Source organism: Arachis stenosperma, chromosome 9 (genome assembly GCF_014773155.1).
Source record: "Arachis stenosperma cultivar V10309 chromosome 9, arast.V10309.gnm1.PFL2, whole genome shotgun sequence".
NCBI lineage: Eukaryota > Viridiplantae > Streptophyta > Magnoliopsida > Fabales > Fabaceae > Arachis > Arachis stenosperma.
This window is the reverse complement of record NC_080385.1, coordinates 21301438-21373526: the sequence shown is the minus strand read 5'-3', so window position 1 is coordinate 21373526 and position 72089 is coordinate 21301438. Positions and strand designations below refer to the sequence as shown.

The following is a 72089-nucleotide window of genomic DNA, read 5'->3' as shown; positions in this document are numbered from 1 at the left end:
CATGTTTTGATTGATTTTGAAATGAGTTGGAAATGGCTTGTTTTGAAAATGGCACTTTGTGGTCTTGTATGAAAAATATGATTTTTGGGCATACTTTGACGGGACATAACTTGGACTACGGATCTCTATTTTGTACCAAATCTGTTTAGAAATGAAATTGGATCTGGGATGTCCATGCCGTTCGAAGAACGGGTGAAAAACGATTTAAAATGAGGAAGTTATGTCCGTTGGAAGATTGGGGTTTAAATCTGTGAATTCTGAAGCTTTTAACTTAGAAAATTTTTAGCAGAATGACCCCTTGCGCGTGGGCGCACTTGGCGCGTACGCGCCGTTCTTCCGAAAAGTGCCATCCACGCGTGCGCGTGATGTGCGCGGGCGCGCCGATTGTGCTGCACCCAATGCCCAGCCATTTTCCAGAGAGTTATGCCAGAACTGTGCCAGTGTTGTGCCTGGGGAACGAGGGCACCCACGCGTACGCGTGGTTGACGCGTGCGCGTCGATTTGCTAGTTTTCAATCCACGCGTTAGCGTGCATGACGCTTACGCGTCGATGAGTTTTTGAGGCCATCCACGCGTGCGCGTGGAGTGCGCGTACGCGTGGCCCTGTTTTCATCCCAAAGTTGATTTTTGAGTTTTAAAAGCCAAATCTCATACTTCTAAGCCTCCGATCTCACCATTTATGTCTTAAATCATTATGACATGCCTAGCTATTAGAAAGGGGCTAGTGAATGAGGTAACTTGCGAGTGAAGCAAGGGAAAAATGAATGATCAATGAGGATCAAAGATGATTATGTGAGATGCGGAGGATGGTGGTGGAAGTGCTTGTTATGCCATAGGCCGAAAGGCTGTAATTGTTAATGAAGCGGCTGGTTATGGATTTAACCGTGAGCCGAGTGGCTGGTTATGGATTTAACCGTGAGCCGGAACGACTGTGTATGATATGAATATTGGCTGGTTCTGGACTGAACCGTGAGCCGGATGGCTGATATGGATGTTGATCCATGGATGAGAATTCATGCATGTTTATGCTGAATTATTGATAATTGTGATTTGTACTTCCACTATCTGAGATACGAGTTTCCCTGGGTAGTAGCAGTGGCTAGCCACCACGTGCTCCAGGTTGAGACTTGATACTCTGTTGACCCTATGTCGTAAGTGTGGCCGGGCACTGTGAAAGACCCGGATGAGCTCGCCCCCGTAAATATTCACCAGTGAGGGTGATGGATATAGATCATGATTATGATCAAGTTTATAACGAGTATAACTCGAGTTGGGGATGCGTGACAGAGGGACAGTCCAATGGTTAGCGACCAGGACTTGTCAGGTTGGCTCTATAACCGACAAGATGATATCATCAGCCACTAGGAACAGGCATTCATCATATGCATACTATATGAATTGTTTGAGATTGCCTATTTGACTGCATATTACTTGCTAATTGTCTAAATGTCTTACTTGTTCCTAATTGTATTTTTCTTATCTGATATAACTGTGGTTGCTACATTATACTCCTGCTGGTGGTTGGGAGGTTTGAAGGAATTGGAAAGGGAAGTATTAGTTAGACTGAAGAATCTTTAGTCAGATGCCCTTATATGGTTTAGCTTGTTTATAAGTTTTGAATTGTCTGGAGGAAGTTCTAGGATTGCCTTCGGCTTTCCTCTATTATTATGTATTATATATGTGGAAGCTGTTACCATGCTGGGGACCTCTGGTTCTCACCCATGCGGATTTTGTGGTTTTCAGATGCAGGACGTGAGGTTTCCCGCTGAGGCATGCTGGAGACTTCTAGATTTGCGAAGATCCTTTGTTCTCGGGACTATGTTTTGGTTTATATGTTTTGCTTAGATACTTTTATCTCCATTAAATAATACAATCAGTCTCAATATCACAAGTCTAGTTCTTCAAAATCCCAAATGTATGCTCATGAACGTTTATGCCACATATATCAGTTAGATATCCTAATAGCACCTAAACACACACACACACACACACACACACACACACACACACACACACAAAATGCACAAAAGCATAGTCAGTCCGTCTCTCAGGCTCTACAGGAACGAACTACTCTGATAACATAATGTAACACCCTACCACACAGAGCTTTATGCTTAAGTCGTAAAATAGAAATGGTGTGATATTACAACCTCTAAAATAATATATATATATATATATATATATATATATATATATATGTATGTATGTATGTATGTATGTATATGTATATACTTGAAAGAATATAATACACAAGGAGCCTTAAAGGATAGGTAAAACAAAATTGCGAAATTAAAAGCGCAACGCTCAAGAATCAAGATTACTTGCATACGAAGAAAGCTAAGGTACACTAACATATTTATGTAAATAATGAGAGTAGAGAGTCAAGGTACAAAATATCAAGTTTCGAACTCAGCCTGTGAAGCTAAGGCTGGCCAGAGAATAGTCATATATATACATATAGGAAACCATAATCCAAAATACATAAAGGTAACCCTAGTTCTCCATAAACCTTTATGAGGTGCAAAAGTAAAACATATATATGTACATAAGGAGAGTTCTATACAGTAGCATATATCTAGAAAAAACAAAATATAATATTCCCAAAAGATTCACTTCGCTGCAGAGAACTCCAAACGCCTAGCGAGGTTCCTCTCAACCTACATCTGAAAAAAAATACAAATATCCGTATGGAATGAGAACCGGGGATTCTCAATATGGTAAAGATGTCGCATACATAAGATATAAGGTCCCGGGAAAGCCAGAGGCAATACTAGAAGGCCAACACTCTAATTATAAAGCTTAAAGAACTAAAGCAGAAACCATAAGTCAGGGTGGTTCTCTAAGGACTCCTAATCCTAACCAAAACCATACTCAAACCCTCAACTCTTCTGGCTTTCCTCCAATCCTCCAACACTAGTGAACCCACACAGACAAACATGCAGACAATGACAAACACAGGTAGAATACAAGTACTGCAGATAGCAAATATAACAATTAAAATAGTAATTTCACCTAGGCATTCCCAATTAATGCACAAGCAAGCAATTCAAACAATATGCATATGATAAATGCTTGTCCTATGGCTGATGAGTCTCTTTTGTCGGTTATCAAGCCAACCCGACAAGTTCGACTGCTAAACCCTAGACTGTCCCCCATCGCGCATCCCCAAGAGTCTATGCATAGATTTTTCTCATTTATAAAATTTGCTCATTGGGGGTATCCTTCCTGTGAACTTATACGTGCCTGCTCATCCTTATGATGTAAGGTCAATAGAGTATCGAGTCTCAACCTAGATCAAAGCACGTGGTGGTAAGCCACTGCTCTTTACCCAGGAAAACTCGTACCTCAGGTAAAATTGAGTGCATAAATCACATAAGCATTCATAATCATTGCATAACTATTCATTATAGCCATGGAATCACACATATACTTCATATCTTTGCACTTTCATACATAATTCATCATTTCCAATCTTACTTCACCCCCAAGTTACCACCTTTTTCTAGCTTCACCTCATCACTAGGCATAACACTAAGGTCTAGGGGCTAAAGAGTAAAACTAGAGGTTTAGAGGTTCAAATTTAGGTTTTAAAAAACAAAAAAAATAATTTTGCTGGAAACAAAGGCGTTGCGTACGCGAGCAAGGTGCTCGCGTACGCGGGGGCTTGTTTTGTCTTGCTCGCGTATGCATCCCATTGCTTGCATATGCGAGATATCAAACCCGAAAGGGTTGGTCACGTTGCGTGCAAGTGATCGCGTACGCAACCCCTTAAATCCCCTGCTCGCGTACGCATGCACCTTGCCTGCGTACACTAGATGCCAAGCCCGAAAGAGTTGGTTGCGTCGCGTGTAGGTGGTCGCGTATGCATATTCTGCAGTGTGGCAAAAATGTTGAATGCTGCAGAATTTCAATTTTGCACTCCGAACTTCCGATGCGCATAACTTTTTTGTTTCAAAACATTTTTCATCCATTCTTCGAACGGCGTAAATTTCACGGACCCAATTTTTATATGAAACAAGTTTGAAGAATTTGGGGGTCCGAAAGTTGAGTTATGGCATACCGAAATTCGGCCAAAAATTAGTTTTTCACAAAGGTTCTTAAAACTCTATTTTCACCAAAATCAAACTCAATATCAACCTACTATACATACAAACAGCACCATAATATACCATTTACAGCACGACAATCACCACTATCATCCATACCTCTATTTTAAACAGTCTCATACATAAATTCCTCAATTACACCAACAAGATCATCAATAATTCATCACACATATACATATACATTCTTAACACCTTGTCAATCATTATTTAGCATGCTATTTCCATCACCAACATAAATTACCAAACCAATACTCATCCTGTTTCAACAATTATCATCAAATGTACTAAGCATTTAACATACTCATGCATTCCAACCTATCCTATGGTCATCTAGCCTAAGTTTTTACAAGACATTATATATTAAATATGAGAAACTAAAATCATACCTTAGCCAATTTCCTCGTATAATCCAAGGCAACTGAATTAGGAAAGATTACAAGCCTCCAACACCCAAGCTTTAGTAACCAAGACCCAAACCAAGCTTCCAATTTCCACAAATATGCTCCAATTCTTATACATATACCACCTAATTCACATTACCACATTTATATACTCAATTTCAATAGCCAAACTCACATAATCTAAAAATTTGCAAGGTTTTGAGAGCCCTTACCTTATACGTGACTTGGTTGAACAAAAAACCACAAATACCTCGAGCTAATTTGAGCCTAAATATCAAGACATCAAATTTTAACAATCAAACCCCCAAATTTTCGAAAATCAAGGGAATTTAGAGGTTGAGATGAGAAATGAGAATTTTTATTAAAGTTGGTTATCGGGCTTTGTAAAGCTTAACGCATTGAACGCGTGGCCGCAAACGGTGCAGTGTTTGAAGCTCGAAGTTAGAAGAAATGTGGATTTGAAATCAATGAAATTGTTTGAGTTCTTTTCCCTTGTTCTCCCTCCTAGGAACGTGTTTCCTTTGGTTTGAGAAGAAATGAGCTGAAGCTCATTGTGTTAATGGAGTGTGGGTTCAGCCTTGGGCTCAATACGGGTCCGGTTCGACCGGTTTGGTCCGTTTAGCTTAATTTTGGGCTAAATTCTTTAAAATTAGTGTCAAATTTCTTGTTTTAATTAGCTCTATATCATTAAATTATAAAATTCATATTTCTAATATTTTTTTATGAAAAATTAATTTATTAATTAATTATTCGTTAATTTTACGGGATTTACATTTCTTATATTATTATTCTCCTCTGCCATTCTTTCTACCTCTTCTCTCATAGCCCTTGATTTCTTTCTTATTCGTGCAAGTGTCTTCTCAATTTCAGGATAGAAGAGAATGCAATCTTTCTTTACTTGCATGACAAAAACAAAAGAAAATTAAACATACCGTGAGGAATAAAGAAGAAAAGAAAAATTACATAGAATAATGAAAATAAAATAAATAAAATAAAACAAGATATAATTTAGTAGTTCAACCAGATGTATACTGTCAATCTCAATTAAACCCTGGCAATGGCACTAAAAACTTGATGAGCCAAAATTGATATGGTCAGATATTGGAAACTACACCAAATCGCTCTAAGTAATACCACACTAAGTGGATGTCATTCCCACGAGAATTAATGGATTGAATCAAGCAACGTCTAATTGAATCTCTAATTAGATCGATCAAATCTTGGAAAGAGGATTGTGGATCTTGAAGTAGAAGCAAGGAATAGTGAAGAAGATTGTTGATTGTGAGTGAGAAAAAGCTTAAAAACTTTGGAGACGTAACTAGGGAATGGAATGTTAAAAGCTTCAGAGGTGTTTAATTCTTTAGAAAAAGCAATATTTGTATTTTTCTACTTTGACTTATGCAAAAATCTTTTTATAGCAAATCATTTATAAATAAATTCCAATTCCTTGGCAATCTAATTTCTCTTAACTTAATTAATCACCAATTTTTTGGCCAACTAATTAAGATAAGAGATTAAGCACGGTTTCGATTTGAAGCCACACAACTTTCAAAATACTATTCCTAGTCAAGTTGAAATTCATGACAAAGAATTTCAAGCTAATTTCGATATTAAATTTTCCAAAGTAATAACAGAATTCAAGGCATAATTATAATATTTTCCAATGCTTCTAACTATTAAAGATGAAGAACGAGACTCAATGTTAAAAAAGTAGAAAAGCATGAATCAAAATAAAAAAAATACTTGTATTACTAATCCATAAAATCAAATAGAGCTGCTAACCTTTAACAAGAGGAGATTTAGTTACTCATAGTAGAAAAGAAAATAATCTAAAACTAAAGAGTTCCATGATCCGTAGATTCTGATGATTGGATTTTTGATGGTATAGAATTTCACAAATAAATTCTCGTTGTAAAGTATAGTCTCTAAACCAACAATAATCCTTTCATACAAAAATTTGTTTGTCACAAGTACAAACCCCTAAAATCTATAAACCGAAGTATTTAAACCTCGGGTCGTCTCTCAAAGGACTTACAGGGTAGTGTTCTTGTTCTTGGTTATGAGTTATTTATTTTGGGGTTTTGAATGAGAAAAATGAATAGCAAATGGTAATGAAATTCTATTAACAAAATGGTCTTGGTAAGGTTTGGTTATCAAGGGTCTTCATAATTATCACTAGCCACAAGTATGGTAGTTGCAAGGATTAATCCCACTTAGTCATCCTTTAATCAAATAGCAAAGGAAAGTCAAGTGAGTTATATTAATCCAAGTCCATAAATCCTAGCTTTTCACTAATGGGATTAATGAAGGCTAGAGTCAATGGCTATCAACTATCAATCAATTGGACACTAGTAACTTAAGAAATCCTAAGTTACCTACTCAAGCCAAGAACATAAAATCCTACTCTAACATCCTTCCAAGCATTTCATCAAACACTTGGAAGGCACAAAAAGAAAGTATAGTAAATCACAACTAGAATGAATTCTAACTATAATTGAATGCAAAGAATTAACAACAACAATGAAGGAAATCACAATTATCATTAATTACCTCAATTTGCTTTATTAAAAGAAAACAAAAGAACAAGAGTATCTCAATTACAAAACCTAGAAATAAAATAAGAGAAATTACAACAAGAGAATAGGGATAGAAAGAAGAACCAAAGTGTAGCAATCACCAATTGAAGGTAGAAGTAGAAGGAGACTTGAATTAAACCTAGAACTATGAGACCCTAATCTAACCCTAATTCCAAATCCTAGAGAGAAGTGAGAGCTTCTCTCTCTAAAACTATTTCTAAAACTAAACTATGACTAATGATCAAAAGTATGTTGATTTCCCTTCAATCATTGGCTTAAATAGCATCAGAAATGAGTTGGATTGGACCTATGTAGCTCAAGTTATGGTCAATTAAGTGCGAAGAGGTCAGGCTTGACAGCTTTTTGGTTTCACCATTTCTTCATGAGTTCTCCAACTTTACATGCTTTTTCTTCATTCTCTTGATCCAATCTTTACCTCCTAAATCTGAAACCACTTAACAAACATATCAAGGCATCTAATGGAATCAAGGTAAATTACATTTAGCTATTTTAAGACCTAAAAAGCATGTTTTCACTCTTAAGCACAATTAAAGGAGAATATACAAAACCATGCTATTTCATTGAATAAATGTGGGTAAAAGGTGATAAAATCCTCAAAAATCAATACAAGATAAATCCTACAAATGGGGTTTATCAACCTCCCCACACTTAAACCAAGCATGTCATCATGCTTAAGCCAAGAGGGAAACAAAGGGTATCAACATTTATTCCATGTAAATAAATGATGAGCGGATAATTTATACGCTTTTCGGCATTGTTTTTAGGTAGTTTTTAGTAAGTTTAAGCTACTTTTAGGGATGTTTTCATTAGTTTTTATGTTAAATTCACATTTTTGGAATTTACTATGAGTTTGTGTGTTTTTCTGTGATTTCAGGTAATTTCTGGCTGAAATTGAGGGACTTGAGCAAAACTCTGAAAAAGGCTGACAAGAGGACTGCTGATGCTGTTGGAGTCTGACCTCCCTGCACTCGAAATGAATTTTCTGGAGCTACATAACTCCAAATGGCGCGCTCTCAACGGCGTTAAAAAGTAGACATCCAGAGCTTTCCAGCAATATATAATAGTTTATACTTTATCCGACAATTGACGACGTAACTTGGCATTGAACGCCAAGTACATGCTGCTGTCTGGAGTTAAACGCCAGAAAAACGTCATGATCCGGAGTTGAACGCCCAAAACACGTTATAACTTGGAGTTCAACTCCAAGAAAAGCCTCAGCTCGTGGATAGATCAAGCTCAGTCCAAACATACACCAAGTGGGCCCCGGAAGTGGATTTATGCATCAATTACTTACTCATGTAAACCCTAGTAGCTAGTCTAGTATATATAGGACATTTAACTATTGTATTAGACATCTTTTGATCACTTTAGATCTGAAGAGCATCTTGGGATGATTAGTTCTCAGATCATGGGGGCTGGCCATTCGGCCATGCCTGAACTTTCACTTATGTACTTTCAACGGTGGAGTTTCTGCACACCATAGATTAAGGGTGTGGAGCTCTGCTGTACCTCAAGTTTCAATACAATTACTATTACTTTTTATTCAATTCTCTTTTATTCTTATTCCAAGATATACGTTGCACTTCAACTTGATGAATGTGATGATCCGTGATACTCATCATCATTCTCACCTATGAACGAGCGTGATTGACAACCACTTCCGTTCTACTCTAGGCCGAGCGCATATCTCTTAGATTCCCCAACAGAATCTTCGTGGTATAAGTTAGATAGATGGCGGAATTCATGAGGATCCGGAAAGTCTAAACCTTGTCTGTGGTATTCCGAGTAGGATCCTGGGAATCCGGAAAGTCTAACCTTGTCTGTGGTATTCCGAGTAGGATTCCGGTATTGAATGACTGTGACGAGCTTCAAACTCCTGAAGGCTGGGCGTGATGACAAACGCAAAAGAATCAATGGATTCTATTCCAACCTGATTGAGAACCGACAGAAGATTAGCCGTGCTGTGACAGAGCATTTGGACCATTTTCACTGAGAGGATGGGATGTAGCTATCAACCAAGGGTGATGCCTCCAGACGATTAGCCGTGCAGTGACAGCGCATAGGACCATTTTCCCGAGAGGATTAAAAGTAGCCATTGATGATGGTGATGCCCTACATACAGCTTGCCATGGAAGGAAGTAAGAAGGATTGGATGAATGTGATAGGAAAGTAGAGATTCAAGAGGAGCACAGCATCTCCATACACTCATCTATTGATTTACATAAGTATTTCTATCCCTTTTATTTTCTTTTTATTATTAATTTTCGAAATCATAAACCAATTTAATCCGCCTTACTGAGATTTACAAGGTGACCATAGCTTGCTTCATACCAACAATCTCTGTGGGATCGACCCTTACTCACGTAAGGTATTACTTGGATGACCCAGTACACTTGCTGGTTAAGTTGAACGAAGTTGTGAACCACGGTATTGGCAAATATGTTTTTGGCGCCATTACCAGGGAATGAAAAGCAATGAATTTTGCAAAATGGAATAACAAATGAATCACAATTTCATCCACCAAGTTTTTGGCGCCGTTGCCGGGGATTGTTCGAGTATGGACAACTGACGGTTCATCTTGTTGCTCAGATTAGGTAATTTTCTTTTCAAAAATCTTTTTCAAAATTTTTCTTTTATTTTTCGTTTTTCCAACTTTGTTTTCGAAAAAAATAACAAAAATCCAAAAAAATCATAAAATCATAAAAAATCAAAAATATTTTATGTTTCTTGTTTGAGTCTTGAGTCAATTTTTAAGTTTGGTGTCAATTGCATGTTTTTAAAATTTATGCATTAATTTTTCGAAAATTTCATGCATTCATAGTGTTCTTCATGATCTTCAAGTTGTTCTTGATAAGTCCTCTTGTTTGATCTTGATGTTTTCTTGTTTGTGTTGTTTGTTGTTTTTCATATGCATTTTTCGTTTGTCAGAGTCCATGCATTAAAGATTTCTAAGTTTGGTGTCTTGCATGTTTTCTTTGCATTAAAAATTTTTTAAAATTATGTTCTTGATGTTCATCATGATCTTCAAAGTGTTCTTGGTGTTCATCTTGACATTCATAGCATTCTTGCATGCATTCATTGTTTTGATCTAAAAATTTTATGCATTGAGTATTTTTGTTGTTTTTCTCTCTCATAATTAAAAATTCAAAAATAAAAAATATCTTTTTCTTATTTCTCTCCAAATTTTCGAAAATTTGAGTTGACTTAGTCAAAAATTTTTAAAAAAATTAGTTGTTTCTTACAAGTCAAGTCAAAATTTCAATTTTAAAAATCTTATCTTTTCAAAATCTTTTTCAAAAATCATATCTTTTTCATTTTTTTTTATTATTTTTGAAAATTTTAAAAATTATTTTTCAAAAATCTTTTTCTTATCTTTTATATCATATTTTCGAAAATTAGATAACAATTAATGTGATTGATTAAAAAATTTGAAGTTTGTTACTTTCTTGTTAAGAAAGGTTCAATCTTTAAATTCTAGAATCTTATCTTGTAGTTTCTTGTTAGTTAAGTCATTTTAAAAATTAAATCTTTCTCAAAATATCTTTCTCTTAAAATTTTTATCTTATCTTTTTATCTTATCTTTTTCAAAATTTTATCTTTTTCAAAATTTGATTTCAAAATATCTTATCTAACTTCTTATCTTCTTATCTTTTTAAATTTTGATTTCGAATCTTTTTCAATCAATTAACTAACTTTTTGTTTGTTTCTTATCTTTTTCAAAACCACCTAACTACTTTTCCCTCTCCAATTTTCGAAAATATCTCACCCCTTTTTCAAAAATTCTTTCTTTTAATTAACTAATTGTTTCATGTTTTAATTTTAATTATTTCTTATCCAATTTTCGAAAATACCAACCCCTTTTTCAAAATTATTTTCAAAATTTCCTTCTCTTTTCTTCTTCTATTTTATTATTTATTTACTAACACTTCTCTTCACCTCTCTTCATCTAAAAATCCGAACCATTCTTCTACATTCTTCTCCCCTTTCTTTTTCTACTAACATAAAGGAATCTCTATACTGTGACATAGAGGATTCCTCTTCTTTTCTTGTTTTCTTCTCTTTTATATGAGCAGGAATAGGAAAAAAGGCACTCTTGTTGAAATTGATCCTGAACCTGAAAGGACTCTGAAAAGGAAACTAAGAGAAACTAAATTACAACAATCTAAAGGTAACTTTTCAGAAATATTAGAACAAGAGAAGGATATGGCAGCCGAAAATAATAATAATGCAAGGAGAATGCTTGGTGACTTCACAAAGCCAACGTCCAAATTTGATGGAAGAAGCATCTCTATTCCTGCCATTGGAGCTAATAATTTTGAGCTTAAGCCTCAACTAGTTGCCTTAATGCAACAAAACTGCAAGTTTTATGGACTTCCATCTGAAGATCCTTATCAGTTTTTAACTGAGTTCTTGCAGATCTGTGAGACTGTAAAGACGAATGGAGTTGATCCTGAAGTCTACAGACTCATGCTTTTCCCTTTTTGCTGTAAGAGACAGAGCTAGAATATGGTTGGATTCACAACCTAAGGATAGCCTGGACTCCTGGGATAAGCTGGTCACAGCCTTCTTGGATAAATTCTTTCCTCCTCAAAAGCTGAGCAAGCTGAGAGTGGATGTTCAAACCTTCAAACAAAAAGATGGTGAATCCCTCTATGAAGCTTGGGAAAGATACAAGCAGCTGACCAAAAGATGTCCATCTGACATGTTTTCAGAATGGACCATATTGGATATATTCTATTATGGTCTCTCTGAATTTTCAAAAATGTCACTGGATCATTCTGCAGGTGGATCTATTCACCTAAAGAAAATGCCTGAAGAGGCTCAAGAACTCATTGACATGGTTGCAAATAACCAATTCATGTACACTTCTGAGAGGAATTCCGTGAATAATGGGATACCTTAGAAGAAAGGAGTTCTTGAAATTGATGCTCTGAATGCCATATTGACTCAGAACAAAGTGTTGACTCAGCAAGTCAACATGATCTCTCAAAGTCTGAATGGATGGCAACATGCATCCAACAGTACTAAAGAGGCAGCTTCTGAAGAAGCTTATGATCCTGAGAACCCTGCCATGGCAGAGGTTAATTACATGGGTGAACCTTATGGAAACACCTATAACTCATCATGGAGAAATCATCCAAATTTCTCATGGAAGGATCAACAAAAGCCTCAACAAGGCTTTAACAATGGTGGACGCAACAGGCTGAACAATAGCAAGCCATATCCATCATCTTCTCAGCAACAGACAAAGAATTCTGAACAAAACACCTCTAATTTAGCCAATCTAGTCTCTGATCTGTCAAAGGCCACTTTCAGTTTCATGAGTGAAACAAGATCCTCCATCAGAAATCTGGAGGCACAAGTGGGCCAGCTGAGTAAGAAAGTCATTGAAACTCCTCCCAGTATTCTCCCAAGCAATACAGAAGAGAATCCAAAAGGAGAGTGCAAGGCCATTGATATAATCAATATGGCCGAATGCACAAGGGAGGAGGAGGACGAAAATCCTAGTGAGGAAGACCTCCTGGGACGTCCCTCAAGCAAGAAGGAGTTTCCTATTAAGGATCCAAAGGAATCTGAGGCTCACATAGAGACCATAGAGATTCCATTAAATCTCCTTCTGCCATTCATGAGCTCTGAAGACTATTCTTCCTCTAAAGAGAATGAAGATGTGACTGGAGAGCAAGTTGCTCAATATTTAGGAGCTATCATGAAGCTGAAAGCCAAGTTGTTTGGTAATGAGACTTGGGAAAGTGAACCTCCCTTGCTCATTAGTGAACTGGATACCTGGATTCAGCAAATTTTACCTCAAAAGAAACAAGATCCTGGCAAGTTTTTGATACCTTGTACCATAGGCACCATGACCTTTGCAAAAGCTCTGTGTGATCTGGAGTCAGGGATAAATCTTATACCACTCTCTGTAATGGAGAAGCTGGGGATCATTGAGGTACAACCTGCCTTGTTCTCATTACAATTGGCAGACAAGTCATTGAGACAAGCTTATGGAATAGTAGAGGACGTGTTAGTAAAGGTTGAAGGCCTTTACATCCCTGCTGATTTCATAATCTTAGACACTAGGAAGGAAGAGGATGATTGCATCATCCTTGGAAGACCTTTCCTAGCCACAGCAGGAGCTGTGATAGATGTCAAAAGAGGTGAATTAGTCCTTCAATTGAATGGGGACTACCTTGTGTTTAAGGCACATGGCCATCCCTCTATGAAAGAAGAGAGTAAGCATGAAGAGTTTCTCTCAGTTCAGAGTCAAGAAGAGCCCACACAGTCAAACTCTAAGTTTGGTGTTGTGAGGCCACAACCAAACTCTAAGTTTGGTGTCAAGACCCCATATCCAAACTCTAAGTTTGGTGTTGGGACTATACAACATTGACCTGATCACCTTGTGGCTCCATGAGAGCCACTGTCAAGCTATTGACATTAAAGAAGCGCTTGTTGGGAGGCAACCCAATTTTATTTATCTAATTTTTATTTTATTGTTATTTTGTGTTTTATTAGGTACATGATCATGAGGAGTCACGAAAAAATCATAAAAATTAAAAACAAAATCAAAAACAGCAGAAGAAAAAAATCACACCCTGGAGGAAGCACAGGCTGGCGTTCAACGCCAGTAAGATGCATCTGGCCGGCGTTCAACGCCAGAACAGAGCATCATTCTGGTGCTGAACGCCAGAAACAAGCAACATTCTGGCGCTGAACGCCAGGAATGTGCCTAAAGAAGAAAAACTGGCGCTGAACGCCAGTAACAAGCATGAAACTGGCATTCAACGCCAGAAACATGCTTTACATAGGCGTTGAACGCCCAGAATGTGCACCACACGGAGTTTAAACGCCAGAATGGTGTGCAAAGGCAATTTACATGCCTATTTGGTGCAGGGATGGAATTCCTTGACACCTCAGGACCTGTGGACCCCACAGGATCACCTCAAGATCTGTGGACCCCACAGGATCCCCACCTACCATATTCCCACCTTACCTCCTAATCCTAGTTTTTGTGATTACTCTTCCCCATGTCACACTTCCCAACACTCTTCACCAATCACCTCAATTCCTCTTCACAATTACCCCCTTCACCACTCACATCCATCCACTTTTCCCCATAAACCCCACCTACCTTCAAAAATTCAAAACCATTTTTCCACCCATTCCCACCCAAAATGGCCGAACATACCCTCCCCCCTCTCCCTATAAATACCCTTCCATTCTACTTCATTTTCACACAACACAAACCCCTCTTCTCCCCCTTAGCCGAACCTACATCTCTCCCTCTCTACCATATTTTCTTCTTCTTCTTCTTCTCTTCTTTCTTCTCTTGCTCGAGGGCGAGCAATATTTTAAGTTTGGTGTGGTAAAAGCATAAGCTTTTTGTTTTTCCATTACCATCAATGGCACCTAAGGCCGGAGAATCCTCTAGAAAAGGAAAAGGGAAGACAAAAGCTTCCACCTCCGAGTCATGGGAGATGGAAAGATTCATCTCCAAGAGACATCAAGACCACTTCTATGATGTTGTGGCAAAGAAGAAGGTGATCCTTGAGGTCCCTTTCAAGCTCAAGAAAAATGAGTATCCGAAAATCCGACATGAAATCCGAAGAAGAGGTTGGAAAGTCCTAACCAACCCCATGCAACAAGTCGGAATCTTAATGGTTCAAGAGTTCTATGCCAATGCATGGATCACTAGGAACCATGATCAAAGTATGAACCCGAGTCCAAAGAATTACCTCACAATGGTTCGGGGGAAATACTTAGATTTTAGTCTGGAAAATGTGAGGTTGGCATTCCACTTGCCCATGATTCAAGGAGATGAACGCCCCTACACTAGAAGGGTCAACTTTAATCAAAGGTTGGACCAAGTCCTTATGGACATATGTGTGGAAGGAGCTCAATGGAAGAGAGACTCCAAAGGCAAGCCAGTCCAACTAAGAAGACTGGACCTCAAGCCTGTGGCTAGAGGATGGTTGGAGTTCATTCAACGCTCCATCATTCCCACTAGCAACCGATCTGAAGTTACTGTGGATCGGGCCATCATGATTCATGGCATCATGATTGGAGAGGAAGTAGAAGTTCATGAGGTCATCTCCAATGAAATCTACAAAATAGCCGACAAGCCTTCACCCATGGCACGGCTAGCTTTTCCTCACCTTATTTGCCATCTATGTTACTCAGCTGGAGTTATCATAAAAGGAGACATCTCCATTGAAGAGGATAAGCCAATCACCAAGAAGAGGATGGAGCAAGCAAGAGAGACCCTTCACGGTTCTCAAGAGATGCATGAGGAAGCTCATCATCAAGAAATCCCTGAGATGCCTCAAGGGATGCACTTTCCTCCCAACAACTATTGGGAACAACTCAACACTTCCTTAGAAGATTTGAGCCACAATGTTGAACAACTAAGGGTGGAACATCATGAGCACTCCATCATTCTCCAAGAAATAAGAGAAGATCAAAGAGCAATGAGGGAGGAGCAACAAAGGCAAGGAAGGGACATAGAATAGCTTAAGAACATTATTGGTCCTTCAAGAAGAAGACGCCACTAAAGGTGGATTCATTCCTTGTTCTTTATTTCTTTCTGTTTTCGTTTCTTAATGTTGTGTTTATCTATGTTTTGTGTCTTTACTTCATGATCATTAGTATGTAACCATGCCTTAAAGCTATGAATAAATCCATTAATCCTTCACCTCTCTTAAATGAAAAATGTTTTAATTCAAAAGAACAAGAAGTACATGAATTTCGAATTTATCCTTGAATTTAATTTAATTATATTGATGTGGTGACAATACTTTTGTTTTCTAAATGAATGCTTGAACAGTGCATATGTCTTTTGATCTTGTTGTTTAGGAATGTTAAAATTGTTGGCTCTTGAAAGAATGATGAACAAAGAGAAATGTTATTGGTGATCTGAAAAATCATGAAATTGATTCTTGAAGCAAGAAAAAGCAGTGAAAAATAAGAAGCTTGCGAAAAAAAATGGCGAAAAAAATAGAAAGAAAAAGAAAAAGCAAGCAGAAAAAGCCAATAGCCCTTAAAAACCAAAAGGCAAGGGTAAAAAGGATCCAAGGCTTTGAGCATCAATGGATAGGAGGGCCTAAGGAAATAAAATCCAGGCCTAAGCGGCTAAATCAAGCTGTCCCTAACCATGTGCTTGTGTCATGAAGGTCCAAGTGAAAAGCTTGAGACTGAGTGGTTAAAGTCGTGATCCAAAGCAAAAAGAGTGTGCTTAAGAGCTCTGGACACCTCTAACTGGGGACTCTAGCAAAGCTGAGTCACAATCTGAAAAGGTTCACCCAGTTATGTGTCTGTGGCATTTATGTATCCGGTGGTAATACTGGAAAGCAAAGTGCTTGGGGCCACGGCCAAGACTCATAAGTAGCTGTGTTCAAGAATCAACATGCTTAACTAGGAAAGTCAATAACACTATCCGAAATTCTAAGTTCCTAGAGAAGCCAATCATTCTAAACTTCAAAGGAAAAAGTGAGATGCCAAAACTGTTCAGAAGCAAAAAGCTACAAGTCCCGCTCATCTAATTATAATTAATATTCATTGATATTCTGGAATTTATAGTATATTCTCTTCTTTTTATCCTATTTGATTTTCAGTTGCTTGGGGACAAGCAACAATTTAAGTTTGGTGTTGTGATGAGCGGATAATTTATACGCTTTTTGGCATTGTTTTTAGGTAGTTTTTAGTAAGTTTAAGCTACTTTTAGGGATGTTTTCATTAGTTTTTATGTTAAATTCACATTTCTGGACTTTACTATGAGTTTGTGTGTTTTTCTGTGATTTCAGGTAATTTCTGGCTGAAATTGAGGGACTTGAGCAAAACTCTGAAAAAGGCTGACAAGAGGACTGCTGATGTTGTTGGAGTCTGACCTCCCTGTACTCGAAATGGATTTTCTGGAGCTACAGAAATCCAAATGGCGCGCTCTCAACGGCGTTGGAAAGTAGACATCCAGAGCTTTCCGGCAATATATAATAGTCCATACTTTATTCGGAAATTGACGACGTAACTTGGCGTTGAACGCCAAGTACATGCTGCTGTCTGGAGTTAAACGCCAGAAAAACATCATGATCCAGAGTTGAACGCCCAAAACACGTTATAACTTGGAGTTCAACTCCAAGAAAAGCCTCAGCTCGTGGATAGATCAAGCTCAGCCCAAATATACACTAAGTGGGCCCCGGAAGTGGATTTATGCATCAATTACTTACTCATGTAAACCCTAGTAGCTAGTCTAGTATATAGGACATTTAACTATTGTATTAGACATCTTTTGATCACTTTAGGTCTGAAGAGCATCTTGGGATGATTAGTTCTCAGATCATGGGGGCTGGCCATTCGGCCATGCCTGAACTTTCACTTATGTACTTTCAACGGTGGAGTTTCTGCACACCATAGATTAAGGGTGTGGAGCTCTGCTGTACCTCAAGTTTCAATACAATTACTATTACTTTTTATTCAATTCTCTTTTATTCTTATTCCAAGATATACGTTGCACTTCAACTTGATGAATGTGATGATCCGTGACACTCATCATCATTCTCACCTATGAACGAGCGTGATTGACAACCACTTCCGTTCTACTCTAGGCCGAGCGCATATCTCTTAGATTCCCCAACAGAATCTTCGTGGTATAAGTTAGATAGATGGCGGCATTCATGAGGATCCGGAAAGTCTAAACCTTGTCTGTGGTATTCCGAGTAGGATCCTGGGAATCTGGAAAGTCTAACCTTGTATGTGGTATTCCGAGTAGGATTCCGGTATTGAATGACTGTGACGAGCTTCAAACTCCTGAAGGCTGGGCGTGATGACAAACGCAAAAGAATCAATGGATTCTAGTCCAACCTGATTGAGAACCGACAGATGATTAGCCGTGCTGTGACAGAGCATTTGGACCATTTTCACTGAGAGGATGGGATGTAGCTATCAACCAAGGGTGATGCCTCCAGACGATTAGCCGTGCAGTGACAGCGCATAGGACCATTTTCCCGAGAGGATTAAAAGTAGCCATTGATGATGGTGATGCCCTACATACAGCTTGCCATGGAAGGGAGTAAGAAGGATTGGATGAATGTGATAGGAAAGTAGAGATTCAAGAGGAGCACAGCATCTCCATACACTCATCTGAAATTCCCACTATTGATTTACATAAGTATTTCTATCCCTTTTATTTTCTTTTTATTATTAATTTTCGAAATCATAAACCAATTTAATCCGCCTATCTGAGATTTACAAGGTGACCATAGCTTGCTTCATACCAACAATCTCTGTGGGATCGACCCTTACTCACGTAAGGTATTACTTGGATGACCCAGTACACTTGCTGGTTAAGTTAAACGAAGTTGTGAACCACGGTATTGGCAAATATGTTTTTGGCGCCATTACCAGGGAATGAAAAGCAATGAATTTTGCAAAATGGAATAACAAATGAATCACAATTTCGTCCACCAATAAACTATATGCAACCTAAACTATATGCAACTATCTAAATGGATGCAACTAAATGCAAAATGGTTTTACCTACTTGGTTAAAAATAATCAATCCTCCAAGTTATACATGCACAAGTAGGGCTAAGATCATATAACGATTCATGAATCCTACCAATTCAAATATCAAAATGAAGTTCAAGTAGACTTGCGAGAAGAACGCTCATGAAAGCCGGAAATCAAGGAATTGAGCATCGAACCCTCACCGGGAGTGTTTGCACTCTAGTCGCTCGAGTGTATAGGGTCGATTTTCTCAATTCTCCCCTAATCATGCTTTCCAAAATTTGTTTTTCATCTAACAATCAACAATTATTTCATGCATGCATACAATTATCATGAGGTCTTTCCTTTAGGTTGTAATGGGGCTAGGGTCAAGGTAGGGTCATATATGGCCAGTGGACTAGGATTTGAATATTTGATTAGCTTAAACTTTCCCACCTAACCTATATAATGACCTATACAATTAAGTACTAGTCTAACTCCCCATTCCTCACTTTTTCACATACTCATGTATTTTCTTTTGATTATCACACATATGCATTGATTTTATTTGAACTTCACTTCGGGGCATTTTGTCCCCTTTCTATTGCTTTTCTTTTTTTTTCTTTCTTTCTTTTTTTCTATTTTTCTTTTCTTTTGCATATTTATTTCTTTTTCCTTACTTTATTCTTTTTTTTTTCTTTTTTTTTTCTCATCATTTTTTTTCTTTCAAGAATATCAATGCATATGGTTTTACATTTGATTAACACATGAGTATATACCCAATTCCCAATTTTTACAACAAAAATACAAAAAACACCCTTTTTCCAAACCAATGCCCCAAGTTTTCTCACACTTTAATGATACTCACACACACTAGCCTAAGCTAATCAAAGATCCAAACTAAGGACATTTATTTGTTTTTCGCTTTAAGGCTTGTAATGTGGTAAATTAAGAACAAGTGGGTTAAGCATAGGCTCAAAGTTGGCTAACAATAGTTGATAAAGGGTAAGGTTATTTGGATAAGTGAGCTAATTAAATGATGGCCTCAATAATATAAATGCATGAATACACAAAATAATGTAAATAGAGAATCAAACAAATCAAAGATCACAATTATAGAAAGAGAATAATTGCACACAAGAAAAAAAATAAGTGGTTATAAGATGTAACCACACCATTAGGCTCAAATCTCACTAGCTTGTGTTCTTAGCTCAAAAACCATGTTCCAAAATAAATTCATTCAAGCTAGTTCCACAAAAATTTTTTTTTTCAAATTGATAGGTTACCCTAAAAATAGTTTCTTGGAAAAGAAATCACCACCTTAACCAAATAGTCCTAACGAGAAAGAAATGATAAAAATATGTATAAATTCTAACTAACATGCGACCTATCATGTAATGCAACAACTAATCTAACAAAGAAAATAAAAAAAATTGGTGTTGAAAAGGAAATTGTTACCCTTGGAGATCGGTCGAACGACCTCCCCACACTTGAAGATTGCACCGTCCTCGGTGCACACAAAGAAGAGCAAGGTGGACGGGTTGCTACAATTGATGAGCTTCTTCAAAAGATTGTGAGGATGACTTGCTTGTTGCCCCATTTAGAAGTTTTTCCTTTTCTTCTTTCTTGGTGGCCAAACTAAAAGGAAAGAAAAAGAAAGAAAATGAAGCCTACAACCAAGATGTGAAAGTAAATAGAACATAGGCGGGGGCTATTGCCAAATAAGAGTAGGGTTCTCACTACATGTTAGCTACGCATGTAAATGAGAAAGTAATATAGGCAAAGGGCATATCATTAATACTTGATGCAAGAGTAAAATCGAAGCATGAAGAGCACTCAAAAGCATCAAGTTCGAACAAGAAAGAGTGGGTTATGAAAGACAATATGAGGTCATACCAATGCACAAAGACACAAGTATCCTAAAAGATTGAAACATTGATTTTAAAGTTTCATCACCCATCAATATCAAACAAGTCATGAAGCACCAAAGCAATGCAAAAATGCTCAGCAATTGAGTAAGAGAATTCAGCACCATTATGAAAATAAGAAACTCGAAAAAAAATGAAGTAAAAACAAGCTATAGAAATAAAATGAAAATGTAAAGAATAAAAGTATGCGAATGCGATAAACAAAAGAGAATGGAGGAGGAGAAAAAAACTCTTTTTTTTTCGCAAAAACAGAAAAATGCCCAAGAGCTCCCTATAATGCCTACTACTCTTTATTCAATCAAATATCATACAATTTACAAAAATGCAAGTTGGTATTGAGGTTTATTCAACTACTATTGAACACAATATACTAACAACCAATCTATACAAACAAATCAATATGAAATGAAAGTCTACCTACAATGGCAACTCATATCACTTATTAAACAAAACTAAAAGAGAATGGAAAGAGTTTACCATGGTGGGGTGTCTCCCACCTAGCACTTTTAGTTTAAGTCCTTAAGTTAGACATTTTGAGGAGCTCATTGTCATGGTGGCTTATGTTTGTACTCATCCTTGAATCTCCAAGGATCTTTGCTTCTCAATTGGTTGATAGAATTTCCAACCATCTGCACTAAGCTTGGGTGAAGTTCCACCCAAGATATGAGTCCCCATAGTTGGTCTTCACATAGCAAACCGGGATCCCATATCTTATCTTCACACCCATCCGTGAGTTGAGTTTCATGATTTTTTCGTACGGGTGGTTGACATAAGGGCGGTCGACACATAGAATTCTCTTTAGTCCACCAATTCTTCCTTCTAGACCCATACAAAGTGGTTCTTGTCCTATCATAATCCCTACACCTTAAAACTTTGACCTTAGTGAGCTTTATACCAAATCTCCAACCACTACACAATCCTCTTTTTCCTTTAGGTCCACAAAGAGCTCTAAGTTGTCCATTCGTTTCAATCAAACCATATTCAAGTGAGAAAGTAAAGCTTAGGGATAAGAATTTTACCCACTTGAATGTTGTGTTGGATGGTGACTTGGGAAGGGAGGCATCCCCACACTTAGACAATGCAAGGTCTACTTCCTTGTGCTCTTCTTTGTGTATTTCCACTTCTTGACAAATTTCTTCAATTTCAACCTTTTCCATTTTATTACTTGACTTGGTGTTGTCTTCAAGAACTTCGGTTTCTCGCCCAATGGGAGGTGATTCAATTTTGGATAGGAATTCATTGATGAATAAATCCATCTCTTGATCAATCCCTTCATATTCTTCAATTTCAATATACACCATGCCAATTTTTTCTCCTTGGTATCTCTCTTTCGGTTCATTCTCTTCTTCATTGTTCACCAAGGGTATGGGAGGTTGTGCACACTCTTCTATAATTTCAACTCTATGTCCAATGGGAGAGGATTCGATTGTAGATAGAAATTCATCCATGATTGAATCTATCTCTTGATAAACCTCTTCCAAGTCTCCAACGACGATATGCCTTAGAGGTTGCGCACCCTCTTCAACATCAATATCAAGCTTTTTGGAAGAGTGATCCACGGTGTTACATTCCCTTGGACTTTCAACATCTTCTAAATCTTCAACCACTTCTTCCTTTTCTTCAATGATCATAGGCTCCTCCAATTGTTTCAACACAAAATTCGACTCCTCCTTCTCAGCCGAATTTTCCAATTTCTCATTCATGCTTTGCTCTTCTTTTAACCTTTCACATGTGGTCACGAAAGTACCTTGAGTCTTCAAACATTGGTGGGCTAAAGTATGCACCACCTTGGTCAAATTGGTCACAAACTTAAGTGTATCCCGCTTCATGGCTTCTTGTCCTTGAAGTAACAAAGTGAGAGTATCGTCTATTGGGGTTTGGGGTGAGTAGGAAGGTTCATTATTTTGGAGAGAGGGTTCATGGTAGGAAGGTGGTTCTTCTTCGTAGAATTGTGGAGATGGTGAGTATTGAGGTGGTTCTTGGTAATAATCATGATAGGATTGTGGTGGTTCTATAGGTTCTTTCTCATAATGGTCATAAGAATATGGTATGGGTGATTGGTCATATGGTGGATATGGATCATAGGAAGGTGTTTAGTATGGAGAGGCTTGTGAGTATGGTTGAGCATCATGTTGAGGTTAAGGTTCATAGGCATATGGTGGTGGTTGATTATCATAAAAGGAGTCACCATAGCCATTGAATTGGCATGCATTAGGATGAGAATTATACCTATAAGCGTCCGGAGGTTGTTGCCAACAGGAGTGATCAATTCCTTGAGGCTCCTCCCATCTTTGATGGTTCCATCCTTGGTACATGTTATCATTGAAGTTCACATCTCCTATAACACAATTAGAGCCAAACTCATAGCCAAAGTGAGAATTCATAGTGGAAAAAATAAAATAAAACTAACAAAATCTAGTAAACAAATAAGAGACAAGCTATTTACAATATTCACATATGTACAATAACTAATAACATAACACCATTGCAACTCCCCGGCAATGGCGCCATTTTGATGATTGGATTTTTGATGGTATAGAATTTCACAAATAAATTCTCGTTGTAAAGTATAGTCTCTAAACCAACAATAATCCTTTCATACAAAAATTTGTTTGTCACAAGTGCAAACCCCTAAAATCTATAAACCAAAGTATTTAAACCTCGGGTCATCTCTCAAAGGACTTGCAGGGTAGTGTTCTTGTTATTGGTTGTGAGTTATTTATTTTGGGGTTTTGAATGAGAAAAATGAATAGCAAATGGTAATGAAATTCTATTAACAAAATGGTCTTGGTAAGGTTTGGTTGTCAAGGGTCTTTATCATTATCACTAGCCACAAGTATGGTAGTTGCAAGGATTAATCCCACTTAGTCATCCTTTAATCAAATAGCAAAGGAAAGTCAAGTGAGTTATATTAATCCAAGTCCATAAATCCTAGCTTTTCACTAATGGGATTAATGAAGGCTAGAGTCAATGGCTATCAACTATCAATCAATTGGACACTAGTAACTCAAGAAATCATAAGTTACCTACTCAAGCCAAGAACATAAAATCCTACTCTAACATCCTTCCAAGCATTTCATCAAACACTTGGAAGACACAAAAGTAAAGTATAGTAAATCACAACAAGAATGAATTCTAACTACAATTGAATGCAAAAAATTAACAACAACAATTAAGAAAATTACAATTATCATGAATTACCTCAAATTGCTTTATTAAAAGAAAACAAAAGAACAAGAGCATAGTTATCAGACCCGGCCGGTTCGACCGGAAACCCAGTCACCCGGTCACCTGGCCGGACCGAGTCACATGTTGAACCGGAAATGCAATTGACCCGGAGGAACCCGGTTCACCCGGTCGGGTCTTGATAAAAACCGGTGACCCGGACGGGTTATTTGACCCGGTCCGGGCTGCGCAATTTTTTTTTTTTTGAATGCTAAAACGGCGTAGTTCTAATATCTCCCCCCCTTTTCGTTGAAATGAGAAACCTAACCCTAGCCTATCCTCATTCCTCACTTCCCCCATTGCCTCACTGCCCTCACCTCACATCTCTGATCTCATCTCCCTAATGGCAGTAATGCAGTATCTCTGAAGTCACCACTCACCAGTCACCGCCGATAACCCCCTCAGCCAACCTTGTCTCTCCGTCATCCTCGTCGTCACTCTCTGTGGCGTCGTTCCTTCTCCCAGCGGTCACTGCTTCTCCCCTCACCTCGCCGTGCTCTGAGTTCATCAATCGTCCTCATCAGTCAACGCTGAAGTCACCAATCACCGCTGAATCGCCGATACCCCCCTCAGCCAACCTCGTCTCTCCGTCACCCTCGTCGTCACTCTCCGTGGCGTCAGGTCCTCAGAAAGCTCAGAGCCTGTGCTCCCTCAGGTCAGTGCCTCTGCTATTGACCTATTGACTATTGTTATGGAATCTGTTGATATTGGTTAAAATCTGTTCTTGAATTGTATTGTTCTTGAATTGTACTGTTGCGGGTTGCTGGTTGTTGGTTGGTATTAGTTAAAATATGTTCTTGAATTGGTATATTAGTAAAAATCTGGTTGATATATTAGTTTAATTTGTTCTTGAATTTTAGTTAAAATTGTTCTTGAATTGTATTGTTGCTGGTGGTTGGTATAGTAAAATCTGTTCTTGAATTGGCATATTAGTTAAAATCTGGTTGATATATTAGTTTAATTTGTTCTTGAATTTTAGTTAAAATTGTTCTTGAATTGTATTGTTGCTGGTTGCTGGTTGGTATTAGTTAAAATCTGGTTGATATATTAGTTTAATTTGTTCTTGAATTTTAGTTAAAATTGTTCTTGAATTGTGTTGTTGCTGGTTGCTGGTTGCTGGTTGGTATATTAGTTAAAATCTCTTGTAATGCTGCTGGTTAAAATCTGTTGAATTGTTGCTGGTTGCTGTATTCTCCCTGATGCTGTTGCTGGTTGCTGTGTTGGTTAAAATGCTGTTGAATTTGCCCTATGAAGATGTTGATGTCGACTTTGAGCTCACCCCTTGGACTTGATTTAATGATTGTGTTATCTTTAACTTGCTCTTGTTGATTTAAATCGTTACTAGAAACAAGTATATTAACTCTTCTTTTAGATTATTAATTATGTTTAAGACTTGATATTTGATTATTAATGTTTGTAAGACTCGCATTTTTAGTTTTAAGACATTATTTCAACTTTATTAATATAGTTTTATATTTTTTTACTTATGACCGGGTTAACCGGGTGAATTAGTGACCCACCGGTTGAACCAATAATCCGGTAACCCGGTCATATGACCGGGTTGATTACCAGTTCGGTTCTGATAACTATGAACAAGAGTATCTCAATTACAAAACCTAGAAACAAAATAAGAGAAATTACAACAAGAGAATAGGGATATAAAGAAGAACCAAAGTGTAGCAATCACCAATTGAAGGTAGAAGGAGAAGGAGACTTGAATTAAACCTAGAACTATGAGATCCTAATCTAACCCTAATTCCTAATCCTAGAGAAAAGTGAGAGCTTCTCTCTCTAAAACTATTTCTAAAACTAAACTATGACTAATGATCAAAAGTATGTTGATTCCCCTTAAATCCTTGGCTTAAATAGCATCAGAAATGAGTTGGATTGGACCCACAAGGCTTCTAAAATCGCTGGCCACGAGTTGCATTAAGTGGGTCATGTGCCACCATTGGCGCATCCGTGTACTGTGCACGTGCGCACCCCTATGCGCGATGCAACTATGGCAAATCTTATATCGTTTCGAAGCCCCGGATGTTAGCTTTCTAACCCAACTAGAACCGCATCATTTGGACCTCTGTAGCTCAAGTTATGGTCAATTAAGTGCGAAGAGGTCAGGCTTGACAGCTTTTTGGTTCCATCATTTCTTCATGAGTTCTCCAACTTTACATGCTTTTTCTTCATTCCCTTGATCCAATCTTTGCATCCTAAATCTGAAACCACTTAACAAATATATCAAGGCATCTAATGGAATCAAGGTAAATTACATTTAGCTATTTTAAGACCTAAAAAGCATGTTTTTACTCTTAAGCACAATTAAAGGAGAATATACAAAACCATGTTATTTCATTGAATAAATGTGGGTAAAAGGTGATAAAATCCCCAAAAATCAATACAAGATAAACCCTACAAATGGGGTTTATCAGATTCTAAGATAATTTCTGTGAACCTTGTTCACTTACTTCCTAATTAATTGAAATTCAAAAACTAATCTTATATTCCTATTTAGAGTGAGATAACAACTTATTCAAATTCAAAACAATAATTCAAATCTAATCTAAACTAAATCCTAACAACCAAATCTTATCTTTCTAGAAAACGTTAATGCTAACTAATCAATTAAATCTTGGGTTGATTTTAGAGCTTCCTGAGAGTGGATTATGATTTTGGCGCTGGGCTCCTTGGATTGGCGCTGGGTTTTGAGGAATTCTTGGCCACTGAGAGTTAGAAGTTCACCCAGATCCGAGCTCCGAGATTGGGCGTTGGGCGCCCAGGATGTTGGCGTTGGATGGCTCTGGGCGCCAACCCAAACTAGTCCTCCCAGGACACGAATTAAAGGCCCCTAGCTTGGTGATGGTGGAGTTGGGCACCCGTTTTGGGTATTGGGCTTGAAGAACAGGGCGCCCAGCCTGGGAGCATGGGCACTGGGCTTGGTGCAAGGGCGCTGGCGCCTGTTCCTGGTGTTGGGCTGGGGAGTTTAGGTGTCCAGTTTGGACTCTTGAGGTTTAGCGCCAACTTTCTTTCTTTTCTTTCAAGTATACTTTTGATCCTGATTACTTGAAAATAAATTATGAAAATACAATCATTTTAAAATAATTCTAAACATATAATTAGTCATAAAAACTTCACTAAAAATATAAGAACTTTGATTCGAATCTAAAAAGTCTAATTAAAAAGAAATCTAAAAATAACTAAAAATGCCTAGACATTAGCTTGCAAGAAAATTTTGAGCTTCATGTATCTCAAACTATTATTGCAGCTATTAAAAACAGGTTCAACAGATTCTTAAGCCGAGAACTTCATTATGTTTTTCTTGAAGTAAATGCTTGTGCTAATCATCTAGCGGCCAAAAGACATAGTTTGCTATTTGGTAGTCATTGCTTTTATAGTTTACCACCTCGTGTATTTCTTTTTGTTTTGTGTCTAATTTATGGGCACCTCTTTTTCTAGAGTAGGTTCTTTGTAGTGCTTTGGGGCTTTAGTCCTGTTGATCATAAAAAAAAGGGCAAAAAACCCTAATAAGCCACATCAAGAAGGGTGTAACGTAAATACGGCAAACTGAAAATCGTTTCAGCAATAAGCCAGACGCTATTTTTATGTAATTCGAACCAGGGTGGTTCGAACTACAAACACAAGTAAATCGAACCAGGGAGGTTCGAATTAGGGGAGAGGAACTTTGAATGTAATTCGAACCAAGGTGGTTCGAACTCCAACCCCATGTAATTCGAACTAGGCAAGTTCGAACTATAGCCAAGTGTGCAACGCATGTAATTCGAACCAAGCTGGTTCGAATTACCCTTGGCGTGCTCCTTCATAAATCGAACCAAGGTGGTTCGAATTAGGGGTGATTCGGCTATATAAGGAGTTCGAATCACCCTCATTCGAACTATTATTCCTCCCCCCTACCCCACAAAATCTCAGAGAAAACGACCCAAATTCTCTCCGAGGAAGACCTGAACGGAATACTCTGCTGATGGGGGACAATCCGGCACGGTTATATCGCTTGGACGGAGTCGCTCATATAGCCGGGGTCATCAACGAGGAGGTTAGTACGAAATGTTTTTGATTCTAGTGGTATTTGTGCCTTAGTGGTTTTGCATGTGGGTTAGATGGTGGTTTATGTTAGTGGTTTATGTAGGTGGTTTATGTGAGGGGATTATGTTGGTGGTTTATGTTAGTGGTTTAAGTTAGTGGTTTAAGTTAGTGGTTTATGCTAGTGGTTTAGGTTTGTGGTTTAGGGTAGTGGTTTATGTTAGTGGTTTAAGTTAGTGGTTTCTGTTAGTGGTTTATGTTAGTGGTTTATGTTAGTGGTTTATTGCAAGCGGTTTATGTTAGTGGTTTAGGGTAGGTGGTTTTCGTTAGTGGTTTTATGTTGGTGATTTGTTTGACTTGTTTGATGGTAGTTGTTTTACGCTAGCTCTTTTATGTAAACCGGTTTAGTTAAGCTGTTTCTTGTTAGTGGATCTCGTTAAGCTGGTTTATGTTAGCGGTTTAGTTGTGCGGTCTATGGGTTTGTTTTCCAGTTGCTTATCTTTCATGTAATTTTATGCGGTTTTATTTAGCAGAATGGTTTGTTGATGATTTATCGTGCTGCTTACGGTTGTGGTTGGTTTTTAAGCTGGTTCTAACTATGCGGTTCATTTCGTGCGCAGCCCCAGCGATGTATTAGGAGCATACGGCGGCAGCAAGGCATGCGACTTGATGACAGATACGTTCCGTACTTGCAGATGGCAGGTCTATACCATCTTGCAAGGCTGAACGACCAATGGTTCCGGCTAGACGAGGCCCTTGTCAGTGCATTCGTGGAGCGATGGCGTCCCGAGACGCACACGTTTCATATGCCGTTCAGAGAGTGCACGATCACACTCCAGGACGTGGCATACCAGCTGGGTTTGCCAGTGGACGGCCGTTACGTGAGCGGGTGCTTGTCAGAGTTCCATATATACATCGAGGGTGGCCGTCCAGCATGGGTCTAGTTCCAGGAGTTGCTCGGAGTTATACCTCCTCCTAGTCAGGTTCAGAAGTACGCAGTGAACTACAGCTGGTTTCAGGAGACTTTCGGTGAGTGCCCTGAGGATGCAGATGATGACACTGTGTGCCGATATGCCCGTGCGTACATCATGATGTTGTTGGGCACGCAGCTGTTTGCGGACAAGTCCGGGAACCGAATTCACATCAGATGGCTTCCGTACGTAGCGAGGCTGGAGGAGCTGGGTACCTACAGTTGGGGTTCTGCAGCACTGGCTTGGTTGTACCGGTGCATGTGCCGAGTGGCGAACAGACATGTCATCAAGTTAGCGGGCCCGCTTCAGCTACTTCAGTCTTGGATCTTTTGGCGCTTTCCTCGGTTTAGGCCTGCAGGATATGAGACGTTGAGCTGGCTGTTGGCCTCGAGGTACTATACTAGGCCTTCTCTATTTCAATTTGACATACATAACTGCGTATTCATTAATATTCTATTGCATAATCTGAACACATATTTCAGTAGATGTAACACATGTGTATGGTGCAGATGGTCAGGTTACAATCCTTCCGGGAGCGAGAAGGGTCCTAGAGTGCAGATGTGGAGGCTCAGGATAGACCGGTTACAGGACAGGGAGGTGAGTATGCTAGTTAACAAGTGTCCTTTTATAATCAAACTTTTCTAGTTGTGTCCTACAGTTGCCCTGACAAGGGTGAGTTCCTTTTGCAGTTTATATGGATGCCGTACAGTAGCCCCGACGTACTTCAGGTTGTGCATCCAGAGGTTTTGGAGCCTCGGCATATGGCGTTGTGGCGCTCTGTGACCGCGCTGATCTACTTTGCTGTCATAGAGTGGCATCAGATAGATCGTGTTCTTCCGCAGTTTGGAGGGGTGCAGCCCCCTCCTCATCCCGCCCTGAACATCGACTTTCTGATGTCGAAGGACGGGAGAGGCGGCGATCGATGGTTCCCGTTTACTTTGCAGAAGTGGCATCTCCACTGGGACTCTCGTCAGGAGTGTGTGCTGAGGTTCGACGTTGTTGCCGACCCCGGACCGTCCCATGTGTTCCTTGATTGGTGGAGTCAGCATGGGAAGAGGTTCTTGTCTCCGGATACGCAGTTGGGGGATCCGAGAGCAGCTCCGATTCCAGTTGAGGCCTCACAGCGGGGTCCGGAGCGAGTTCCTGACATGGATCGTCCTGAGGACGTGCCGGACAGGCGTAGGGTTGAGAGGAGGATGGGTGTGGGAACACGGCAGAGCCAGCGTGAGTGGAGGTGGCCTGATCATGCTATGCACGATGATTACGACGCCGGTCCCGCTAGAGGCGGACGACGAGTCCAGGGAGGTAGGGCGAGGGGGCGTGCTGACCATGGGGACGACGGCGACGATCAGCATGGGCATGTTGGCGGGGGTGGTTCAGGGGCTGCTGCAGCTGCTAGTACTAGCACACACGATGGCGGTCATGCAGGTGAGTGGTATGGTACAGGGATGGGTGACGGGGCTGACACAGGTGACGCTGGACTCTTGGATCGGGCCCTCTTGGACATTACTTCGTTGGTGTGCCAGCCGATGACCAGCCTGAGCAGGGGGGTACACCTTGGCGCATCTCGAGATCACAGTGGTCAGACTTTTATTGGGTCAGACACGCTTGTTGGGGACTTCGGGAGTCCACGCTTCCTAGAGGAGATCACCGCCATCATGCAGGGGGACGTGACTCCCCGCAGTGGTGGTCAGACCTTAGGCACACAGGCCCCGTTAGATGTTGATCTGAATGAGCCTCCATCCTCATCCGCTGGTCACCAGTTCTGTCTCGGAGGTACCCCTCCATCCGCCTTCACTGCTGCATCAGAGTCTGTCGCAGGGCCGTCGGCGGCACCCCTGCATGTTGCGCCACCTGCACAGCCTGCCCCACAGGAGGATGGGGATGACATCGAGGATGAGGAGCCGTTTATCCGCCGAGGTCAGAGGGCACGGGTAGCCCGTCGCTGTGGTACTGGCTCGCATCTGTTTAGATGATTCACGTTTCATGTATTATGTTCCCTAACGTTTAATCATGTATGATAGTGATATGTACTTTTCTTGTTATGTTATAGTCTGTTTACCTATGTTATTTGTTATTTGTGTTGTGGGACATTGACTATTTAGAATCATTCAATCATGAAACAGTTTAGTGTTTATTTTTACTTATTAAATTTTGCATCTACGGAACATGTAGCAGTACTCATTATGAAAGAAAACATATTCATTACTAGTCGCAACAATCAAAGTACAATGTATAAAGATCAACTAGTTATATACGTGCTCAAACATTGCATCTAACAGGAAAACTTAAATGTAAATAATACTAACACTAACAACATGCGCACTAATGGCGCCCTGTCTGAGACGATCCTCCAACCTGTGGGCAACTACGTCGTGTGTGTCCGGGTTTGCGACATAGGCCGCACCTCTTTGGCCGATTGGGATCTGCCTCGTCCATATTCGTCCGTATCCTAGTGGATCTAGGACGACCTTCTCTCGCACGCCTCTTGTCAGGGTCCGGAATCACCGTGGGCCCGTCGTAAGGTGGCCAGAAGCCCTCCGGGATCGGAGGTGTGAATCCCATCCGATACACACTGAACACCGAGCTAATCTGATAGACGCTGTGAACGTAAGAGGTCCAGGTGACCCGTGAGTAGGCACAGCATGCAAGTGCGTGCTGACACGGGAAATGAAGAGCCTGGAAGTACCCGCAGTCACATGTCCGAGAGGCAAGTGATACTCTGTAAGTACCCAAGGAGAAAGAACCAGTCGGAGTGGTCTCTGCTACGGTGAACTCGGAGTTATCCCGGTCATACAGCGTCACCGTGAAGCACCTGGCCGTCTTCAAGTTCGCCTCAATACACTTCACCAAATGCTGACTGAATTGTTGTCCGGTTCCCATCTGGGCCTCAGCCTCTCTCCCCTTGCGAACAAAGAGTTTCGCAAGCCTACCATATGTTGCCTTCACCAGGGATGCTACAGGGAGATTTTTGACCCCCTTGAGGATTGAGTTCACACACTCGGAGATGTTCGTCGTCATGTGACCGAATCTCTGCCCCTCATCACGATGCTGAGTCCACAAGGAGTAATCAATCCGGTTCGCCCACTCACACATCGCCAGATCTTCAGATCGCAGAATATCAAACCAGTAATCAAATTCAACCTCGGTCTTCGCATACGCCGCATTCACTAGAAGCCTCCTAGCGTCTTTGCCCTTGAAGGTAAGGGCAAAATTAGCCGCTACGTGTCGTATGCAGAATGCACGGTACGCAGATGGCGGTAACCAACCGCCGTCAGGGGCCTCAAGCGCAGCCTTGATGCCATTGTGCCTGTCCGATATAACCAGCAGACCGGGCTGCGGGGTCACGTGCTGTCGAAGGTGCGAGAGAAAGAATGTCCAGGACTCCGCATTCTCACCCTCTACTAGTGCGAATGCGACAGGTAGAATGTTGGAGTTCCCGTCCTGTGCAATCGCGATGAGCAACGTTCCCTCATACTTCCCATACAGATGTGTGCCGTCAATGCTGACTAGCGGCTTGCAATGACGGAATGCCTCGATGCACGACGGGAAAGTCCAGAAAAGTCTGTGGAAGTACGCTTGAGACTTGTCCACCTATCCTCCAACTCGAACCGGGCTCGTCTTAAGGACCGCAACACTACCAGGCATCGTCAGCTGGACACACAACACCCACCTAGGTATGTCGTTGTATGACTCATCCCAGTCACCGTAGATGAGGGCAATAGCCTTCTTCTTTGCCATCCAAACCCTCCGGTAAGTCGGCCTAAAACCAAAGTGCGCTGCCATGGCGTTCAGGAGCACCTTTATGCTCACGGATGCGTCAGCCCTAACCATTGGCATAATGAACGCCAAAATCACATGATAATCCAAACTCATGTGGTCACTCGAGATGGATGTGGCCAGGCAAGTGTGAGGTCCATTGTACCGTTTGACCTCCCAAATGCCCTTGCGCTTCCGGAGACTCAGTCGAATCAACCATGTGCACCCATTCCCAAACTCGGAACACTTCCCCACATACCGGCGGTGATCGGACTCCACCACCTTGTACTGTACCCCTCGCCGGATGCTGTAAGTCTTCACGCTTAACAGGGCCTCATCTTTATCCTTGAATTGCTGACCAACCTGGAACTCTATCAGACCAGCAGTCCCTTCTGCATCTCTAGCTCCGAATCCAACAGCGTGCCCTAAAACCCCCTCATGTCTCATGGCGTCCAGGTCCAACGAGGAAAAATGTGGTGGATACTGCTGTGTGCCAGAGCTAGAACCACCGCCCGCCAATGCAGGCCCATTCGCTCCAACCTCGTCGCCGCTGTCATCCTCAATCGTATCCGGCTCGACGTCGTCCTCCTCTGCATCACCCAAGACTCCATCTCCGATGCCAACCGGTGGAACGCCCTGTAAGGCGTTCGGCAGAATATCAAAGGATCCTACCTCGTCGCCTACGCCGTCATTCAGATCAACAGCAAAAGACGGGGAGGCGACAAGTTGGACCGCTGGCTCGTACACTGGGACGGAGGAAGAAGCCACGGCAGCCCTGGAACTGGAACCAGCTGCTGTCGCTACATCGGTGGTATTCCGGTTCGAACCCCCTGAGCTGGATACCACATCAACCAGCTTTGCCAGCAATTCTGGTGTCCTCACCTCCGGAAACTGCCTCCGACAAAGAAACATGACTTGCAGGTCCTCATCACTACCAATCGTGAGACAATCATACTTCACCGTATCGTGCAGGATCGTGACTGGAATGCGATAGAAAAACTTCTTAACCCGCTTCACACCTTCCAGGCCAAGTTTCATCAGCACTGATCTAACAAGGTCATCATACCTTGTCGTTGGATTCACGACAACACAGAGAGGATCCTTATCTGTGAACTTCACTCCGGAACGAGTTTTCCTCTTAATGGATCCTCTGTGGTGAACCAGAACAACAAAACTCTCCTCACTAGCCATTATACTCCATCTAATGAGACCAACTCACGTTTAGAACGGTTATATAGAGGTCTCTCTCCCACTAATTCGAACCGGCCCGGTTCGAACTAAGGTTTGTGTAATTCGAACCAGCTCGGTTCGAATTACTAAGGCCACACTCTCTCTCTATAATTCGAACCTCCCTGGTTCGAATTATGTGCACTCAAGGTTCGAACCGACCTGGTTCGATTTATGAAGAAAATTCAGGTTGTAATTCGAACTGCCCCGGTTCGAATTACTCTCATTTGCAGTTCGAACCATATCGGTTCGAATTATATATATACAAGATCCTGCGCATTATTGAAACGATTTTCAGTTTGGCTTATATACGTCAATTTGAGATGGCATTAGCTTATACTGGTTTTTTGCCCTAAAAAAATATAGATATACGCTAGTATATAATGATTATAAATGATTGACTTTTGATGTGCAGATAATATATTTTTTAAGAAATATAAAACCTGTAATAATAGGTAATTGTAGCTAGAGGCAGAACTGCCAAAATAGATTAGTATCGAATCAATTCGTTTACCCATTAAAATAAGTGGGCTTTTACCTTTAAAATGATACTCATTTAAATTTTGAATTAAACAGATTGAATTCGATTAATAAAAAAATATTAGTTAAACAGATAAAAGAGTATCCTGTTTAAAATTTTCTTTTATATTTTTTAAAAAAATTAATACTTTTGGTTAATATTTCTCTTTATTTAATTTGAAAAATTAACCTATCAATTAAAAGAATATTATTTGATTAAGATTTTTTATTTAAAAATAATACTTTTTATTAAAATATTTTTTAAAAATATAATAAAATAATTGTATATATAATTTATTAGATTGATCATAATAATTTAAATAAAAAAATTATGGCTATACACAAAATAAACTTAAATGGAATGACCATTTAACTTACGAACCTAAGCAAACTAAAATTTAAAAGTAATTGTTATAATATTTAAAAATATTTATTTAATTTATTAAAAAAATTAAAAATTAATATTTAATTTTAAAAATATAAAAATAAATAATTATTAAATATTTAAAAATTATTATAAAAAATAAATTAAAAAAAAAGTTAAACACCAAATTATAAATACCAATAGAATTCACCAAATTTAAACGCTGGAGGGACCCGTTTGACAGCTTAGCCAGAGCAACGTAGCAGCCGTAGGGGCATAGCTATCAATTTCGCAAAAACCGAGAGAACAAACTAAGAGGGTGACCACTTTTTGTTCTCATTGAATTTTAAATTCCACGCAAGTGTTGCATGTTATTATGTCATTGTTCATTCAATTTTTTTTTATCATCATCTATATTGTAAATATATTTTAATTATACCTAATAATATCATTTTAAAAAAATGAATTAAGTGAATCCATTCTCCCATTGAACCACTAGACCCAACGCCACTCTCTTCCAAACTACTCTAGCGTGCAAGAAGAAGACAAAAATTATTCTTATGACTTAATTTTATTAGCTGTTTCTTTTTTTTTTAAGTGAATTGATGAGAAAATGGAATAAAATATTTGAAGTGTTTGAGCACGGGAGCCCCGCATTCCTCAAGGTATTAGTATTTGCCCATTACTATTTTTTTCGATGATGCCCTGAATGGATGACACGTGTAACGTGTATGATCCAACGGTTGACGTACATTTTGCATGTTTAACGAGTAGAAATTAAGAACTCGCAAGCTGATCCATTTTCTCTATTGGACTTGTCACTTCGTCGGTGTCTCCAACCCCGAAAAGGCAAATCCAATGTCTTTATATATATTCATCAAAGCCACACTCATTTGATAACACAGTATTACTCTCTCATCTTTAACATGTATACACCACCTTGTTTACTTTGCTCATGCCTCTTCATCTTCTTCTTCTTCGTATCTCTTATTTTGAGTTCATCCATCATGTGATATCCAATCGTGATCCGTAATAGTGTATCATATAATTCACACTCTATTTGTTCTGGTTTAATTTAATAATTTAGAATTTTGGATTTGAAGAAGGATAGATAAGTGGTGAAAACTCAGGTAAAGTCGATTTTACATGAAGTTGATATATAAGAGTTATTAGATAAAAATTTAGTCAAATCAATCAAATCATCTAACGGCTCAGATATCAACTTTACGTGAAGTCGACTGTACTGAGTTTCTACCTAGATAAGTTTATCAGATAGATGTGCCGCTACACATTTTTCTTTTAATTATTTTGTGCAATTTTTTTGTTTGAATGTTTATATATACGAATATCATTATATATATTCATCATGAAACAATTTTTTCTAAAAATAATAAGAAGAAGCCGTATAAATAATTATATATTTAATATTTTTTTAAATTGGAATTTTTATAAATTTGATTTTTGTATCAATTTTTTATTTGTATTATATTATTTTTTATTTTTGAAGTTTATTAAAAATCAAACTCTAAATTTTTTATACGTAAAATTTTAATATTATGTTAAAAAAATTTTATTTTATATAAAAATTTAAGTTAATAAAAAAATAATATAAATAATTATATTTTTAATAATATTTTATACTTTTAGCATATATATATATATATATATATATATATATATATATTATATATATAAAAGCTCGTCGTAGATAATTTTACTGTAAACATAATTCGTGATAAAGTTTGATGATCTTCTTGCTTCACTGTAGTAGATATTATTATTTGTATATATATAATTAAGTTGATTTGTATTTGACTATTTGTTGATTAAAATATTGCATGTCATAAACTGGAACTTGTGGTGGGATTTTTTGATACACTAGCACGGGTCACTGTTGTCTGTCACGTCAAAATTTTATTGTGAGACGAAATAACATAGAAAATCAAATCCATGCACATCAGAATGAAACTATCAGGGCGTAATGAGATCAGATCTATTCACGAAATACAGGTTAGTTTTATTTTTTTGGAAAAATATATTCTGTTAAGTATTTTATACTTTTCTCTTTTGTATGGAGAAAATATTATACAAAAAATATTAAAAAATAATTAAAATTTATTATTTTTATTTATTAATTAATTATTAATATTTAAAAATATAAAATAAAATATATTATTAAATTATTAAACTATAAAAATTAAATTAAAAAATTAATATCTATTAATAAATTTTAATAGTCTCTAATATTTCTTATACCGTTTTATCAATATCTGTTATATGAATAAGGTAAATTAAAATGTTATTTCCCTAATGCATTAACATCCTAAAAATTTTTCTTTCTTTTTATCCAAATCAAAATTCTTTTAGCTTAGCTATTAAAGAAACAATCCCGTTATATTATTAACAATATTTTTGTCAATATTTGTCAACTCTTATTTATAATTATATTTAATGAAAGTGTATTTATGAATGTATCTAATAAAAATGTCATTTTTATAACTGTATTTAATAAAAATATTTTTATAAATATATTTTTTAGATGTATCTCTTTATATATGTATTTAAAATATAATAATTAATTATTATTATTAATAAATTGACAGATAATATATTAGTATCCTATACTTTTTCTTAAAAAAAACCCTTAACACATGTGTACAATTCATTACACACTTAAATAGAGCTCAATATATATTTCATTTATTTCAATCATTATTAATACATTCTTCTACATGATTTATTTTTTTCTTTTTACTATTTAAATCCCACCAAATATGTTCAATAACTAAAAAATCCAAAAAGATCCCAAAAAAAAAAAAAATACACTGACACCTCTCTCTTACATTCTTCATTTTCTCCACCAAATGGGTACTCTAATTCCCATACTCCCGCACTCCCCTTGTCATTGAAACCACTCCTATTAAAAATTAAAGTTGATAAAATAAAACACATAAATAATTATATTTTTAATATATTTTTTTGAGTAAGAATTTTTATTAAGTTTACCTGAATATACCTTTCGATCACAGAAATTAATTTTAAAATTATATTATAAAATTATTTTTTTTAAAAATTTTAGTTAATAAAAAAATTATGTAAATAATTATATTTCTAATATCAGACTCATCTTTTTTTTCTTTTTTTATTGCTTTTATTTTTTTTTTCCCTCCTTAGTCAACTTCTTCTTCCTGATAAGGAAAAATAGAAAAAATACAGCAAAAGAACTTTTTCATTCTTATTGAAGGCCCCAATAAGATCTAGGCTGCTGTTTGGTAAACAAGTGTGTATCGGATTGGTTCCAATTTTATTTGATAACTAAAACTCTTTGCCTCTTCCTTATTTATATCATCTCTGCATCTTGCTTATGTTTGTTTTGTACTTTGGATTTTTAAGAAGGAACAGCAATAATCATTCAGTTTTTGAATAACCAAACTTAGGATTATCCCCAAACTTAATATGAATAAGGTAAAGTTTATATGTAAGTTGATCAATATAAAGTTTCTTTGTTTAATTTAACTTTGCAATTTTAAGACTATATATATGAACCAATTCGTAGTAACACAACAACGTAACCCAACAACATAGAGATCAGATCACCAAAGTGCATCCATGAATTAAAATTATGCATTCATAAAAAATTTGACGATCATATAATTTGGATCTAAATCAATATGATAATATAATATAGTCGCACTCATAGATCATGGTATCTAGTTCTGATGGCATCCTTCTCAACATATCCTTAATTTTCCAATTTTGTCTAAATTATAATTTTTATAGATTCAAACTAAATTCTTTCTGGTCCTTTCATCTCTATTCCATCATCATCTTAAAAATAAATGAGAGCACATACAGTAGTAAAGCATCCCAACATAGAACCTTAAACCAAATCCTTATTCAATATTTATCTTAGTGACCAATAATTATTGGGGTGCTATATATCTCTAGTTCTTACACTTAAGATGAAAAAACATTTTCAACTTCACAATTTTCAAATTTAACAATGGTATTGTTTAAAACCAAATTCAACACTGGTATTGTTTTATCACCAAATTCAATTCCATATACACAACTATATCGTCTCAGTTGAGGAAAAAAAAAAAACAATGGTATATCATTCATCAGCAAATTCATGCAACTTCCAATGATTGCAAATTAAGGGGGAAATTAAAGAACTGAATAAGAGTATCCATGATTGCTGATCAAATAATTTGACGATACCCCTCAATAATTCTATTAATGCTAGCTGATCATCAAAATTAAAAAAATAGTCAGTAATTGGTAAAATTAGTTTGCAATATATAAAATAAAATTAGTGTATGTATTAATTATTAACCATGTTATATATAGAACAAAAATTAACTAACAAATTAGTTATTTATATAGAATATAATATATATTAAAATACAAAATTATTTTATTGGTCTCTATAGTTTTACATAGATTTTTATATATTTTTTAAATTAAGTTCCTAGATTACTTTTAATTTTATAATTAGGTCTTTTCTAGTGTAAAAAATATTAGAGTTAACTAAATATTTCTTTGCAAATTGAAATATCTACAATTAAAAACCTAATTAAAACTTTGATTGTATGTTTTCTGAGAAAAATATTCATTTAATTTTAATATTTTTGATGTAAAAAATACCTAATTACAAACTTAAAAGTAGTGTAAGGACCCAATTGAAAAGAAAAAAGTATAGAGACTTAATTACAAATTTGATAAACATATAGGAACCAACACAATAATCAAACCTATAAAATATATATTGTCCCGAAAGTTACCTGAAACTGGATTGCTTTTGGGCTTATATGTGAGGCCCGAATCCTCAATGGAGCAGATTCCGACTTTGCTCACGTTTTGTGACCGTCGTCCGACTTATGTGTGGGAAGGTGGGGGTGGTACCTGCAAAATACTCCGATGCTTAAGTCAACAAGGGTCTTACCAGGCTTAAATGTATGGAACTTCAATTTTCCTGAGTGTATCAGTGTATTTATAGGGGATGAACCAATAACCACCCCTGAAGTAGTTCCTCTTCTGATGGTGGATAACCATCCCTTTATCTTAGGGTTGTTGAGATCTCTCTTCTAGAAGTGGGTGAGAGATTCCGGGAGGCAGTTACTCACTTAGTTAAGTGTGAGCTGCCTGTTTTAATCTGTTCCGACCTCTTAGAAGAGGTCAGATACATGGACGAGGCCGTCCTACTAGATCGGGCCTTTTAACTGTATTGGTCCTGGCTTATAGTTTGGGTCAGGGTATGAACAATGCCCCTACTCGAGTTCGATCTCTTTATCTGAGTCGGATTCGAGTATTAGATAAGGTCGGAGATGCGTAAATCAGCAGCTCCTTTTTCAAGTCTATTGAAAACCAATGTGATCTCAGGTTGCCAACCATCGTGTGCGTTGGCTTTTCAATTTCGACACGTGGAAGGCAGTTACATTGGTAACGGCGCACCTCTTCAATGAGTGGACTATTTTACAATTGTGCCCCTGGTATCTTATAAATACTTTTCCCCTCTTTCTCTTTCTTCTTTTTCGTCTTCTCTTCGAACTTTCTTTCACGCTTTCTTTTTTATCCACACATCTTAGTGCTTTGGTGTTTTGCTCACCCCATTTCTGCTAACAGTTTCCTTTTCTCCAGAAATGATAGTTTCTCGCTGCATTCTTCCTTTCTTGGCTTTTACAGCATTTTTTTGTTTCTGTTAAGTGAACTGAATGATTGAGAGGGAGATTCTGAGTAGGTTTAGTTGCACCTTCATTGCTCACAGTAGAGAACTTTGAGATTTTTCTTTACAAAAATCGTTTCTTTTGTGGTTGTTGATGGTTCTTTTGCTTTATTTGAAGAGAACTGCTTTGTTTCAAACTTATTTTTTATCGTTTCTTTTCTTTGTGTAATGTAGGTATTCCTTCTTATATTTTCAACTTTTATTTTCCAAAATGTCTTCCCAGATTTCTGAAAAGTTGTTGCGATGGGTAGATTCCTCTGTTCTCGTATCCAACCTTTTTGTTGATAGTGCTTTCGTAGAAGAACTTCGTAAGCATCATAGAATCTGTAATTCTATTGAGGACGAAGCTAAATACGAAATAATTGCCCCTGACCCTGAGGATCGGGTTTGCTGTGGGAGAGTGACCGAGTCGGAATCCCACTTTATTTTCATGTATGACTGCTTGTTTACTCGTCTAGGAGTTACTTTCCCTTTTTCCGCCTTTGAAATGGAGGTGTGTTCTCACTGTAGGGTGGCTCCTTTCTAGCTCCATCCCAATTCTTGGGGGGTTTCTCAAAATTTACCAGCTTGTTAGCCGTGAACTCGATTTTCCAATCTCTTTGAGAGACTTTTTCTATCTTTTTCATTTGACCAGACCTTTTAGTGCTCAAAACAAACAGCAGTGGATCTCTTTTGAGCTATTCAAGGTTGGAAGGTATTTACCATTTTTGATGAGTCGTTCCATGATTTAAAAATTTTTTTTTTCAAAGTCCGAGCTGTTGAAAGCCATCACCCATTTTTTCTAAATGAAAATAATAAGCCCGGCTTCCAACTATATTGGGCAGAGGCAGCCCCTGTAGAGAAGTACAATTTAATAGATTTGAATGTAGTAGAAAAGGTTGTAGTTGACTTTTTTTGAGAGGCTTGGGGACGGGCTCCAAACCTCGAAACCAAAAAATTTCTTCTCAGAACTTCGAGCTATGTCCGGATCGAGCTAAGTAGCTTTTGTTTTTGATTTTATAGGTACTTTTGTTTTTCTTCCGATTTGTTCTTCTGACTTGTATGCTATTCCTTTCCAATTTTCCTTTTAAGATAAGATGAAAGGTAGTTCTAAGGCGTACCAGAAAGTGCAGGAGGCTAAGAGGAACGCCCGAGCCTGAGCTGCTCGGCTGCAGGAAGGCGGGATATCGGCTACTCCTTCTCCACAGAAGTCGGATGCAGGGACGACCTCTTCTGGTTTGGCCAAGTCGGTAAATCTTCATACCCCTCCTCCTCTTTTTGTCCCTACCCCTCCAGTTCTTCCCTCCTCGAAACCTATTTCAAAAAAGCACAAGACCTCGGAGGCTAGTGTTTCTATTGTTAGCAACACTAGCTTTGACGGGGTGAAGTTCAGTGAGAGGCAAATTCTTCCCCGTAGCTCTATTGCTATGGATGATGCTTCCTTCTGAACTCACCTTCAAGTCTTGATTCGGGGGGGGATTCGTACTGTTGGAGTTTGTACCTCTCTCCTCAAAGAATTGGAGAAAACTCCTTTGGGTGCTACTCAGCATTCTTTGGAGTCTCTTCAAGGCCAATTGGCTATGTTCCGAGAGGATGAGAAGAGGTTGAAAGAGGAGAGGGACCGGCTAAAAGATGAGCTCTCCAAATCTCGTGAGAGGGAGAGGCAGCTGATGGCCTCTTGTGCTATGGTTGAAGGCTTAAAGAAGAAGGCCGAACAGAACTACGTTCATTTATTTTCAGATAAAATGGAACTGAGGGATGAACTAGAGCGGCTCAAGGAGGGGTACCAGGATTTGGAGGAATCTGTTGTTGAAGGCACCGAGGCGGTGTTCGAGATGTTGAAGGAACAAGTCCGAGTTTTGGCTCCTGACTTGGACCTGTCACCTCTTCACCCTGACAAAGTTGTTGTTAATGGTGAAATTGTATTTCCTCCTCGCCCCCTACCGATTCCGAGCTGAAGACGGCCAGACAACGCTTGGTGGAATCTCCTTTTAATGAGGTCAGATCAGCCGAGGGATTATTACCGAGCTCTTCTGCTCCTCCCGAGGTTGCTCCAACTTCTGGTACCGAAGAGGTTCCTCTGACTCCTTCGACTCCCGTGGTTGACCTGACCCCTTCTCCTGTTGATGACCCTAAATCTCTCTTAGGCCCTAAGTAATATTTCCTGTTAAGGCCAGATCTGTGGGACCTTTTTATGAACAGTTTTTATGTATGTTCTGAATATTTTTTGCTTATGTTTTTCTGACTCTTGATGCTTTTAAAGGGATCTTTAACAACTGCTTTTTCTGGATGTTTAGTCCTTTTCATGGGACTCTTAACAAAGTAGTTGTTTCTTATATTCGTGAATGCTGGTATGATAGATATTTTGCTATTTCGCAAAGCCTTTTGGTGGGAGCAATGCTTCTTCTTGATATCACTTAGTTTTGTAAGACTTTTATGAATGCCTTTTGCAAAACTTTTAGCCAAATAGCTTCTAAGGGCTTTTGTTTCACAAAGTTTTTATGAAAACTTTTATGTAGCTACCTTCCAAGGACTTTTCGTTTCCTATTAATCGGGCATAAACGTTCAATTTGTTTTCCTTTTGAATCGTTTTCATAACTTAGGTTATTTTTGCAATGCATTTTACTCTGCTCGAGGGCTTTCCAACTCCTAAGCCATTTGCCTTTCAATGATCGGGTTGTTATGATCGGTTTTTTATAACCTCTTTACACCGACTTGTACCTCGTCGCTTTATCTTGTTAGCCACCTAGGTCAAATTTTTTCACTTTTTCGAGCTTAAGTCAGTGCGTATCGTAGTAATAATAATGGAAATTTTAAGAAAGGGAGGTATTATCATTAATGAAATGTAACTTTACAAAGACACTGGCTACTAAGGAAATAATTTTCGTGCCCCTATCCCCCGCTTTGATGCCTCGTTAAAACCCCCTTCAAGAAAACCCTCCTTGTGAAAAAACCATGAAGTCGAAAAAGAGAGTACATCAGGGAACGAATTATGCTTCTAGCTATAATATATTTTCAAATTGCAAGCATGTCACGACCTTAGGAACTCAGCAACGTTTAAGTCAGACACTTTATAGTAACCCTTTCCCAAGACTTTAGTTATCTTGAAAGGTCCTTTCCAGTTTGCAGCGAGCTTCCCTTCTCCCAACATGTTTACTCCGATGTCATTTCGAATGAGAACCAAGTCGTTTGTAGCAAGGTTGTGAGAATCGGACCGGTTATCGAACCGGTTAAGTGACTGGTTCAATGGTTCAATGGTTCAACTGGGATTAAACCATAGTTCAACCGGTTTAATTAAATATAGAGTAAAATTATAAAAAATTCAATACATAATTTTAAAAGGTTAAATTCAATAATTTTTAAACTAATAAGATTTAAAATTTAACAATTTCACAAAATGAACAATACATAATTTATCATTAAAACATCATAAACAACTTCAAATATCAAAGTTTATAACTAAAGAAATCAAAATATACATAATGACAAACATAATGTTTTGTGTAGCTACTACAGCTCTTCTCTTTCCTTTGTCTCCCGTTGTCGTAGGAATAACAGCTTGTACAGGGTTAGGCGATTCAGTCTCTTGTGCAGGTGCTTCACCACCATAAGACTCCTCCTCAAATTTTCTTTTCTTCATCTTATTTTTTTGTTTTCCATCAGAATCCTTTTGAATTGAAGTTCAACTTCTTCAGTGATTTTGTTACATACTTTAATTTGTCCAGAAATTTTTGCAAGATGATATTTCATCCTATATATTTTTCCTCCATTATAAGTATTCAAACAAAAGATACATGTATATTGTGTCTTATGATTTTTATCATATTTCACAGTGAAATATTCCCCAGTCGCGTCAGATTTTCCTCGAGAGGAACCTGTCTGAGATTCTTGTACAGCATTATGTTGTTGTTGCTGATCATTTTGTGACTGTTGCATCTAAATTCAGAATGCTAACAATCCAGAATCCAAACCAATATATCAATTCATAGTTCATACTTCATACAATTCACATGGCATTCAACAGAGCAGAATTGAAAAGATAAAAAAATGAAGGACAGAGCAAAATTGAAAAGATAAAAAAATTGAAGAACAGAGCATAGCAGAATTCTCAAATTCAACATACATCAAATTTATTCTCAAATTCAACATACATCAAATTTATTCAATATTTGATTAATCATATAATAAACAAAATTAAAAAATTAAAAAATAGAAGAACAGAAGCCCATAACAAAAAATGAAAATAGAAAGAATAGAAGAAGAGCCAGAAGCCCATGACTAACCACAAGAGAAGTAGAGAATAGAAGGCCAGAAGCTCGAGCCTCGAAGTAGAGAACAGAACGACCCGCGACAGTGAGACGACGACCCGCGACGGTGAGACGATGACCCGCGACAGTGGCGCTTGCTCTGACGTCTGCTTCGAATCACGGTAGTGGTTGTCCTTTGTAGGCAGAAGCTCGAGCCACAAAGAGCTTAGGGTTTGGAGTGGGGGTGTTCTTCGAAGAGATTAGCTGATTAGGGATTTAGGGTAAAGTCTAAAGTGGCTGCAAGACTGCAACACGCGTTCTTCACCGTTCGTTTTCTTTCTTTTTTTTAAAAGCCAAACGACACCGTTTCATTACCTGGGGAAAGAACCGGTACTTGCAAAAACTGGGCCAGTTTGCCTGGTTCGCCTGTTAACCACCGGTTCGGCTGGCTTTTTACAAAGCAATTTTGGTGGTAGACCGGATTGGCTAGGTGACCGGTTTCCGGTTAACCCAGTTGAACCAGTCAGTCCGGTCCGATTTTCAAAATATTGGTTTGTAGCGAAACTTCTTCGAATGACTTTTTGGTTATACCTTATTTCCATTCTTTGCTTTAGCGCTGCTTGTCTTATTTGCGCTTGTTCTTGGACCTCTGGGAGTAGCTCGAGCTCTTCTTTTTGGGCTTGGATGTTGTCAACGTCGTAATAGAATCTCACCTTTGGACTCTGCTCATTGATCTCTATTGGGATCATGGCTTCTATTCCATATGCAAGTCGGAAGGGTGTTTCTCCAGTCGTGGAGTGAGGTATTATTCTATAAGCCCATAGTACTTGAGGGAGCTCTTCGGCCCAAGCTCCTTTTGTATCTTGTAACCTCATTTTTAGTCCTACCAATGTAACTTTATTGGCGGCTTCAGCTTATCCATTGGCTTGAGGATGCTCTACTGAGTGCCATTGGTTGATCTTCATGCTGGACACCAGATTTCTAAATGTGGAATCTATGAATTGAGTGCCATTATCTGTGGTGATAGAGTGGAGGACTCCGAACCTAGTAATTATATTTCTGTAAAGGAATTTCCAACTTCTTTGTGCTGTGATAATGGCCAGTGGTTTTGCCTCTATCCATTTAATGAAGTAATGCACTCTTACAATCAGATATTTGATCTGTCCTAAAGCTTGGAGAAAATGTTCGAGTAGGTCTAATCCCCATTTCACAAAGGGACAGAGAGAGGTCACGCTGATAAGCTCTTCGGGAGGAGCGACGTGGAAATTGGCATGCATCTGACAAGGTTGGCACTTTTTAACAAAGTCGGTAGCATCCTTTTGCAAAGTCGGCCAGAAAAGCCCAGGTCGTATTACCTTCCTGGCTAAGGATCTCGCTCCGAGGTGATTTCCATAAATTCCATTGTGTACTTCTTCCAAGACTTCTTCCGTCTTAGAGGTCGAGACACACTTTAGCAATGGTGTGGATATCCCCCTTCTATAAAGGATACTCCGCACCCAAGTATGGTTATGGGCTTCCCTTCTGAGTTTTTGGCCTTCCTTTTGTTCCTCAGGAAGGATTTCAAATTTCACATATTCGACTAGAGGAGTCATCCATCCCAGGTTTAAACCTGAGACATGTAGGACGTCTAATTTACTGTCTATCTTCATAACTGTGGGCTTCTGGAGAGTTTTCTATATCAAGCTCCTATTATTTCCTCCCAACTTGGTACTTGCTAGCTTGGAGAGAGCATCAGCTCAGTTGTTGAGCTCCCGAGTTATGTGCATAACCTCGGTTTCCAGGAATTGCTTGAGATGCTCTAGCATTTTTTCCAAGTACCTTTTCAATGTTGGGATCTTTTGCCTGGTACTCTCCATTAATTTGAGAAGTTACTACTTGAGAGTCACTGAAGATTAGTACCTTGTTAGCACCGACTTCTTTAGCAAGTTTTAGCCCTGCGATCAAAGCTTCATATTCGGCCTGGTTGTTGGAAGCGTGGAACTCAAATTTCAAGGATACCTCTATTTGAGTACCTTCTTCATTAACCAATATTATGCCAGCTCCACTTCTGACCTTGTTAGAGGATCCGTCTACATAGAGCTCCCAGGTCGTGGAGTCCTCACTTTGATCGCCTGTGTATTTTGTGACAAAGTCGGTGAGATGTTGGGCTTTGATAGTTGTTTGAGTTTTGTATTTCAGATCAAACTCAGATAGCTCTATAGCCCATTGAGCCATTCTGCCTACAATATCCATTTTCTGAAGGATCTGCTTCATAGGCTGGTTTGTTCGGACTCTTATGGTATGAGCCTGGAATTAAGGTCGGAGCCTTCTAGATGCTATAATTAAGGTGTACGCAAACTTTTCAAGTTTTTTATGGAAAATAGATGGGATGCTGTCCGACCTCATCTTTTCATATTAATGCTGATGCCACAGCCTTCTCAGCGACAGCTAAGTATAATACGAGTTCTTCCTCTGTTTTTGGCCGAGTAAGTATAGGAGGCCGGCTCAGAAACTTTTTGAACTCTTGAAAGGCCTCTTTACATTCAAGGGTCCACTTGAACTGGCATCCTTTTCTAAGTAGTGAAAAAAGTGGTAAGGATCTTAATGCTGATCTTGCCAAAAATCTAGATAGAGCTGCAAGGCGACCATTCAGCTGCTGGACTTTCTTTAAACAAGTCGGACTCTTCATTTCTAGGATTGCTCTGCACTTATTGGGGTTAGCCTCAATTCCCCTTTGTGTCAGCATGAATCCTAGAAATTTTTCAGCTTTCACTGCGAAAGTGCATTTGGTAGGATTTAGTCTCATCCCATGCTTCCTTACAGTATCAAAGACTTGTGAAAGGTCGGCTAAGAGGCTAGCCTCATCCTTGATCTTTACCCGCATGTCATCCACATACACTTCCATTAGGCTTCCGAGGTGAGGTGCGAACACTTTATTCATCAACCTTTGATAGGTGGTCTTGTATATTTTAATCCAAATGGCATGATCGGGTAGCAATAATTTGCTCTACGTGTAATGAAAGATGTCTTCTCCTGATCCGACTTATACATCGGTATCTGGTTGTACACCGAGTAAGCATCCATGAATGATAGATACTGGTACCCTGAGCTGGAATCTACTAGGGAGTCAATGTTGGATAGAGAATATGGGTCTTTTGAACATGCTTTATTAAGAACGGTGTAATCGACGCACATCCTCCACTTTTTATTCTGTTTTTTTACCAATACCACATTTGTCTGCCAGACTGGGTACTTGACTTCTCTGATAAACCTGACCTCTAGCAAGGATTGTATTTGTTCTTAGACCACTTGTGCTCATTTTGGTCCGAGATTTCGTCTTCTTTGTTGGACAGGTCTGGATCCCGGGTAGACGGATAACCTGTGCGACATAAGCTCAAGATCTATTCCGGGCATGTCGGAGGCTTTTCAGGCGAAGAGGTCGGAGTTTCCTTGTAGGAGCTTTACAAGTTTTTGTTTCAAATCTTCTACTAAACTAGCTCTTATGTTGGTATTTTTCCTGGCTTCTTTCCCAATCTGGACTTCTTATGTTTTTCCTCCCGGTTGTGGTCATAATTCTTCCCTTACTTGAACTCCTCTGAGTTCAATTGTATTGACTTCCTTGCCTTTACCCCTTAGGTTTAGGCTTTCATTATAATACTTCCTCGCCATCTTCTGGTCTCCCCTTATGGTAGCAATCCCTTCTTGTGTTGGGAACTTCATGTAGGGGTGAGGAATAGAAACAACTGCTCCCAACCAATTTTACGTCATTCGACCTATCAGAGCATTATAAGCGGAGACCACATCGACGAGAATGAAGTCGATGCTTAGGGTCTTAGACTTCAGCCCCCTTCCAAAATTTGTGTGTAGGGAGATGAAGCCTAGTGGCGTGACAGGAGCATCTCCCAACCCAAAGAGTGTTTCTGGGTAGGCTTTTAGCTCCTTCTCGTCTAGTCCCAGCTTATCAAATGCCGGTTTGAACAATATGTCGGGTGAGCTCCCTTGATCCACCAGAGTTCTGTGCAGATGAACATTAGCGAGGATCATTGTAATTACCACTGGGTCATCATGTCCGGGTATGATTTCCTGCCCACCTTCTCTGGTGAAGGAGATTGTAAGGAGGTCGGGTCCATTATCCCCGACCTGGTAAACTGCTTTTAATTGCCTCCTCCGAGACGACTTGGTCAGCCCCCGTCCAGCAAATCCTCCTGATATCATATGAATGTGTCGTTCTGGAGTTTGCGGGGGGCTGACCTATTTGCTTGTGGTCTTCATCTTCTCTTTTTCTTTTTCCCTGATTGTCTGACCTTTCCATGAGATATCTATCCAATCGACTTTTCCTGGCTAGCTTTTCTATCACATTTTTTAGGTCGTAGCAATCATTTGGGAATGTCCGTACAACTTGTGGTACTCACAATATTTGTTACGACTTTCCCCTTTCTTGTTCTTAATGGGACGCAGGGAAGGAAGCTTTTCGGTATGATAGATTTCCCTGTAGACATCCACTAAAGAAACTTGTAGAGGAGTATAAGTGTGCTATCTTCTGGGCATCTCGGGTCCAACTTTTTCTTTTCTCTTGGGCTCCCCCCTTTCTCCTTCAGCTGTTGAGGGTGCCGTGATTGCCAAATTAGCTCTCGTAACCTGCGTTTTCTTCAATATTGATGTACTTTTCAACTTGCTCATATACATCGTTCAAAGAAGTCAGACGCCTCTTTGATATGGACTAGGAGAAGGGTCCTTCTTAGAGGCCATTGACAAGTCCCATTATTACCGCCTCAATATGCAGGTCTTGAATTTTCAAGCATGCTTTGTTGAATCTCTCCATATAGTCTCTTACGGGTTTTTTGACCTCCTATTTTACTCCGAGTAGGCTGGGAGCATGCTTGACCTTGTCTTTCTATATAAAAAATTGGGTAAGGAATTTATGCGAGAGGTCGTCGAAACTAGATACCGACCTTGGGGACAGGCTATCAAACTACTTCATAGCTGCTTTAGTCAATGTTTTTGGAAAGGCCTTGCAGCAAGTAACATCCGAGACGTCTGCTAAGTATATTCGATTTTTGAAATTGTTGAGGTGGTGTTTTGGGACGGTTGTCCCGTTGTACAGGTTCATGTCAGGGCTTTTGAAGTTTTTGGAAACTCTAGCCCTCATGATATCCTCAGTAAATGGATCTTCTCCTCTCAGTGGATAATCTTCCCTTGTAGTACGAGAATCCTTATTGCGAAGGTTGGATTCTAGCTTTGAGAGCTTGTCCTCCAGCTCTTTTTGCCTTTTGATCTCTCTCTTCAAGCTTCCATCCGCTTCGCATTGTCGCTCTAACTCCTGTTCCAGCTGCTCAAGTCAGCGCTTATGTCCTTGTAGCCATCCCATGAGGTCAGCGTCATGAGGCTGTCTTTCCCTTTCGGGGAGGCGAACTTCGGATGTGATTATTCTTTGGTTGTCGGAGGGGCCCTCCTAATGCAGCTCCTCCCTTCTTGGCTGGGGTATTACTAAGGCTTGGTTGTTGTTGACCATGTCTTAATATTCTTGCTCTGACTCAGATGCTGTGCGTCCATCTTTGTACTGGTCATCCACCATTCAGCATCGATCTCCAGGTCCCCGGCAATGGTGCCAATATCTTGAGGATTACCTGAAACTGGATTGCTTTTAGGCTTGTATGTGAGGCCCGAATCCTCAATGGAGCAAATTCTGACTTTGCTCACGTTCTGTGACCGTTGTCTAACTTGTGTGTGGGAAGGTGGGGGGTGGTACCTGCAAAATATTCCGATGCTTAAGTCAGCAAGGGTCTTAGCAGGCTTAAATGTATTGGAATTTCAATTTACCTAAGTGTATCAGCGTATTTATAGGGGACGAACCAATAACCCACTGAAGTAATTCCGCTTCTGATGGTAGATAACTGTCTCTTTATCTTAAGGTTGTTGAGATCTCTCTTCTAGAAATGGGTGAGAGATTTCGGGAGGCGGTAACTCACTTAGTTAAGTTTGAACTGCCTGTTTTAATATGTTCCGACCTCTTAGAAGAGGTCGGATACGTGGACGACGCCGTCTTATTGGATTGGGCCTTTTAACTGTATTGGATTTGGCTTATATTTTGGATTAGGATATGAACATATATTAAAAATAAATTAAATAACACATATATTTATATATAAATACATAATAATTAGACTAAAAAAATACATAATAATTTATTATTTGATTATTGATTTTTGATATACACGTCATTTTTTAATTATCTACTATTAATGTGCAAAACATGAAGTGTTAGACCATAGCAGCAACAATCGAGTCAAAACATGAAATAAATAAATAAAAGTTGGACCATGAAATAACAATAAAAAAATGTTATTTGTACATCAAAATTAGCAACTAAAATTAGTTATTAATGTATTTGTATATAAATATATGTATGGTTTAATTTATTTTCAACTAATATTTTTATCCGTAATAATATTACAGAAATAGAAATCTTTTAAAATTATATCGGTTTTGTCATTACATTATAGATTATGGCACAAAAAATTTATAGAATTAAATTACTTTTACAAAAGGGTCGTAAGGGACAAAAATTTTCATCGGTTAAGAAGACATGAATCTCCATATAGATAAAAAAAATCAAATAATAAGATTTTTAGTTATTATTTTCATGTGAAAGAGTTTAATTTTTTACTAATAATTAATTTTAAGATTCATTATCTAAAGTTTAAAAGAAGTTAATGTGTATACTTTTACATTTAATTAGGTATTAAGTCTATTGTACAAATAGAAATAATTAATTTTTATGCTTGCTATTTAAAAATAATATATTTTTCTGTATGTATATAAAAATATAATTAGATATTAGCATAAAAAAATTTATCTTGATAGTTATAAAATTAACTGAAAATTATTTTTTTTAAACAATTGAATCTTGATTCTAAATTTTAATCACAACATTAGTATTCTCTCCAAATTATATGTAATAAATATTTGAAAGAAGAAAAGTAAAAATATATATTAGAAAGATAAATAGTAAAAATTTAAAAACTAAACAAAAAATATACATATAATAATAATATTTTTAATTTGAATTATATTATCTTGTTAATTTTATTTTTTGTAGAACAGAAAGGTAGAGAAAAATAGATAATAAAGAAAAAAGAGAGAAAGATAATTAAGAAGAATGAGAGAGGGAGTTTGTTAATTTTAAATGAAAAATCTTATTTTAATTGTAATAAAGAAACATCTAGTGACACATTTTAGTTTGTCAAAATATTAATATAAAATATAAATTATAAATTATATATAAAGTAAAAAAGTTAGGGAGAAATAGAAAAAAAAATGAGAGAGGTAGATAAGAGAATATAGGAAGGGAGTTTATTAATTTTGGAGGAAAATATTTCCTCTCAGTTTTAATAAGAGAGCGTCATGTGACATATTTTGGTTATTAAATTAGTTCGTAATATATAACATATAATATGGTTATATTTTAATTTCAATTTTAATATTTTAATTTTAATTTAATTTAAATATAATTAGAAAATATCATGTTACATATTTTGATGGTCAAATTTGTAATTAGTCATTGATAATGATATATAAGAAAAATAGAGTGGGTGAATGAATGAGAGAGATAGAGAAAGGGAGAGAGAGGAGGAAAAACTCTTTAATTTTGGAAAAAAAATTTAATTTTAATTATAATAAGGGAGTGACATGTAGCATATTTTTCAGTTATAAAATTAATAATATATAATAGATGTATATGTATATTTCTTTTTCTTTCCAAAGGTAGTAAGTTACATTTCATTAATTATTGAAAAATGAAATACAAAGATGTAGTAGAACATCATAATAAAAGGTGGAGATTCTCCAAAACAATACAGTGAAGGTATTCATCCAACGGTGCAAAGTCGAAAAATAAAAAAAATCTTAGAAAAGAAAGAATAATAAGTCAAATGGAATAAAACTAAGAGTTTGCCTCATTGAGATGACGATCAAAACTAGGAGTTCTTTGGATTTTACAGAGCAACTTGACAGAGCTTGCTAGAATGGCAGACGACATTGAAGTAGAACCTTCAAAAACTAACTGGTTGCGAGCTTTCTAGCAGTTCCAGCAAATGATGGCTAGAAATTAAGGATTACGGTCAGCATTCTTCAACGGGTTAAGCATCTCTATTGATGCAGCCCACCATGTCCAAAAATCGTTAGAGCTCTGAGGGAAAACACAGTCACGAAGATAACTCTGAGACCATATTTCTTTAATTCTAGAGTAATCGATCAAACAATGAGTGATTATTTCTATTGCTTCATGACAGCAGGGGCATATTGGCGATATAGATGGGATGCGGCGATGAATTTGAGCAAGCACTAGAAGCCGACCATAGAGAGCTTTCCAGATAAATAGCTTAATTTTGTGAGGCAAGTTCAACTTTCATAGATCAATCCACGACCTTTTTCGCTGCATATAATTAGGGCAAAGTTGCAGAGGCGGATGGTGAAATAAATAGCCAATTCTGTAACCTGAAGCTGTATCATATTACTTGGATTTGTTCGAATTCCATTGCAATTTGTTCCGACTCTACTGAATTTTGACTGACAAAATCCTGTCTGCAACGTCTTGGAAAAATAATTTTTGAATGACATTCAGATTCCAATTTCTATTTTTAGTAATTAAGTCTTTAACTCTTAGAACCAACTCAGAAATAACATGTCTGTTTGGCATATCAGAAATTATTAAAGGATATAGAGGAGACAGTCAAGGGTCCTCAAAGGTTCGAATATTTTCTTCAGTACACAAGCCAGTTAAGACCTTTTTCAACAAAATTTTGACCTTCTAGTATGCTCCTCCATCCCCAAGAAGGTAAGACTCCAATTTTTTCAGTCATGTCATCATCTCTTGGAGCACTTTATAGATGAATGCTAAATGTTGCACATTTCATTTCTTCCATAGTCACTGGTCTTTAAAGTCTACGGTTCATGTGAGCTATAACCTTAGGTTCAAAATCAGTAACCAAAAGTTCAAAGTTCTCATGACAAATGGAGGAGAAGATGTCTTTGAAATAAGATTCCGTTATAGAAGCAATACCAGCATTTGAAGTAGCCATTTCACCATCACTGCCAGTTAGTTGCTAAATTTTATTTCTTCGGGTTTGATTTCTAAATTTCTGATAGAAGAAAACTGTATTCTGATCACCAGATTTGAGCCATTTGATTCTAGACTTGTCTTTCCAATAATATTCCTCATTTTGCAATAATTTCTCAAGTTTGTCCACTAGTTTCTGAAATGATGTCGCCTCCATAAATTCCTACTAAACAAAGTTCCTCTAATTCAGACTGTAGTGAATCAATCTCCACCTTCGAATTAGATCTATTTTCTTGCTGCCATCTGGCAATCTTATGCTGATAATGCTTTATTTTTTTTAGCTAGGATATACATGGCTGAACCATCAATCTGTTCATACTAAACCTCTCTAACAATCTGCCTTATTTCATCATTGGAACACCATCTTTCTTGGAATTTGAATCGCCGTTTAGATCTCTCATTTCTTGGATTAGAGTCTAAGAGAATACGAGAATGATCCGACCCTGATTATGACAGTCTAAGAACCGATGCATTATGATAGAGTTACTGCCAATCAACTCCTACCAGAAATCGGTCCAGTCTCTCCTGCATCAACTCATCACCATACCGCCTATTCGACCAAGTGAATGGTCTTCTGACCATATCAATATCAATCAGGGAATTATCATCAATAAAACTATTAAAAGTTTTAATAGAAGAAGGAGATTTAACACCCCCACCTACTTTCTCCAATTGATAAGAAATGGCATTAAAATCACCCATTCTATGTTGATCATTTGAACTGAGATAAACACCTAGAACACCATAGGGATTATTAGAATCAGCAATCAAAACTGATGCCACAATGAAGAATCTACTATACTGTAAAATCTGCATAGTACAACCATTCTTCCATGCCGTTGCCAAACCCCCAGATAATCCATCCGTATCTACAATAAATCGTTAATTTTTCTTCAACTGTCGAGATTGATTTTTTGTTTCGCAAATAAAACAAACTTCGGGGGAGTATGATTTACAAATTCCTTTAAGATTGTGGATTGTCAGGGGTCTCCCTAAACCCTGACAATTTCACGAGAGCAATTTCATATTTCGTTGGGTGCGACTTCAAGGTGGGCACCCTCCACTGTCATAGCATCAGAGACAATATCATTGAAACAAATCTTTTTTGAAATATCTTCAGTAACGTTACCTCCACTCCTCCATTTGAAACTTATCATGAACTTTTTGGCAAGTTGTTTCAGGTTTAGTTTTTTATTCTCCTTCTAAACTTGGACATGACACTGTTATTGTGTTGGACATTATTCAGGGGATAAGATATCTCCAATAAAACAATAGAAGAAGCATTAGTACCAGTAGCGGTACCAGTGTTATCTAATTCACTCTCATTTTCAGCTCTAGAACTCGAATTGGCAGCAATTTTTTACTTATTCTATTTTTTCTGATCATCTTGTACATTCAATTTTGAGAAACTATCTAAAAGTCAAGTAGGTGGAGATTTTTTCTTCGGTTGAGCTGGAACAGAACCATCCCGAGGTTGATTAAGATTGAAGGAAGCTCTCTTTTCAGTTAAACACCTTCTGACTTGATCTACCTTAAGCCATTCACCAACTCTATCTTCCTTGATATTATTTTGGGCAGAATCATCAATAAAAGATTGGCAGTTCTTAGGTTCATGTTCCAATTTCACACAATAAGTACAGAACACTCCTATACGTTCATAGCAAACTCCAATTTCTAGCATTTTCTTATTAGGATCAAGCAACTTCAGTGTATCCCTCACTCTTTTATCACCGTTCAGTTCCACTTTATCCTTCACTATGCGTGTATCTTTGCCTCTCACTTCAAACAGAGTAACATCTTCAATTTGTCCAAATCTCCCACCCAATTTTCGCCCAACCTCAAATATTTTGTATTGTTCGAACAATCCCCAAAATTGTGCCTATACATGAAAAGAAGAGATGAATTAAAAAAAGAGATATATAAAATGAGTGAATTAGAAAATAGAATGAATTAGAAGAGAAAACCAGCGTAAGAATGAATTAGAAGGGAAAACGAAAATTAGAAAACCAAGTAGGAGTGAATTAGATACAGAAAAAGATTAGAAGAAGAAAGTAAAAAGGAATGAAAAAAATTGACGAAAAAAGGACAAAAAAAACAAAATCATAAAAACTACGTAATGAAACTCTAGCAGAGCATGAAAAAATCTAAAGGGGTGTACGCAATTTTAAATGTATATGTATATTTTAATATATATTTTATACTAATAACTAATTTTAATAATTAATTTTAATATACACATAACATAATCAAATAACAAATTGATGTATGTGATTATGAGACAACAAAACAAGCTACAAGCGCGTTGGACTACTAAATTTTAGCGACTAAAAAAATTTTGGTCATGCTAAATTTAGCAGCAAATTAGAGACAAATTGGTCATGTAAAATTTTAGTTGGTCACTGAAATAAGTAGTTATATCGAATTTTTTTTATAGCATTGAGTATTATTAAATTTTTTTGTGTTTATTGTAAAATAAACTTTTTGTGTTTATCATGGAAAAAATTCCGTTTCATTTTAATTTTTTTTGTGTTTTTTTTATTTTTTAAGTTTATCTTAAAAATACAAAAGCTTATCTCTCTTATACACTTTTCTTTTTTTATTCTTTTTATAAAATTTTAGAATTTTATTAATTTTCTTGTATCCTAAAAACATATGTTAAAAATATTATAAAAAATATTTTATAAATTTTATTAAAAAATAAATATTTTTATATTTTTAATATATTGAATACATTAAAGGGAAAGTCTAGGGGGCCAGCAATTTTATTGAATTTTGGCCAGCATGTAACCAGCAGACAAAGGTGAGCCATTGGATGAAATCTCACACCAATCTCACACCATCAAATCATCATTGATGGTTAATTGATGGCTAATAATCGCAAAAGTTGCTGGTCCCCTAGCATTGCTCTACATTAAAAATATTAAAAAATTTTATTATTATATTTTTAAAACATGTCTTTAAATACAAATGAGCTAAATCTAACTTTTAAAGTTAAAGAAAGAAAGAAAAAAAAGTTGATAAAGAAGACATAAAAGAGGAGGAGGCAACACACAAGAGAGACGAAAATGCAATTACTCTTGTACCCTCCGAAAATTAGAGGATTAAATTACCATTTCTTATATATATATTGCTGCATAATAAGCTTAATTGTATATGTATTCAACACATAAAATAAATCTCCCAACATATTTAATTTTATTTGAATATATAGTATCATGTTTGAATTAAACATTAGATAATTAATATATTGATTCATTTCCATTCTCATGAACTACATTGTGTAATCATAAAATATATTTAATGCATCTTTCAAAAGCTTATTTTATCCAAATTTTAACTGCACATTGAATTTTTTAAATATATAATTATTTTATGTCTTAATAGTATATAAAATAGATCTATTATACAATAATACATGAAAAAGGGCCATTTGAATATTAAAATACACTGTTATCAAAGCCAAGCTTACCGCCAGGGTAACTTTTCATTTTGTTATGTACATGTTTTTTGAATGTATGTTATATATAATAACAATAACAATAATAACAAAAATAAAACCTTATTTTAGTAAGTAGAGTGAGTTATATAGATCAAATAATATTATTAAATTTTATTATATATCATGTTTACAGAAAAATTATTTAAATGTATATTATATATATGAGATCAAATTATATCTATAATTTTTTTGAAAATATATATAAAATTTTCTTTAATCACAACATACTTTTTCAACTATTATTATGATCTCTACTAAATCTCTTTTCAATAAATACTTGAAATTTAATAGTTAAATATGATAAAAAATAAAAATAAGAAATAAAAAATATTATATATACATAAAAAATTACTACTAAATAAATTATTATATATTAGTATATAAATATACGTATTATTTAACTCATTTTTAATATATAATTTATTATTTTAACAAGTATTTTATATAGCTAATTTAATGGCCAATATTTTTTGCTCAATTTTTTGACATTGTTAAAAAATGTGTGATATTCTTCATTATCTTTTCTGCATGTGAATTTTATACTGTTATTAAAAAAATTTTACTTTTTAAAATACAAAACGTTAGTACCATTTTGAATAAAAAATAGTTTTTCAAAAATTTTAAAATCTAAAAACGGCATTACCGTTTTGTTAATTAAACGAATTTTAAAATAAAAGTTAGTCAAAATGTCACTAATGTGTTATAGAAAAAGTCAAAAAGTCAATGACATTTTGTAAAACGGTCAGTGATATTTTGTGCTGGTATATATAAATAGAAATACATAACACCAACTATAAAAAGAGTGACAGTAGTATTGTACTGAAACGCATTGAGAAGAGTAGAAGTGAAGTTGTTCTTCATTTTGAGGGAGGTCATAAGAGCGAAAAATTTGTGAGCGAGTACAATGAATGTATAAAATCGAGGATGATGTTAGGTTAAAAATATACTATAATAATAGTTAGATTTTATTTCATACATATATATGAGAGTGTAAATTTTATTTTATGTGAGAATGGTGGTATTATTGTTTTTCTTTCAATAATATATAAAAGGATTTAAAAGTGTATTTTTTTAAAGTGTAGATTATTAAATGTTGAAAAAAATGACAAATATTTTATATAGGTAGTGTGTTAGTATTTGATGATTTTGTTTAATTTCAAATAATGCATGTGGCTAATACATAAAATTAGTATTTACAAGAAATATTTTTGACCTACCATTAAATTAAAGCAAAAATCTCATTTATCGAGTTATATATTGAGTTTAAAAAAATCATTGATGTTAATTTTGTAGAGCTCAATATAGATTGGACATGTTATAATACTACTAAAAACAATAAAGAGTTTAAAAACAATGATCAAAGTATTGGTCTAGTTAAAAATGTAGAAAAAATGGTATAATGGACGAAGGTGATATGACAGAAGTTCCAAACGCCCTAACAAAGTCATCTTTTATGCATAGTTTGAATTTTGATATCATGGATGTACGTAATTTTTTTGTTATTATTATTGTAATTATTATTTTAGTATTGTAAATATTATTAGTATTATTAATATTATTAATAGAATAGTATTTAGATTTATTTTGTGTTGTTATTGGTGTTTATTTATACAATGTGTACAATGGGTTATATGAGTTACAAAATGAACATTCCCTTAACTTACTAACCATCCGAATTTAAACTGATTTTCAGGTTCATGATACCACTCATCCCAAATGTTTCAACTGATGAAAAAAGGTAACATTAATGGTTATATCTCTAATTTCCCCTAAACCTTCATTGTACACATTGTACAAATATTCTATTGACTCCTCATGATTTCCCTATAAAAAAATAATATTATTGGATGATAAGCAGATACGACAATAGATATTCTATAATATGATTTTCCGCACATGTGATATCACGTTTTTCCATCTTTGCCTTTCCTAAACTCTATAATAAAAAAAATATACGAACAATTAAAGATAACTATATTCTATTTACTAGTGATTAATCTTTTATAATCAATATTTAAAAACATATATTAAAAATTAATAATAATTTTGTTTCTCATAATAAATATACAAAAACAACTAAAATTACTAAAAATATGCAATGATCATTGCTAATAATAATAATTATTAATAATACTATTTTTTAACAAATATTTAAAGTAAAACTAAATTAAACTTACATATACTAATAATTAATAATACTGTTATTTTTTAATTAAATATTTAAAATAAAAGATAATTTACTAAAAATATATCCTAAACATTAATAATAATAATTCTGTTTTTATTTTTTTAATGAATATTTCAAATGAAACTAAAATCAGTAAAAATATATGATAAAATTAATTAATATTAATTCTTTTTTTAAATAATTAAAATACAAGACAAAACCCAAAAATATGTACTAACCATTAATAATAGTTCATTTTTACTGTTAAACATTTCAAATAAAACTAAAATAACTAAAAATATAAATTAATAATAATTGAAATTTCTAACATTAATAATAATCAAAACTAATATATTTTAATAAAGTTTTAAGATAAAAGCTAAATTACTAAAAAATATATACTAACAACTATTAAAGAAATAATTCTGATTTTGAAAAAAAAAAAAAAATAAAACTAAAATTACCAAAAAAATATACTAATAATTAATTAATAATATATACTAACAACACTTAACTAACACCAAGACTGGTACTATCACTACAGCTACAACAATAAATCATTTTCTTTAACTAGTCCTAATCAACTAATAACAACTATTTTATTTTGTACTAATCAACAATAAAATAATATTAATAAATTATAAACTGTTTTTTTACTCCTTTCAGCTTAAAAAAATTAAATAATAACAATAACTAACTATCAATAATAATAAACAATAAATAAAATACTTGCGTATTTAGTGGTTGATGAGTGAGTGCACAAGATCTCCCTGCCATTTTGTTCAAAGTCGCTGTGATGAGATGAGGAGTTAAAAGTGATGTTCAAGAAAAGGGAAAACCAAAGAAGAAGTGAAGGAAGATGAGACTGTATTTCTGATCTGTTTATTATAATTTATAAAAAAAGGTCACACACAATATTTCTGTATTTTTTTGTTTTGTTTTATTTTTAAGCGTTAAGTTTAGCTCTCGCCTCTCATTTTTTTTTTCAAAATAAGTGGTATTCATTTCATAATTTAAGAAATACAAAAAATTTATGTAGGACAAAAAAAAAGATCGAAAAACTCCCAATTAACTCCTGTACTGAGTTATATAGCACCATAATAAAAGGAAGAATTATAAAGGGTATAATAACAGGACAGAAGATTTAAAAGGGACTTTAATCCCTAGCCTTTCACTAGAAGGAAATTGGGGGAATAGTCACCACTTCCATCAATATTCTTCGAGAAATTTGGTTTGTCTCTTCCGGTAGAATTTTTTCATATTCAAAGACTAAAAAGTTTCGAACTCTCTAAATATTTCCGCACATAATTCCAACCAAGAGCAAGTTTTGTTGGTCACCTCTACTCTCTGATAGGTAAGCTTTTTTCCTTTTCCAGCACCGATAGAGTTTCTCTTTCTCTTCTCCTATAGTCACATTTACAAATGAGTTTTTGGGTTATACTTCTTTTACCTTATTGCAGGTAAATAAGCAGTGCATAGTCGATTCCTCTCCTATCTGACACCGGAGATAAATCGCAAAAATTGATGGAATTCGTTGCTGGAGATTCAACAGGATAGAAAGTCTTTCATAGAAGATACGCCAGAAGAAGAATTTGATTTTCGAGGGTAATCTTATTTTTCACAAATCTTTTTAAATATCACTACATTGAGCTATAGGTGGATAGAACTCAATTGGTAGATAGTGAAAATGCTAAGTCATTTGATAAGCTGATGCTACTTCATAATTACTAGACTTGTGAAAAATCCAAAATATTCAATTCTCTCGATCTTCAATATTAACCGGAAGAATACTTTGAACAATTTAAAAAAAAACAAACACTGTATTAATTAATTATTCCATTCTTTGTTCTTGCATGTCATAAGTCATAATAATGTTTGCGAATCAATAGAAAAGATATGTTAATTCATAACCTTCAAATTTATACGAGCCTTGGGCTAGCCGGGAGAAGCTCTCATAATTTCAAGTTACTAATAATTTAATTAGCATATAGTTATTATTATTTTATATATTATATTTAGCAAAAAAAAATATAAATTGCATTTATTTAAAGGATTAAACTCTTGTAAAATGAAAAAGTTAGTAAAATGAAAAACAAAGTTTAATCACTCGATCGTGGTAGAACTAAGAGAGCCTAAGATGGTCATAGTCTCTCAAAAATTTTTAATATGTATATATGTATATGTGTGTTAGTGTGTAGTGTGTTATGAAATTCCTTTGTAATGTATTATATTATAGGAATTCACATGAATTGGTATGATAATTTTGGTCTATAGTACTAGCTAGTGTATATATATAATTTGAAAATAACACAAATAAAAAATTTATGGCATAAATAATAGTAAAAGTATTGGTCTAATATTCTAATTGAGACTTAAAATTATTTTTGTTATTTATGTTTTGTATTTATATGTTTCCTGCATAATTGTCCTGCTATTTTTTTATATAAATGTTTTTATAATTATTTTTTGAAGTTAATATATATGTACAAATATTTTCCTACGATTAGGTTAAGAGTAACATCAAGCACTAAAAATGATTGACTCATTTTTTAATTAAGACAAAAAAGAGAATATCTAATGAACTAATAAGTTCTAATTCTTTTATTTCAAATTCAATAAATAATATTCAAAATGTTATTGAGCAACCTATTAATTAAATAACATATTGAGCAACATATAATATGATTATTAATGATTTTTAGTTCCATCAAATATTGTAAAACACATTCTAAAATACTAAAATTTTTAAAGTATATTTTTTAGTCTTAACTTTTATATAAAATAAAATGTAATTAATGATTATATTTTTTAGCCTTAACTTTTATATAAAATAAAATGTAATTAATAATGATCTAAAATTTAATTTTATAGATTATATTTTGCTTTTATTTGGCCTCTTCCTATAAAATTTGTAGTTCTTCCATGATAAATTACACTTAAATAAAGATTATAAAATTTATATATGATAAAAATTATAAATCTAATAGTGATCTAATAGTTATAACTTAGTCCAATTATGTTTATAAATCGGAATCCAAATTCAATATCAAACATGACTTATCTTCAGTTAGAGAGAATCTTGCTAATAACAACCTACTAAAAAACAAACTCAAATGATGACTAAAAGATCCACAAATATCTTAACCTCTTTAAGAGGTAATATTCTATAAATATCAAACCCCAACTATGTAAAAGGTACACTACTCATTTTGAGTAACATTATACTTATCTTCTACGCTTACTAACGTAAGCGTTGGAGTGCCTTTATAGGTGTCTACCGCCACCGTTTCTCTTGAAACCGACCTATACCTCTTCCACTTCAAGCAAAGGCAAGCTCAATCCCTGAACAGGACGAGTTATAAATCAAACCTGACTTATTACGCAGGAACATTTGGTGCCCACCGTAGGGCCAAGTTTATTTAACCCCACTATCATTTTTTCTGTCCGATTACTTACCCTCTTTTACAGGTTTTAATCAATGACAAAAAAGTAAAATAATCCACCTCCTCAAATCCCTACTATAGCTGAATTTTTAGTGATCAAGGAATCATTGAAGGCAGAGATTCGAAGGTTAACCGAGCTTTTGAAGCAAAACAAACAAGGTGATGACACTACTACATAATTGACTTTTACTAACATTTAAAAAATGTTACCAAATCATATTAAAATGTTAGCTATGTATATTAATGACATTTTAACAAATGTTAAATATACCCTATGTTACTAAAGAGTTTTACTAACATTTTTCTAAAGATTTAATAACATTTAGTAAAAATGTTACGATAGATCTTCTATAGTAATATTATGAGAAATGTTACAATAAACCTTTCTTAGTAACACTTAAAGAAATGTTACAATAGATATATTTTGTAACACTTAAAAAAATGTTACCATAGATATTTTTTGTAACACTTAAAAAATGTTACAATAGATATTTTATGTAACACTTAGAAAAATGTTACAATAGATATTTTTTGTAACATTTCAAAAAATATTACCATAGATATTTTTTGTAACACTTAAAAAATATTACAAAAGATCTTTAGTAATATTTTTTTTAGTTATATTATACTATTTTTTATTTTTTATTTTATATTATATATAATATAAATATACCAAAATTAATTACTATAACATGAAATATTTCATTAAATTCACAAAATGAAATTTTTATAGCTTCTTTCATTAATCAATAATTGTATAAGTTTGCTTCGTGACGCAAATAAAATGAAAAAAGAAAAAAAAATACTTATAGCACTTAAACTCTATGAACATTCCATATATATATAAAAAAAAAAGTGATACACAGTACATAAAAAACTTAGTTCTTATACTAATCTTAGAAAAATGTATTTATCTGCTTGAGCTAGGAACTCTTACATCCTGCCAATACATGTGGATCGCCACCTAACAGGTAAAAATTTGCACCGGTTGACTTTACAAATGTGCTAAAATTAGAATGAGTTGCCACCCTAATACGATGACATATTTCTGCAAGTAAATATTAGTTCATCTCTGAAGAAAGAAAAGAAACAAGTGTAGTATTGCATATGGTTTTCATGTAAATATTAAGTCATGTAAGATATATATACTAAAATTGAGACCTAACGAGACTGCATATGGTTTTCATGTAATTTCTGCAACAACGCCAACATATAACCAAAGAAGCCAGCCCCAACAAGCATTGCAATTGCTGCAAATCCAAGGCCGTCGCTTTTAATTTGTAACTAATAAAGTTCAAAGAAATATGCCAGGTTCATTTAGCTTACCGAGAGAAAATCCACTTCCATATTGATAAGCACCGTCATGAAAGTGCAGTTGGATCTCCCTGATGGCTTGGTTTCCTCTGTCTGTTACAAGTAGGGAGCAACTACTTCCAACAAAAACCACATCAAAGTCATTAGAAAATTTAGCTTCCTCACTTGGTCCATCAACATGGCCCCCTGCACGACTCCATTTTCCTCCACCTGCAATCGTTGTAACGCCTGAAACAAAAATCATAATTCAATGAAACAAAGTAAGAATTAAGAAGCTATATCTTAAATGCTGTTTTACTATATTATGTGTTGTGTAATGTGTATTTGCACAATGCAGAGCCAAATATAAAACAGGGTCAGGAACAGTATCTTCAAAATTGTATGAGACACTAACTGGAATTCAAACTGGACTTGTTCAAGACACAAGAGGATGGACACTCCAAGTTGATTGAGCAGGGCAAGAAGCATATCTGTTATTTTATTTCCAATGTATCTTTTGAAATACTACATATAATGGAGCATAGGTGATGTAATTTATTTGGTTATGCAAATCTAGCATCGTTACTGTTATTATTATAACAAAACAATATAGCTTTTGGATTTTTTTTAAGTGCGTGCGCTATTGCTTTTTATCATCCTGCCATTATCATGAGTCATGAATCATATTTTTCGATTATATTCAATACAGAACTTCTCTTTTCTTTATTATTATTATTTGTTGCAGCACTTCCAGACTAAGATGCACATGTGCAAACTCAAAGAATGGTGGTTTATCTTTTATGAAGGGTTATTAATTTTCTTTTTTAATCTTAATTTAACGGAACCAAGTATTTTTCCATCGAAGAGATTGTAATTATTTGAGCTTGTATTTTCAAATGAAGACAACTCTAGTCCACCAGCTTCGGCCTGCTATCTGCATAATTGCAATGCAAATGCTATCCACTAAATGAAAGAAATATAGAAATATGCACACACAGATAGATTCAAATAGCACATTGATTAGTTATGCACATTGCATAAATCGATCACTTCTCATCCTAAAATATAAGAAATTGACTAGAGATAACTGGGAATAAGATATGGCAGTTACCATCTGAACATTCTTGCTATTCTATGGGTAGACAATCTATCGAAAAAATTATAATGGTGGCAACAATTTTTAAGATGTTGGATTTAGCAACAAGGATTATATCTTGCATGAAAATCATATGCAGTCTCATTAGGTCAAGTAAATATTAAGTCATGTAAGAATTTTCTATAGAATTGAGAGGATCAAGTATTCAAGTGGAGATTGAACACTGAATTTCACCAGTAACTCATTGTAGCAATTTCAACTTCAGTGAAGACCAGAGTAGAATAACTAGCGGCTTATGTATATACTCAAGTGGAGAATGACGCAAGAAATGGAAATGGAACCTTTCTTATTACTCAAACAGTCACACATGTCTAGCTTCCAAATATATATACTAGCAAATAAACTCGTAAAAAGAAATTAAGATCATAAATCTTCTATTTCTTTCTTTTATAACTCATGAGCACACTCTTCAATTCATACAAAAATGTTAAAGTGATATATATATTATGAACAATGAAGCAGCCAAGACATTTGAAGAAAGAGAATATGTTGTGAACTGAAGGGCGTATTTACCACATGTGGTGAAGAAATTAAAGTCCATCATGTCTTTATTAGGAAAGAATAGTTCTTAAATGTGGATATCCTTTGTGCATTGTCTATGTTCCTTTTTTCTATTTAAGAAATGGATAAAAACTATGCTTTAGCAATTCAATTTGACATGTAATAAAAATAAAGCAAACAGAAAGATTGTGAAAACTATATAACCAAAATCTCTACACAAAAACATTGGCACGATGTAATCTTTAGAAGTGAATAAAAACGACACCTACTTTTGGAGCTGCTATAATCCTTTTGATGCATAGCATTAACACATCTGTGACCATGTGGTGAACATAATTTAGTTCGACCTACAATTACAAGTGATATTTAATTTTCAACATGAGGATGAAAAAGGGGATCAAATATACTGAAAGATGGAAATGAAAAAAGCAAGTGTAACACGTTTTGCTAACATTTTCTAATCAACTAATCAAATCATAGACTTTTTACCTTGTAGAGCTTAAGCTTGTTCTGCTCCTTTATTATGCTACACTTGCAAGAAATAGTTGCTTCTGGTCGGTTGGCATCGGACAGCTAGATAATATAAGCAAGAAATTGGCAAAACAGAATGAATAATAATTAAAAAAACAGTTGGTGCACGAAATTGTGATCATCAATGGCGCCATCAACATGGTACGCTCAATTGAAATCTCAACTCTTTATCACAACTTCGCACAACTAACCAGCAAGTGCACTGGGTCGTCCAAGTAATAAACCTTACGCGAGTAAGGGTTGATCCCACGGAGATTGTTGGTATGAAGCAAGCTATGGTCACCTTGTAAATCTCAGTCAGGCAGATTCAAATGGTTATGAATGATATATGAATAAAGCATAAAGATAGAGATACTTATGTAATTCATTGGTGAGAATTTTAGATAAGCGTATGGAGATGCTCTGTCCCTTCCGTCTCTCTGCTTTCCTACTGTCTTCATCCAATCCTTCTTACTCCTTTCCATGGCAAGCTGTATGTTGGGCATCACCGTTGTCAGTGGCTACAGTCACGTCCTCTCAGTGAAAATGTTCAACGCGCTCTGTCACAGCACAGCTAATCATCTGTCGGTTCTCAATCAGGTTGGAATAGAATCCAGTGATTCTTTTGCATCTGTCACTAACGCCCAGCCTTCAGGAGTTTGAAGCTCGTCAACAGTCATTCAATCCTTGAATCCTACTCAGAATACCACAGACAAGGTTTAGACCTTCCGGATTCTCTTGAATGCCGCCATCAGTTCTAGCTTATACCACGAAGATTCCGATTAAGGAATCCAAGAGATAAACATTCAAGCCTTGTTTGCTTGTAGAACGGGAGTGGTTGTCAGGCACGCGTTCATAAGTGAGAATGATGATGAGCGTCACATAATCATCACATTCATCATGTTCTTGGGTGCGAATGAATATCTTAGAACAAGGATAAGCTGAATTGAATAGAAGAACAATAGTAATTGCATTAATACTCGAGGTACAGCAGAGCTCCACACCTTAATCTATGGTGTGTAGAAACTCCACTGTTGAAAATACATAAGAACAAGGTTCAGGCATGGCCGAATGGCCAGCCTCCCAATGATCTAAGAACTAGACGTCCAAAGATGATCCTAAGATCTAAAGTGATCAAAAGATGAAAATACAATAGTAAAAGGTCCTATTTGTAGAGAACTAGTAGCCTAGGGTTTACAGAAATGAGTAAATGACATAAAAATCCACTTCCGGGCCCACTTGGTGTGTGCTTGGGCTGAGCATTGAAGCTTTCATGTGTAGAGACTTCTCTTGGAGTTAAACGCCAGCTTTTATGCCAGTTTGGGCGTTTAACTCCCATTATTGTGCCAGTTCTGGCGTTTAACGCCGGGCAATTTTGAGCTGTTTTGGAACGTCGGTTTGGGCCATCAAATCTCGGGCAAAGTATGGACTATTATATATTGCTGGAAAGTCCAGGATGTCTACTTTCCAACGCAGTTGAGATCGCACCAATTGGGCTTCTGTAGCTCTAGAAAATCCACTTCGAGTGCAGGGAGGTTAGAATCCAACAGCATCTGCAGTCCTTTTCAACCTCTGAATCAGATTTTTGCTCAAGTCCCTCAATTTCAGCCAGAAAATACCTGAAATCACAGAAAAACACACAAACTCATAGTAAAGTCCAGAAAAGTGAATTTTAACTAAAAACTAATAAAAATATACTAAAAACTAACTAAAACATACTAAAAACATACTAAAAATAATGCCAAAAAGCGTATAAATTATCCGCTCATCACAACACCAAACTTAGATTGTTGCTTGTCCCCAAGCAACTGAAAATCAAATAAGATAAAAGGAAGAGAATATGCAATGAATTCCAAAAACATCTATGAAGATCAGTATTAATTAGATGAGCGGGGGTTTTAGCTTTTTGCCTCTGAACAGTTTTGGCATCTCACTCTATCCTTTGAAATTCAGAATGATTGGCTTCTATAGGAACTCAGAATCCAGATAGTGTTATTGATTCTCCTAGTTAAGTATGATGATTCTTGAACACAGCTACTTTATGAGTCTTGGCCGTGGCCCAAAGCACTCTGTCTTCCAGTATTACCACCGAATACATACATGCCACATACACATAATTGGGTGAACCTTTTCAGATTGTGACTCAGCTTTGCTAGAGTCCCCAATTAGAGGTGTCCAGGGTTCTTAAGCACACTCTTTTTGCCTTGGATCACAACTTTATTAATATTTTTTTTTGCTTTTTCTTGCTTCAAGAATCATTTTTATGATTTTTCAGATCCTCAGTAACATGTCTCCTTTTTCATCATTCTTTCAAGAGCCAACCATTCATGAACAACAAATTCAAAAGACATATGCACTGTTTAAGCATACATTCAGAAAACAAAAGTATTGCCACCACATCAAAATAATTAATCTGTTATAAAATTCAAAATTCATGCAATTCTTCTCTTTTTCAATTAAGAACATTTTTCATTCAAGAAAGGTGATGGATTCATAGGACATTCATAACTTTAAGGCATAGACACTAAGACACTAATGATCATAAGACACAAACATAGATAAACATAAGCATTAAAATTCGAAAAATAGGAAAATAAAGAACAAGGAAATTAAAGAACGGGTCCACCTTAGTGATGGCGGCTTGTTCTTCCTCTTGAAGATCTTATGGAGTGCTTGAGCTCCTCAATGTCTCTTCCTTGCCTTTGTTGTTCCTCTCTCATGATTCTTTGATCTTCTTCTAATTTTATGGAGGAGGATGGAATGTTCTTGGTGCTCCACCCTTAGTTGTCCCATGTTGGAACTCAATTCTCCTAGGGAGGTGTTGATTTGCTCCCAATAGTTTTGTGGAGGAAAGTGCATCCCTTGAGGTATCTCAGGGATTTCATGATGAGTGGGATCTCTTGTTTGCTCCATCCTTTTCTTAGTGATGGGCTTGTCCTCATCAATGAGGGTGTCTCCCTCAATGTCAATTCCAGCTGAATAACAGAGGTGACAAATGAGATGAGGAAAGGCTAACCTTGCCAAGGTAGAGGACTTGTCCGCCACCTTATAAAGTTCTTGGGCTATAACCTCATGAACTTCTATTTCCTCTCCAATCATGATGCTATGAATCATGATGGCCCGGTCTATAGTAACTTCGGACCGGTTGCTAGTGGGAATGATTGAGCGTTGGATAAACTCCAACCATCCCCTAGCCACGGGCTTGAGGTCATGCCTTCTTAGTTGAACCGGCTTCCCTCTTGAATCTCTCTTCCATTGAGCGCCCTCTTCACAAATGTCTATGAGGACTTGGTCCAACCTTTGATCAAAGTTGACCCTTCTAGTGTAAGGGTGTTCATCTCCTTGCATCATGGGCAAGTTGAATGCCAACCTTACATTTTTCGGACTAAAATCTAAGCATTTTCCCCGAACCATTGTAAGCCAATTCTTTGGGTTCAGGTTTACACTTTGATCATGGCTCTTGGTGATCCATGCATTGGCATAGAACTCTTGAACCATTAAGATTCCGACTTGTTAAATGGGGTTGGTAAGAACTTCCCAACCTCTTCTTCGAATCTCATGTCGAATCTCTGGGTATTCACTCTTTTTGAGTTTGAAAGGGACCTCGGGGATCACCTTCTTCATGGCCACAACTTCATAGAAGTGGTCTTGATGCACCCTTGAGATGAATCTCTCCATCTCCCATGGAGGTGGAAGCTTTTGCCTTCCCTTTCCTCTTTCTAGAGGTTTCTCCGGCCTTGGATGCCATAAATGGTTATGGAAAAACAAAAAGTAATGCTTTTACTACACCAAACTTAGAAGGTTTGCTCGTCCTCGAGCAAAAGAAGGAAGAAGAGAGTAGAAGAAGAAGAAATAGAGGAGATGGAGAGGGCTTTGTGGTTCAGCCAAAGGGGGAGAAGTAGTGTTTAGGTTGTGTAAAAATGAAGGAGTGAAGATGGGTTTATATAGGGGTGGAGAGAGTGGTATGGTTCGGTCATGTAAGGGTGGGTTTGGGAGGGAAAATGGTTTGAATTTGAATGGTGAGGTAGGTGGGTGGTGCACGAATTTGTAATCCGCACAACTAACCAGCAAGTGCACTGGGTCGTCAAAGTAATACCTTACGTGAGTAAGGGTCGATCCCACGGAGATTATTGGTTTGAAGCAAGCTATGTTTATTTTATTATTCTTAGTCAGGATATTGATTAAAATTATAAGTTGGAATTATTAGATTTGATTGGAAAAATAAAAGAGAATAACAGCGTTACTTGTTGTGCAGTAATGAGAAATATGTTGGAGTTTTGGAGATGCCTTGTCCTCTGAACTTCAACTCTTCCTTGAAATCCTTCAACACACGAAAAGTCCCTTCCATGGCAAGCTCTATGTAGGGTGTCACCGTTGTCAATGGCTACCTCCCATCCTCTCAGTGAAAACGTTCCTATGCTCTGTCACAGCACGGCTAATCATCTGTCGGTTCTCAATCAGGTTGGAATAGAATCCATTGATTCTTTTGCGTCTGTCACTAACGCCCAGCCTTCAGGAGTTTGAAGCTCGTCACAGTCATTCAATCCCAGAATCCTACTCGGAATACCACAGACAAGGTTTAGACTTTCCGGATTCTCATGAATGCCGCCATCAATCCGGCTTATACCACGAAGATTCTGCGTAATGAATCTAAGAGATACTCATTCAGTCTGATGTAGAACGGAGGTGGTTGTCAGGCACACGTTCATGGTTTGGGGAAGGTGATGAGTGTCACGGATCATCACCTTCTCCATAATTAAGCGCGAATGAACATCTTAGATAAGAACAAGCGTGTTTGAATGGAAAACAAAGGAATTGTATTAATTCATCGAGACGCTGCAGAGCTCCTCACCCCCAACAATGGAGTTTAGAGACTCATGCCGTCAAAAAGTATATAATTCAGATCTGAAAATGTCATGAGGTACAGAATAATTCTCTAAAAGTTGTTTAAATAGTAAACTAGTAACCTAGGTTTACATAATATGAGTAAACTAAGATAATTGGTGCAGAAATCCACTTCTGGGGCCCACTTGGTGTGTGCTGGGGCTGAGACTAAAGCTATCCACGAGTAGAGGCTTTTCTTGGAGTTGAACTCCAAGTTATGACGTGTTTTGGGCGTTCAACTCCGGATCATGACGTTTTTCTGGCGTTTAACTCCAGACAGCAGCATGTACTTGGCGTTCAACGCCAAGTTACGTCGTCTATCTTCGTGCAAAGTATAGACTATTATATATTGCTGGAAAGCCCTGGATGTCTACTTTCCAAAGCCGTTGAGAGCGCGCCAATTGGACTCCTGTAGCTCCAGAAAATCCATTTTGAGTGCAGGGAGGTCAGGATCCAACAGCATCAGCAGTCCTTTTTCAGCCTAAGTCAGATTTCTGCTCAGCTTCCTCAATTTCAGCCAGAAAATACCTGAAATCACAGAAAAATACACACACTCATAGTAGAGTCCAGAAATATGATTTTTGCTTAAAAACTAATAAAATTCTATTAAAAACTAATTAAAACATACTAAAATCTACATGAAATTACCCCCAAAAAGCGTATAAAATATCCGCTCATCACAACACCAAACTTAAACTGTTGCTTGTCCTCAAGCAACTAGACAAATAAAATAGGTTTTAACAGAAATTAAGAAGTAATAATATTTTAGAGTTTTAAATGAAGCTCAGATTCTTATTAGATGAGCGGGGCTTGTAGCTTTTTGTTTCTGAACAGTTTTGGCATCTCCCTTTATCCCTTGAATTTCAGAATGATTGGCATCCATAGGAACTCAGAATTCAGATAGTATTATTGACTCTCCTAGTGTAGTATGTTGATTCTTGAACACAGTTATTTTATGAGTCTTGGCCGTGGCCCTAAGCACTTTGTTTTC

The 72089-nt window shown here is 36.4% G+C and overlaps 2 long non-coding RNA genes across 2 annotated transcripts; both read left to right on the top strand.

The window, feature by feature from the left end:
* The first annotated feature begins 36349 nt into the window (after window positions 1-36349).
* On the top strand, window positions 36350-61061 carry LOC130947724 (uncharacterized). The gene is made up of 3 exons (XR_009072783.1): window positions 36350-36607; window positions 58838-58882; window positions 60772-61061. It is a non-coding gene; the product is annotated as an uncharacterized LOC130947724 (long non-coding RNA).
* Window positions 61062-62358: 1297 nt separating this feature from the next.
* LOC130947723 (uncharacterized) lies at window positions 62359-64619 on the top strand. The gene is made up of 4 exons (XR_009072781.1): window positions 62359-62913; window positions 63682-63725; window positions 63977-64328; window positions 64406-64619. It is a non-coding gene; the product is annotated as an uncharacterized LOC130947723 (long non-coding RNA).
* The last annotated feature ends 7470 nt before the right edge of the window (window positions 64620-72089 follow it).